At 40.8% G+C, this 72,089-nt stretch overlaps 1 protein-coding gene across 2 annotated transcripts; it reads right to left on the bottom strand.

Annotated features, from left to right (window-relative positions):
- Positions 1-17,021: 17,021 nt before the first annotated feature.
- On the bottom strand, positions 17,022-41,459 carry RP9 (RP9 pre-mRNA splicing factor). 2 transcript variants are annotated; one of them, XM_075212591.1, is made up of 7 exons: positions 41,283-41,459; positions 39,366-39,603; positions 38,248-38,278; positions 35,482-35,611; positions 33,391-33,482; positions 31,702-31,763; positions 17,022-17,739 (listed from the first exon to the last, which is right to left on the bottom strand). In XM_075212591.1, the coding sequence occupies exons 2-7, from the start codon at positions 39,566-39,568 to the stop codon at positions 17,580-17,582; spliced, it is 678 nt and encodes a 225-aa protein (XP_075068692.1). In that variant the 5' UTR covers positions 39,569-39,603; positions 41,283-41,459; the 3' UTR covers positions 17,022-17,579. The 2 variants fall into 2 exon arrangements, with proteins under 2 accessions (XP_075068692.1, XP_075068693.1); XM_075212592.1 differs by having other exon boundaries at positions 41,310-41,459.
- Between the last annotated feature and the right edge of the window lie 30,630 nt (positions 41,460-72,089).

Here is a 72,089-nt window from a genome sequence, read left to right as displayed (position 1 = left end):
TGCTTTTCCAAAAGTCTAATTAAGGGAATGACTTGGCTCAAACTAGCAGTGTCTGATCTCACTTCACAGGTGACTACTTCAAATGGTTTCAGCACCTTGCACAACACGGAAAGTATTCTCCACTCCGCTTGAGTAAAATGCATTCCACCCTACTTTCCTAATGTCATGGATTGTGGAGTAAGCGTTCATGACTTTTCGCTGTTCCTCTATCCTCAAAAGCATATACAGGGTGGAATTCCACCTTGTTACCAACTCTTGCTTCAGTTGGAGGCAGGACAAATTAAATTGTTCTTGTAGCTGCTGCACTCTCCTACATTCTGTTGCCGAATGCTGGAAATGTCCAGATATTTTACAGCATCTCCTGCATGTCCCTGTCATTTTTTTTTAAAAAGTTCTGCACCACCAAGTTTATTGTGTGAGCAAAACAGGGAATTTGATGGAATTCACCCAACTGTAATGCTCTCACAATATTGGTGGCATTATCAGAAATTACATATCCTAAGGAGAGTCCAAGCGGGATAAGCCATGTTGCAATGACATCCCTTACTTTTTGTAACAGATTGTCAGCTGTATGCCTCTTAGTGAAGCTGGTGATACACAGAGTAGCCTGCCTCTGAAAAATGGGACATACTTGGGTACATGCTGCTGCTGTTCCTGCTGGTGAAGGCAAATCACCAACCCAGTGGGCTGTCACAGTCATATAATCTTTAGTTTGCTCAGTTCCGGTTGTCCCCATATCTGTGGTTAAGTGTACAGTGTGTAGAATGGCATTTTGTAGCCCAATAATTATATTTTTATGAACCTTCTGATAGAGGTGAGGAATAGCTTTTCTAGTAAAATGGTATTGTGATGGAATTTGGTAACGGGGACACAAGACCTCAATTAACTGTCTAAAACCAGCTGCATTAATAGTGGATATTGGACACAGATCTAATACTAGCATAGTCGCCATGGGGTCTGTGATCCACTTTGCGAATGGGTGATAGGTTTCATACTTGCTTCTTCTTGCAAAGGATTGTTTAACAGCCAATTGTTCTACACTAATCATAGTCGTCATCTTGGTCTGCTTCTGGGATGAAGATCCACTCCCAGCAGCAGCAGCAGGAGTGGGGACTAAAGCTCAAGAATTCTTCACAGGAATTCTGGATAGTGAAGGAGTCATCTAGCCTAGCAGCTTGGATGCAGAACTAACTCTGATCGCTACTAAGGATATTAATGAGGAAGGCATTGTGAGTGTAGATTGCAGGTGCCGGGATCTAGCTGAGAGAAGATACCTAGCTGATGAACTCTTTTCAACATGGATGGGGTTCCTAGATGGTTAAGGTCCCTACCTCTACTGACTGTGGCTTTACAAATGCTACAAATGGCTATACAACTGTTGGCAGGATTTGGGTAAAAATAATTCCACACACAAGAGGTGGATTTTTTTGACTTATGCCCAGGCATGACAGTGGCCTTCTTCTTATCACGTGCAAGAACTGTTTTCACTGGTGCAGTACTTACACAAACAACATCATCCTCATCAACAACCTCATTAGCGCCATCGTCGGCTACAAAAATATACCCCTCATTCTGTTGCAATTCCAAAGTGGCATCCTCAATTTGGGTATCACCGGCTACACTTGGGCTGCTCATCCACACATCTGCAGAAATGCTGAAAGGAAACTTCTTTATGAGTACACTATCAGAAGGTCAGGCTTACACATAGCACTCGTGGATAGACTCTCCTCAGGGATTTGAGTCATTTCTGAATCTGAACATACATTTTCTTCTAATACCTTACTGTTTTCTTTCAGCTCGGCTTTTACACGTAAAAGTATTTGGGCACCACTTTTTGAGTCAGAATGGGGCAAGGTCTTGCTTGGTCATGACTGACCTTACAAGAAGATGCCTTAGTGACAATTGCAGAATCAGCACTCATAAAGAAAGGTGAAGGCCTGATTATTTCCTTGCCACTACATTTGTAGAATGGCATGTTGGCAATTTTATTTCTTCTGCAGTTAACCTTGCCTGGATTACAGGTCTTTTTTTTCTTTACCAAGGTAAAAGGTGTTCTTTTTACGTTTTTGGTACCCTGACTTAAAAACACTATGCACTTTAACATAAGCTTTAGCAGATGACGTAGAGGGATTACTATCATCATGACTGGTGGAAGCAGCTGCTTGGTGCTCCTGGTCTTCTGTGTACTGCTGTGAATCCATTTTGATAACACAGTACAATGTGACTGCAGATTTTGAAGAACACTGACAGCCCTATTGTTTCTATTTCAGCAATGACAATTAGCAATAGAGCAATGGCACATAGACTGTAGACTGGCAACAACACTGGGACCTTGTTTGCGGATGATGTGACTGTGGTGGTGTCTGAGCCTCGTGAGGGTCGGAGGCTATCTGCAGCCATCAGAAGCTATTCAGAGGCCTCAGAGTCTCTGGTCAACCTTGACAAGAGTAAAGCTTTTTGGACATTGCAAGGTGATCCTGATTTTGATCTGCCTGAATTTGCAAAGGCCTCCTCCCATATTAAGATCTTAGGGGTGAAATTTGGTAGGGAAGATAATGCCAGGTTAAATTGGGAGAAGTTGGGAATCTGAAAAAAGGTTCAAAGGTGGAAAAACTGGAGGCTGACCTACAGAGAAAAAATTACAATGTTAAAGACTTTCCTGGTTCCTGTTTTCTTGTATGTTGCGGTAATTTTTCCTTTGCCAGAATCTTTTTCAGCCAGGCTCTCTAGTCTGTTCTTCCAGCTCTTATGGGGCAACAGACTGAATCCTATAAAAAGAGGGATCACTTACCTACAGAGAAAAGAGGGTGGTTTGGATATGTTGAATCCAAGGGTTTTCTTTGACTCCTTGTTTTTAAAAATAAATTTTGGAAACTTGAACTCAAATGTTGATTCTCTGTAGGCAAACAGTATCAGGAATTAGATATTGCCTTTTGCATAATCTTGGATGCGAGGTGGTAGTCTCAAGAGGGGTAGATGGATGCAGAACTACCTCCCACCATATCTGGAATCTGGTCTCAAGTCTCTGAGGAAGAGGGGAATAGAGAAATCTTACATTGAGAATATGTCCAGGAAAGAACAATATTTTAAAGTATGCAGAACGTTCTTTTGTTCGCAGCATGCACTCAGAGACTGTGTGGATAGAACTTTGCAAGAAAGTTTAAAGTTTTTAAATAGCACGTAGACTGTAGACTGGCAACAACACTGGGACCTCTCCTGTTTTTGTGTGAGCTATAACTCAGTAGAATGTCACTGGAGACTTTTAAGAAAACTGCCACCCCTCCTCTTTCTGTTTTAGATATGACGCTGCCCAACTGCACTAGAGACTGCCAAGAACTGTGCTACCCCTTCTGTGTCTCTCTGTGAAATGGCGCCGGACATCCATGGAGGGCGGTACTTATAGAATCCAGAACTCACGAGATCCAATGATGCAACGATAATGTTTTGACTCGTTTTCACTTCTGAGGGTACTCAGATCAGCGAAGTTTGGGTGGGCTCGGTTCTCGGAGAACCGAGCCCGAGCATCTCTACCACCCTACTGTACAGAGAACTCAATCACAGCAGTCCCTGCACACACATTCCCTAACACACACAGAGACAGAGAGACTAGGGTCAATTTTATTAGCAGCCAATTAACCTACTAGTATGTTTTGGAGTGTGGTAGGAAACCGGAGCACCCGGAGGAAACCCACGCATTCATAGGGAGAACATACAAACTCCACACAGATAAGGCCATGGTCAGGACAGAGGAATGAACAAGCTCTACTGAGGGTGAAGGCGTAAAGAGGGAGAGTGAGGGGCCATAACACCTGCACCTGTCTCCATCCTTGTTTTTCCTATTGGCTTATCCTCAAGCTCATTCTCTTCAGTCTTTACCATAGGAACAAATATTCTCTTATATTTTAAAATTAATTTCAGTTTATACCTCTCCCTGTCACAATTTTGCACCCCCAAAAGCCTTTCACTCTATGCTACAGCTTAGTCAGCCTATTGGATAATCAGGCCATTCTTGAGTATGCTACTTCTGGTATTTCAAATGTAAGGAGATATGTGAGTTGGAGCCCTCTTGATCATCATTTATTTGTAAGGTGTTACTAAACTCTGTCGGGACAGATGGTCAAATTAAACAAAAGAAACTTGTACATAAACACTGAAAAAGTGCATACAAGGTTGATGAAAGTGAGGATGTGAAATGGAGTGTTTAGAGCTTACAATCTAGAGAGAGAGGGCAATGTTGAGATGAGAAGCTAGTAGACTCTAAGTGGAGATTATGACTATAGCTGTTAATACACCCAGATGGTCTACTATAAGGTGGGAGTAGAGTAAGCTATTGTGAAGAGGTGGGTTTTAAGGCTGCTTGAAGATTGAGTTTGGTCAGAGTTCCAAGAGCCAGAAACAGCACAGGAGAAGTATTGGATGCAGGAAGGAAAGGTTGTTATCAGAAAGGTGTGAGGTGCAGGTAAAAGTCTGACCTAAGATAGCATTTTAGAGTACTTTGAGATGTATAAAGGGATAGTGGCAAAGATGAGTAATATGTATTGGATTCTGGAGGACAGACCAGTGTAGGGATTTGAAGATGTGAAGTGGCAGTATCATTGCAGCTTTTAGCAGGGACAAATGGATTAGCCGGAGAACAGATAGGAGAAGGTTGTAGTAGTTATGGTGGTAGATAAAGAGAGAATGCATAAATGTTTTGGTATTAGCTGCTGTGAGAGTGTGACACATTCTGGCAATGTTTTAAAGGAGGAGACAAGAGTAGAGGAAAAGGCAAGTGTGGGGTGATGGATCAGATGACATATCTTGATAGATGGTGGTAATTTTGCCTTTGAAGTAGATAGTGAAGTCATGAACAGCATGGGAAGAAATGTGTATACTTGCATTACTATACTTGTGGGGACATTGACCTGTTTACATATCAACACTGTGGGGACCTTGGTCATAGTGGGGACAAAAAATTAACTCCCCACAAAGCTTACCAAGGCTAATCGATGCGGAAGACCTTGCTGATATGCTTGGCATAAAAATCTGGTATTTGTTGGACCAAAAGTGTGCATGTGTTCTATGTGGAGGGAAGAGAGTGTGTGCATGCCACCGCTAGAGGTCAGCTGACCATACCACCATGAGCAGAAGAGGAGGAGATTGCAGCCTTCCTGGCCATTTTTACACCTAACAGGGATAACACACGGTCGCAGTGGAGCATGACAGAGCCCATCGGTGGCTCCGACTATAGCCCAGAAAGCAGTGGAGATGAGTATGCCCCTGACACTTCAGGGGAAAGAACTTCAGACACCTGCAGTGAGACCCCATTGCCCGGCAGTGAAGCAAAGTGAAGGTACTCAGAGATATGTTCTATGCTCGACCATTTTCGATCCTGCTGGCAGCAGTGTTTCAAACACAGAAGGTCGGAAAGACACGCAGTGTCTTTCCAAACACTATCCAGAAACATTGATGGCTACAGGGCATATGACAAAAAGCAGTACTGCCTATACTGTGGGAAGCTCCACTCAAAAATAGCCCAACATATGTTCTACACATTGCGTCTGAAGTAGCCTGGGCCATGAAATACCCCAAGCACTCCAAAGAAAGGTGCATTAGTTGGCACTTCTTCGCAATAGAGGCAACATTGCGCACAACACTAAGGTGATGAGGACAGGACGCAGCATTCTGGTCCCATGCAAACTTCCAGACAAAGAGATGGATGCCGAAGGCTTCATGCATTTTGCAGCCTGCCGAGCCTTGCTTGCAAGAAAATACCTGTGGCGACACATGAAGAAATGTAAGCTAAACAGAAGAGCCAATAAGTCTCTGTGCGCCTTTGCTCAGCCTGTTCCACCAGACATCAGAGGTGGCTCTTGGAAGCTCTTGAGCAACGTGACCGATGCGTCATGCAGGTGGAGCAGCATCTCTTCAAACAGGTTGGTTTAGGTGTTGGCAGGCATGAGTAAATCCATCAGAAGCTTTGAGAAATGGGCAGGCTACTGCTATAGGTCAGAAGAACAGGTCCCCTTTAGAGGGGATGGAAGACTTTACCATTCCATTGAAATTTCTGCATGTAATAGATGCTGTTAAGCTGGTAGCTGACTATGATGAGAAGACAGGTACATTTAAGACACCCTCGCTGGCACTGAAGATTGGGCACAGCTTGCAAAAGATAGCAAGCATTATGGAGTCCCAAGCCATGATGTAGGGCTGCACTGCTGCTGTTAAATAACGCACGCAACTTCAGATATATGAGGCAAGATGGAACGAGTTGATCTCATCAGCCTTGAACACTCTTAAGTAGTCTAAGTGGAACACGCCTCAGCTTTTTCCTTTCACAGAAGATGTGAAAAAGATGCACATTGATCTGGACGGTAAGTTGGAAATCTAGTGATGTATGCCTTTGATTTTTACCTTAGTCATTTACATATGTTTCTTTTAAAATTTCCAGGTTGGAAAAGTGACAGTGGGTCAAGCGTTCAGTCGGAAGAGAAGTGGTTCCATGTCACAAGAGAGGCGGTGTAGAAACCCGTCAACACAGAACCAGTGCCCACCCAGAGTCGTAATGGATCGCTCTACTTCCTTTTAGGTTGTAAAGAAGTGTGGAGAAAAACCTGGGACAGAGAGGAGATCCATGCTGTGGATCTCCACATGATCAGGTTTATCCAAAAATGCCGGGTTCCCAGAAAGTGTGACTGCGTCGCATGCTTCATGGCTGAATCATCAGCACTGAATGAACGGAACTGGTCGGGGGTGAAATTCTATATAAAGAACCGCATAATAGTTTCAAAATGAGATCAAAGTTGTTGAAATGATACGCAGTGGTTGACCGGGGCTGTAACCTCCATGGCTAGGTATCGGTGTATGCGGGCATGTGGATGTCCTTAGATGGCAAAAATACATGAAACTTTCCCCACCATGCAGTCCATGTCAGTACTTTGAGAAAAGTCGACCTAAATCTCAAGTGGTAACTCTGGTGACAAACCGTTCCTATATATACCCATATGACTGTTCTTTTGACAGGGCATTAGGAAAGGGGTGGCCCTATGCCATGTTCCAGACATGAGCCCTCGCGATGCAATGAAAACAAGTGTGTGTGTGTGATGGGCAGAGAAACTAGTTGATGGTTGCGAACAGCCAACAGGAGTTGGTCAACCGGTTGCATATTAGAGACAAGGGGCCTGATTCATTAAGGATCTTAACTTGAAAAACTTCTTATTTCAGTCTCCTGGACAAAACCATGTTACAATGCAAGGGGTGCAAATTATTATTCTGTTTTGCACATAAGTTAAATACTGTCTGTTTTTCATGTAGCACACAAATATCAACTTTAAATTTCAGTGTACAAATAAGCTATCAAGTATTTGTGTGCTACATGAAAAAACAAGCTGCAAAACAGAATACTAATTTGCACCCCTTGCATTGTAACATAGTTTTGTCCAGGAGACTGAAATAAGAAGTTTCTCAAGTTAAGATCCTTAATGAATCAGGCCCTAGGTTTGGTTCTTGGGAAAAAGGGTAGTATAGCAAGAAGACAGGATAAATTCGAGTGGAGGAAGTCTGCCTTGGAGTGAAATTTCCTCTACTGGTGCTCAGCAATAAATGAACACTATGTTTTAAGTGTCAGTTTGGATCACCAAAGATATGTGGTAGCGGGGGCCGTGCGCTGAGACATATGTAAATTAGTTTGTTGTTGCAGAGCAGGAAGACAAAGTTGGAAAAGCTGGAGATGTTTGCACTCTAGAGCCAATATTTCTTCCATCTCTACTCCCTTTTTCCTCTCAGTATATAGTTAAGCAACCTTGCTGCTATCTATTCCCTGCAAAAATCTTTCCTCTCCTCCATTTCACCCTAGTCTGCTCTCCAATAGTCTCACCTGCCACTGCCAGGTACAGAGGCAGACATAAATACAACTGTACACATATATACATAAACATACACCTTTGTATAAACTACAATGCTGAAAAGAAACAAACCAGCCACACATTCACAGCAAGGCATACTGTACATGCATATAAAAAAAACATACAAGAACAGGCATTTCTTTATTGTACTTAACTATTTTCAGAACTTCATATCAGATGATAACAGGTTCACTGTTGATTACAACTTTATAATGTCTTCTGCTCTATTGCATTCTGACCTGGACCACACAAAGTTTTAATCTTTAAATGGCACTATGTATTTGCTTGGGTTTTAAATCGATACAGATCTAAATTAAATCATAGCCACTTTATTGTATGTTGTGTGATTGTGAGTTTTATCTGCTCCCATTTGTGTATTTGACATTTTGGAAAAACCCCTCCTTTTCACCGCTCTCACCATCTGAGCTTTTCTCTCTACTTTAAAGGGGAACTTCATGCTATTCATAGAGATGGAGGTTCGGAAGATCATTTTGAGCATACTGAGAACTGAAACCTTAATTATAAGTTTAATTTCAAGAAATGAGCTGCCACCTTTCAATATCTATGGTTCTTCATAATCTAAGACATACAACACTTAAGGGTCTTGCTACGACAGCCTTATGACCCCATGTTATTTTATCTTTGTCCTTAATGATATCTGGTGGTCAATTGGCAAACTTCACCTAATGTTATGTACACTGTGGGCCTCATGCAGAGTTGGACATAAGTACATTCAGCCCACTCTGCACAGTCTACGACTGGCACTACTGTAGGGGAACTTCATGCTGTGGGGAGCCCTGCTATTGTGACACCATGGCTGTCATAACTGAGTGCTGGTATTTATATATTCAGGGGGCATCTCACGTTTTTCATCCACCTGATTTTGCCATTACCAGCTAGCGACAGTGCTGGTGTTACCCCCCCCCCCCTCCCAATCCCTATCCCCTTCACTCCCTCACCTAGGTAAAACCAGCACTGTCGCTAGCTGGTATCGGAAGATTTTTTTTTAACTACAATTGATTTAGTTAAAATAAATCCCTGAACCAGAAGCATATAATACACTTTTAGCGTACCTAGCTCCAATGTGCGCAATATACTTATTGTACAGCCTCGCAGGTATCTTAAGATACCTGCAAATCTGCATACTATGCACATTGTGTAATTTCCACAGACTCAATTTACGCCTGCGTTTTTACATGAGGCCCTGTTTGGATATTAAATCAGCCAACACAATTTTATTTTCGCTGCTTGTAATTTGTTGCAGTACAGTTTATGGCTGATTATTTGGTCTTACACTTTGAAATTAGTTTATTTTAAGAAAATTTAATCATTTCCCTTTGCTATTTCCACCTTTACTAGACTTATTATTATTATTATTATTATTAAAACATGGGCACATCTGTTTAAAGGTTTGGCTTGTGCCTTCCATATTTCCAGTGATTTTATGCAATTGCTGATTTCTATAGTGTGTGAAGTATTTTTAAACATAGGTCTTGGAGGGGTAGGAGGGTGGGTGGGGGTTGCAGTCAACCAGTCTAGACCCAGCTGCCAACAGGCTCATATGTACATTGGCTATGTCAAATAAAACAAATGTTTACTGTGTAATGGACTTTGTGTCCTGAAAATAAAAAAATGAGTTTCAGATGCTTCAGAACTGTAGATTATCAGTAAAGTTTATCTGAAATGTACATCTTTGGTGTTCTGATGTGCACACTTGATCACAAGACTTGCAGCAATTCCCTACCAGTGAATAACCTAATATTTCATGGTACACAGATCGCTATGGAGATTCACCTAAACATCCTTCCCTACTACTGAACTCCTAATGCATCTATATTTCACCTGCTGGAATATTGTCCATCTCACAGAGTGCTGCCAAGGCACACATCCACTCTTGTCCCAAGTCCATGTAGTAAGATTCATCAATTATTAGACTATACTTTGCACGATTTCTTATATGTGAGGTGTTGGAAAAAACAAGTAAAACAAGAGGCCAAGTGGACATTGTTCCCATGCTTCCCTCAATAGCAGATTTTTTCCTTTTCTTCCCCTCTCCATTTTGGTTTTACATAAAGTAAATCTAAACACTAATCCCTGAAAGAATACAGATTTAATATTGTTAGGAATATTCCTTTACAACTTTTGTATTAAAGTGTATCTGCATAAATGTCAATACAGTAAAAACTATGGAATTGGAACTGGTGCTATATATAATTCTCACATACCAATGAATGAATCAACTCGATGAATGATCGAACTTTAATACATAAGCAGTAGTGCTTTAATCTATTACCCCACCGTTTGCCACAATGTGATAGGATGTAGTCTCATCCTGATGGAAGTGGAGTGAAAATGTTGATAAAATGGGGAGACAGCTTTTATTGAAGTCTGGTGTGCAGGAATTCTCTATATATCTTCTGACTGTTTATGATACAGCCACCAACCAAAATTTTGTGTTGGGTTGTAGTGGTAGTTGGTAACTACTGCAACACCTAGAATTATCCCCCAAAAAAGTGGAGAACCTTTTATAACACATCTGAACTTTGAAGCAATCAGACAATAGGAACATGTCAATCGGTTACTAGAGTTTGTGAGAGAATGCAAGTGACAGTATCTGTATATGACAAGTGTCTGCAGCTGGCCGAGAGCTACAAGGTAACAGGAACACAGTTTTTCTATTAAGAACAGTCTTTCAGAGTGAACCATTATACAGACAATGTTTGTATTTGTCGATTACCTAGTAGGAGTTCAGCACTAATCCACGCCAGAATTAGCCATCTGCATCAAACTATCATTAGAAGTCCAGAGACACGTAGCCATATAGGACTTCCAGAAGTCTATTTATCTATATAATTGATACGCAGCCACTAACTTATTTGTGTGTTGAGAACATTATTATTTAATTTAATTTAACATATGGGTAACCTCTATCTCACTTGTTTAGGCAGATGCAACATCTGAGAAACAATATATTAACATAAAAGGCAATATCTCTCTTGAAAAGGGATTGACCTTACTTCTCTTCCTTCAGTGAAGTCCTGTTGGAGTACCAGTACTTCACTAATTAATACATTTAATTAACTAAGTAGGACTAATTGACATCACAAATGACTGGTATAACTGGTGCACCTCAGCCCTTGTTTACTTTTTCACCATGTGTGTGTGGCAGTTTTTTTACTTTTTGGGCTCTAACACATTATGGAGAGGGCAAAAAGGGCCTACTTTCGAGAGCTTAAAATCAAGAGGAAAAGCTGGAACAATAGAAGCTAGAGGGACAGAATGGTAGCTGATAATGCCCACAGGGAGTAGGATAGGTTTTAGTGAAGAGGTGGACTTTGAGAAACCTCTTGAAAGATTGAGGTTTTTGGATAGTGTAGTCAGGTAGAGTAGTAAGTTCCTTAAGAGGGGAGCACCATGGGAGACATATTGGAGGCAGGGGGAGTCGAGGTGCAGGTAAGAGGCAGCTCTAAGAGGGCTTGAGGCACTATCTTGTGACGAGGCAGAGATGTATGAAGGGAAGTTTTTGCTCAGGGTTTTAATGGTCACTAACTTAAATTCTGGGGGAACCAATGTAGATATTTGCATAGTGGTGAAGTGGATGTGCAATGCCAAGACAGCACTCACTCACATCAGTCCCTGTCCCATTGGGGCTTACAGTCTAAATTTCCTAACATACACACACACAGACGCACAGCCTAGGGTCAATTTGTTAGCAGCCAATTAACCTACCAGTATGATTTTGGAGTGTGGGAGGAAACCGGAGGACCTGGAGGAAACCCACACAAACACAGGGAGAACATACAAACTCCTCACAGATAAGGCCATGGTCGGGAATTGAACTCATGACCCCAGTGCTGTAAGGCAGAAGTGCTAACCACTACGCCACCTTGCTGCCCCCAGCATGATCATTCATTCTGTGGATGGTTTGGACAAGGGATTAATGTGTAAGGAGAAGGCCAGATAGGAGGTTGCTTTAGTCAAGGCGGAAGATAATGAGACAATTAATAAAGGTTTTGGTAATGTCCTGAGTGATATAATGGAAACAATTAACTGTGCACATACCAAATAATCTAAACTAAAAAGATGCTGCTAGTATTTATATGATGGTGTGTTGCAGAGTGGATAATTTTGCCAATGGCAGTTTATCTTACCTCCTCTAGTCTCCCTCACCATTGTCAACGTCTTACTCCCCTCAGTCTCCCATGCTCGCTGCCTTGGTTTTTTCCTTGACGTCACCCTCAGCTTCACTCCAGTTATTCAGTCTCCTCTTCCTCCTTCGAAACAGAATACACCCTTTTTTCACTCAGGACATTGTGGAATGGGTGATACCATGCACAAAAGTTCAAATTTAACTTGACTGGTAGAGCTGCAAATAATCAACAAAAGGCGAGGATGTGCATAGCCTGTAGATAAGTTTAAGTAGTATATGTAATTGCATTGGTAACTAATCTCATTAGTAACTACATCCATAATATTAAATATAATTCTATATATATATTATGTATTATATAATATAATTAGTCCCAGCCAACAGCGTATTAAAAATCGAGACAATATAAGGGGGGTATTCAATTGTTGCTTTTAACGCGCTAAAACAAAAATAAACGAGCGCTCTAAAAATATTAGCGTTAATACGGTAGTTTACTTGCTGAATTTCATCTCGCAGCTCAGGGAGCTGCGAGATGAAATTTAGCGAGTAATTACCGTATTAACGCTAATATTTTTAGAGCGCTAGTTTTTTTTTGTTTTAGCGCATTAACGGCAACAATTGAATACCCCCCTAAGAATTATTTTTTTAATTGGAGAGGTGGTGATAATATTAAACATATAAATAAGGAAGAAACAAAGTTTATATACACTTTGGAACCAAAAGGCCTAAATGTGGATTTTGAGTTAGAATCATTACTACAATCCACCATAGATTATATTCTAATCCTCAGATGATTTGATTTGTACAAACCAGCCATCTGCTCGGACTACTGTTAATCATTGTTATTACTTATATGTTCAATGACCCACTAGATATTAGTTACTCATAGTTATTACTGTTACCAAGATTTCTTGTCATTTTTAGCACTCTAACTGCAATTAGCAGAATTATCCACTCAGCAACACACCATCATACAAATACTAGTCTCATCTTTTTAGTTAAGATTATCTGGTATGAGCGCAGTTAATTGTTACCATTATATTGCTTTTTATCAAGGAGCGATACCTTGTTGATTATTTGCACCTCTACCAGTGAAGTTACATTTGAACTTTTAAGCACAGTATCACCCATTCCACAACGTCCTGAGTGAGAAAAGGGTGTATTCTGTTTCAAAAGAGGAAGAGGTGACTAATTACCTGTAGTGAAGCTGAGGGTGAGGTCAAGGATAAAACCAAGGCAGCAAGCATGGTAGACTGAGGGGAGTGAGACGTTAAGAGTGGTGAGGGAGACTAGAGGAGGCAAGATAGAGAGTGCAGTTTTGGACATGTTGAGTTTTATGCAGATTTGGGACATCCAAGTGGAGGTGGCAGAAGGTTGGTAGTGGAAGTCAAACAAGTATATTAGTTCAAAGAGAGAAGAAGTATAAAGAGAGAAAAACAGAAGGCCAAAAACAGAGCTGTCAAAGACACAGACAAATAGAGGAAGTGAAGAGGAGGATGTGATGGAAGAGAAACTGAAGGAGAACGGTTAGACGTGTACCAGTAGAGCATAGTGCCACAAAGGCAAAAGTTGAGGTTTTGGAGAAAGGGTTGACTGCATGAAAAGCAGCAGAGAGGTCAAGAAGAATTAGTATGCACAAGTGACTCTTCGAATTAGCTGTATGCAGATCATTGATTACTTTAGTGAGGGGAGTTTGGGTGGAGTGTAGAGGGCAGAAGTGAGAGGAGAAATAGTGGGTTAAGCAGTTGTTCACAATCCTCTAAAGCAGGTTTGTCCAACCTGCGGCCCAGCACTCCTGTAAATGTGGCCCAGCAGGAGTTTTGGTTGTGGCAAGGGGGCATCGCTGTTAATGGAAAAAAAAAAATACTGCAAAAAAAAAAAAAGAAAAGAAAATACTTACCTTGCGGTCACGTCAGCTGGTACTCTGGCTCCCTCCCATGTCTCCTCCTCCGTGCGGCGCTCACAGTGAATGTCGGGCCATCACGCCCAACATCCATTGCGGAGCGCAGCACAGAGGAGTCACCCACGCGAGAAGAACAATCAGCAGCAGAGAATTGGAGAAAAGAAGAGAAGAGGACAGGAGAACAAGCCGATTAAAATGTAAGTTAAGGGTGATTTTTTTTATTATTTCAAGGGTTGCTGACCAGTGAATAAAAGTCACCTGGTCCTGGAGCATCATGGACCTTATCTCCCTGCTACATACTTCTACTTGTAATACTAATGGGGCATTATATATTATTCTCTTTGGCCCATTATAAGTTGTTATCCCTTAACTAACATAGTGGTGTAATTAGCAAAACAGGTCACAATTTGGGGTCACAGTGGTGTATATGTCACTTTTTTTTTCATATATATATGTTAACTATGTTTTCTATGGTTTTTTGGATGATCAGCTATCGTTAGTGTTAATGTATTTTATGTGCAGCCCAAACCAACTCGTCGTCTTCCAATGTGGCCCAGGGAAGCTAAAAGGTTGGACACCCCTGCTCTAAAGTATTTTAAAAGCAAGGGAAAAAGAAAGACAGGGTGGTAGTTGGAGAAAGAAGACTGAGAAACAGTTTTGTGGGGATAGATTAGTACATGTTTGAAGATGGAATAGACAGTGCTAGTTGAGAGAGACAGGTTCAAGTGATGAAATAGATGTGGCCAAGCATTAGGGAATGGGGTCAAGGGGACAGGTTGAGTATGAGATGATTGTGAACACGATATCCTTAGTATCAGGAGAGAAAGGACACAGGTTGGGTGGGGAATGGAGGAGAAAGTGGATGTAGGGTGTTGGATCTGTCAAGAGATTTCTAAATGCATAGTGTCGATATGCCGTTGAAGTAAGTGGTGAAATTTCAAAGCAGTGAGGGAAGAAGGGGTGTTGGTGGACAGAAACGCAAGTTGAGGATGGAAGAGACAAGAGCTGGTAGGCTGGGTGGGTATTAAAGTAGGTTTCCTTGGCAAGAGAGAGAGTACTGCAGTAAGAAGACAGGATAAATTTAGAGTAGAGGAAGTCCGTGGTGGAATGAAATTTGGAACTTGGCGGTATGGGAGCGCTTCTTAAGACCTGCCACAGGTCTGTTGAAGTGTCAAGGTTGGAATTTGGATCGCTGGAGGTGATGTTAGGTGGCTGGGACTGCCTTGTCTAGGATGTGGTGAGAGTACACAAAGTCCAGGGAGTGTTCATCACAATGGATTGTAGATGAGGTCCACTGCAAGAGATCAGTGAATGAAGTAATCAAAAGGCAGCATCATTACAGTTTTCAATGGTAATGTTGAAATTCCAATAACAAGAGTGGGTAGGCAGTGTATTGGAAGTGAAAGAGCCAGGCTGCAAAATTAAATAATTGGGAGAGTGGGCCTAGTGGGCAGTAGATGACTACAGGTTGGAGCAGAAACAAGAGACATATGGTATGACCTTCAAAGGAGATTTCTGGGACAATGTGCGGCTAGGAAGTCTACTCCACCAGCTTGACAGCTACCGGTTCATGGAGTGTAAGTGAGGGAGAGAGCTCTGTGTGAAGCAGTCAAGTTTCAGTAATTGCAAAGAATAGGCTAAGGATGGATACTTGTTTGTTGCAGACAGATATAGCCTTCCAGAGTGAGCAGGAAAAGAGTGGAGAGTTAAGTGGTGAAATGTGAATGATGTTGGAAGGGCTAGTTATTTGGTGGGTGGAAAATTTTGGGGTGGGAGGTGGTGTATGCGTGAAAAGTTAGGTTTGCATGAGGCCCAGGGTGAGGGAAGATGTCAACAGCAGGCAGGAAGAGGCGGGTGTGAAAGAGGACCAGTGACAATGGAAAATTACCACTATTTGAATTCCCTTTGTTAGCAGTATGATGGGCTACAAGCTGTGTTCCACCTGCTGTTTTTTTATTTGGTTTGTTTTTTTAAAACATCATCTCCAAGGTGCATCTCCCATTGTATTCAGAGCTTGTTAAATTTGGCGGTTTTTTGAAATCCCATTATATGTGTAAAACTACCAAACATGCAAAGAATTTTACAGCTATTAAACCCTACACAGGCTCCTAATGCAGAGTAATGAGGAAGAACACTCATCTTGTGGTGGACCACCAGATTCGATACTTCTACCTTACCCATCTGTTTTTTGGAACTGATTCCAGTTCACTATCCACATGATCCTTATTTATTATTATGAAACCCAAACTTTACAAATATTGATGCTAGTTTCTCTAATCAGTTTAGCAGCACCATTAGATAATGGACAAGATTGAGCAAGAATGTTCGTTATAAAATCTGAAAGTTTATAGCATAAAAATGTATTATTTTTCAGTAACAAGCCCTTTGTTGTTGTTTTTTTTTAAGGTTATAAAAAGTCTACATTCAATGGCCTTTCACATTAATTTCCCCACTGAAGTTTTATGTTCTTTTTCTAAGGTGTATATGACTAGGGACAAAACACCTTATTGTGTTAATTTTTATCTCAATTTTCAGCTTGTGCTTGCTTGGATGTCCCCAGATTGGAACTTGTTCATAGAGCAATCTGTAGTCAGTCAGATAACCAGAATGTTCACAGCAACACAGGGTATACATGCTGAGTGCAAGAAAGACCACGCAGAATCTACATTCAAGAGAAAGATCCTACAAGGGATCAATGAGGGACAAACAGAGTGCAGCAGAAAAGAGGCAATGGAGGGCAAAATACAGGGAGCACACAGAAAATAATAAGAGGGCAAGATAAGGGCAGCAAACAAGGTGGACAGACATTACTAGACAACATGATGGAGAACCATACTCAAAAGTGTCTCCCAGGGACAACAGACAGTGAGGAAAAACAATTAAGAATGAGGTATATTCATTAAGAGCGTTGTGTGTGTGTGGTAGGTGTTATGATATTTATATGGGTCAAATAGATCTAGCAAAGCTACAAAAACTTGAGTGGTCCCATTTTGGCTCATAATTACTGAAATAGGATTTCTTTAAAATGACCGTTGAACTGTTCACACAACCTTTATATAGAATGAATGAAGTAAATACATTAATCTTGAAACATCAGAGGGAAAGGTCTTATTTTTGGAACCATTACAAATTTTCATAGGTTTAACCAACATTCATACACAGGATTTTCCTAGTTTTACAAAGTTCACATTGTAGGCATAGTTACAAATACATTTAGACCATGCTTGCAACACTTTGGGTTAGAACAAAGGCAATAGAAACACTACAAACAAATTCTGGAGCAAAGACTAAGCCCTGATCTCTTATATAAAGAATTGGATGCGGAAAGATAGCCTGGAGTTCAATTAGTTGACATCAGGTTGTTGCGAATACTTTGTAGGTAAACTATCTAAAATTCTAATGGACACAGATATGGTTTAAGCAAAATATTACTGAAATAGTGAATTCGTTAAACATTTCATGGCATATGCGCCAGCAAATATTAGTCCTGTTTACTTGCATAACATTTTAGCTTAATGCACAATGCAAGTTTAAAACCTACTGCCGAAACCGATGACACTTAATGCCATCTTCTCAGTGTATTAACATGGTATGATGCTTTGGCTACAAGATTATTTACGCTGTAAGCTTCCTTTAGATGTGTTTAATCTGAAGAAGAGTTTCTGTGGGAAGATTTGTGCTTTTTCTTCTTCTTTTTGTCTTTCTTCTTTTTCTTCTTCTTGTGCTTTCCTCTGGAGTGATGTGAACTGTCGCTGCTGTCTTCAGTTGTTGAATCATCAAGGAGTTTTTTCAGCTGCTCAATCCTGAAAAGTGAAGGAGAATCATAATAGAGTACATATGTACAAATAAACCGGATATCTGAAAGAACAAAAATATATTTCTAATTAATTGGATATTTAGAAGGCCAAAGTTTAGGCTGTAGACAGATCTTTAGTTCCTGTTAAACCAGCACATTTAAGACCATGCGTGTCACATGTTGCCTAACTGCTTTGTATGATCCATACAAAGTTGTTCACAAACATCACAAATACGCTTCATTACTTAATTCTTTCTGTCAGCAAAAGCAGCTTAACTGTTGGAGATGGCAAAACTCTTTTGACATGTTACATATTTGGTGGTTTTGTTCTAAACTTTAAATGTATTTAGAACTTTGTAGATACAGATACCAAACAAATTTGTCAACAAGTCCTTTGACCCTTAAGTTTACTTACTCCACTATAATGAGATGTCTAGTATTAAACATACTGTTAATGCAGCTTTACATCTTATTCCTCTGCTCTAATAGGACAAGATAGAACACAGAAAATTTGATACAGAACAGTTATGGAGGAAACTGCAAATTAAAGATTGTTATGTATAATACAGATTGGCATAGCTCCCTTGGTTCAAATTAAAAAACAAAAACCTCTAAAGTATATAGATATATATAATGTGGAGTGAATAGCAGTTCTTTTTCTAATCTTACTGATATACTGATGTAGGCCTTTGCCCCCACCCTCTATCTCTTTTCTTTTCCGTATCATACAAACTTCCCAACATTTACCATACAAGATCGGGACCAAGTAAGTCTTGCCCCTGACCAGTAAAAGACATGTTCCCATTTTACACAAAACACTTTAAGTGGCTGCCTAAGCTATATACTTTATATTTTTAGATGCTGCCCTATAATTACGGATAAGATAGTCAACTTATAGCAGAAGTAAAAATACAATGGCTACTAAGCTTATGGGCAGTACAAAAATGTGGATATGGTAACTAACAAATGCGTAATATAACAGGGTCAATTGGATTGCCAGGAGTACATCAAAATATTTTTTTAACTACGGTAATATATGAGCCCTAAAAAATAGAGGTGAAATTTCACCACCTAAGTCTATGAACATAGGTGGCAGGATACATCCTTAAATTGAAAGTCACAATACCACTGTAGTAAATTCACTCTTAATGAAGTCTGTAGTTATTTAGTAATGCAACAGTATTTTTTATATGAGTATTACAACATATTGAGTACATACTCACAAACAAGAAATGTGCACATTGGAAAATATTACTACAACTGTCCATAACAAAAGAGAAATTCAGTAGAATACTATGATAATTGTTCATTATCTTGGTGTCTTAAGCACATAAATGTTGTCATGTAGTAAATGGAGATGTGGAACATATAGCTGTTAGCAGCAAGCTATTTTGGGGGAGGAAGTTGGGAGGGTAGTGGGCAATATTTGGGGTCAATCCAGAAAAGGGAGTATGGGGAGTGCATGTGAAGTAGGTGACCCACAATAGCCATCCACTCTAGTGCGTGAGTTCGAATGAGCAAGCACCACCTGTGCGAGGTGTGCAGCTAGGTAGTACTTCTGCAGGTAAGGAAGGCTTAGTTCGGTCTCTTTCGAGTGCCTACAGAGGACCTTAAGGCGTACTCCGGGTCTTCTGGCTGCCCAAAGCGTGTGATGTATATCAGTGTTCATTTTAAAATGTGATAGTGGGACATATTCATCAATGACATCTTATACAATCGGGATTGCATGTTGTGGGTTCACTAACCCACAAATTTCTTCTATACTAAGCTAGCTAGAGCAAAAAAAGTGCCGTAGATAGTGGCTTTTTGCGCTTAACATACTATCAGGGGGAGGTTTGGTGAGGAGTTATGGTCTCTGAACTCCTGGACTGCCGAGCCATCTGGTCTCTGATCTCCTTCTTGAGGAGCAAGTGGCCTGGTAACCTCCAATGAAAATGTGAGGTGGTTGGAGTTTGGAGATCCAACTCCAGTGATACTGCTGGGTGATCTGACCTAGAGATAAGGACGGTAACCGCAGAGTGGAACAGTTGCATGGTTACACGATAAATCAAGTCCATATCAATTCTAGAGTGGATCCTGTTCGGGGCAGAGTAATAGGTGAAGGTCCTGGCCGAGGGGTAAAGGACCCGCCACCAATCATAAAGGTTGTACAATTTCAGAGAGGAGTTTAGTCCCTGTGAGTACGTTTGTGGTGGGGCGTGGTGGAGGGGGAGCGATCAAGGGACAGACCTGGGACTGCATTGAAATCTCCACCCTCTAAGATTTTGCCTTTGGAAACTTGCGAAAGTTTCAGTAAGAAGTTGGTGAAGAAGTCCCTCTGTCCTGAATTGGGGGCATACATTGAGGCTAATGTGAGCTGTTCTTGGTGGATCATGCCAGATATTATGATATATCTACCTTGGTCGTCAGAGGTAGTGGGATCTAGTGTGAACGGGACTGTTAGTTTTATGGTCCGATGCCGAGTGGTAGGTCTGTGGAAAGGTTTGCCTTTGAGACTGGGGTGCGAATGAGCAAAATGGGTTTCTTGTAGAAATACTAATGGGCTTTCAGGCATTTAAAGGTTTGAACCGCCAAGGTGCGTTTCTGGGGCTGGATCAGACTATTAACAATCAATGAAATCATCATCAACATTTATTTATATAGTGCCAGCAAATTCCATGGCGCTTTACAATTGGGAACAAACAGTAATAGAACAATACTGAGTAATACATACATACGTAGAGGTAAGAAGGCCCTGCTCGCAAGCTTACAATCTATGGGACAATGGTTTGATACACAAGGGTAAGTGCTACATCATATTGAATAGTTGTCCAGCTAGAATGCAAAGGTTACAAGGTTACAAAGTATTCAGTGGGCTGTATGCTCAGTCACACAACTATGTTGGTCAGAGGGTTGTTGTCTTGTGTTAATTGTGTAGAGAGTGGCAATAGGGTAACCTAGGAAGATTAAGAGGGTGGTAGAGGAATACTATAAGCTTGTCTGAAAAGGTGGGTTTTCAGAGAACGCTTGAAGATTTGAAGACTATGTAGTGCAAGGGTGTGAATTCCATAAAGTGGGTGCAGCCCGAAAAAAGTCCTGTAATCAATAATGGGAGGAAGCGACGAGAGTGAAAGAGAGACGCAGATCTTGTGCAGAACGGAGCTTTTGAGATGGGAGATATTTTGAGACAAGTGAGGAGATGTATGTTGGTGCAATTTTGCTGATGGCCTTGTATGTAAGTAGAAGAATTTTATATTGATTCGTTGAAAAACAGGCAACCAATGTAGAGACTGAGAGTGACTCAGCAGATATAAAACGATTTGCAAGGAAAATCAATCTAACCGCTGCGTGCAAAATACATTGTAGGGGCTCGAGTCTGATTTTGGCAAGACCAGCAAGGAGTGAATTACAATAGTCGATGCGGGAGATGATGAGTGCATGAATTCAAGTTTTTGCAGTGTCTTGTATGAGATATGTACGTATTCTGGAAATGTTTTTTAGATGAATGCAGTCTTATGTAAATATAAAGTTGATGTGGGGAACAAAGGATAGTTCGAGTCAAGGATTACACCTAGGCAGCGAGCTTGCGGGTGGCATTTATGGTCATGTTGTTAACAAAAATAGAAATGTCAGGCAGTAAGCTTCTATTGTTGGGTGGGAATATTATTAATTCTATTTTTGAAAGATTGAGTTTGAGTTGGCGAGAGGAAATCCAAGATCAAATGGCAGAAAGACAGTCAGTAACGCGAGTCAACACAGATAGTGCGAGATCAGGAGAGGATAGATAAATTTGTGTATCATCCGCATAGAGATGATACTGAAATCCAAGGGGCTTATTAGTTTTCCTAGAGAAGTGGTGTAGATAGAGAATAGCAGAGGACCTTGGACTGAGCCTTGTGGTACTCCAACTGATAAAGGACGCGGAGGGGAGGTTGTTCCAAAGCCCAAAGAACTGAGGAAGTCACTTTGGAGATCAACAATGATTTCACCTTAAAAATTCCTATGTGGTATTATTCAGGTTCTGATAACATTATCGGAACTGATGTAATGACACAGAATGGCTGGATCTTAGATCTAACAAACTGTTTGGTATGGAACGGCCCAAGACACTCAAAGGTCTGTGTGATAAAGAAACATCACTTAGGACCACCCATACATGAAATTGGTGGAAAAGTCAACATGGTTTTGCACAACTGGCCAGAGGTCTCGCATAACACAGACCTTGAACCTATTGTATACAAATTCCCAGAGCTATGGGCTCAAGGGAAGAATATTTGTGGAAAGATGATTGATGTGCAGGTGGACATACAAGGACCAGATCCACCACCTCAACGTCAATATCGTTTCCCCCCTGAAGCTATGGAACCAGTGATAGAAGCTGTGACTGATTTAGAAACAAGAGGGTGGTCATAAAGGGAAATTCCAAGTGCAATAATCCCTTATGGCCTGTCAAGAAGAAGGAGACTAACACCTGGAGACTCGCAATTTATCTCAGGGTTTTGAATAAATATACCTCCATGTCAGCACAGGTGGTAGCAGAGATACCAGACACATTGGCAAGAATAAACGGCAAAAGTAAGGTATTCTCAACCATTAATGTAGCCAATGGTTTCTTTTCGATACCATTTACAGAAAACTGCTGTTACAAATTTGCGTTCATCGTGCAAGATAGGCAATACATGTTTTGCATATTACCCCAAAGATTTCACAGTAGCCCCACATATTTCCATCAGGCATTAGCAGAAGTACTGAGTGTATTTTCACACCCAGAATGCCTGCTGCAATATGTGGATGATCTATTACTCCACACAGAGACTATGGAGGAACATTTGACACTCCTACAGGAATTGTTAGGCCTCCTTGTATGTGCAGGGCTCAAATTGAACCCTCACAAAGCAAACCTGGCTACGTCAGAGGTAATTTCTGGGAGTCAAGATCGCTCATTGGACAAAAAGTATATACAATCGAGTTGAGGCAATGGTCAAATTACCTAGACCAAATACCTTACAGGATTTGCGAAAATTCCTTGGGATTACAAACTTCATGAGGGAGTTCATAGAGGATTTTGCTACAAAAGTGAAACCTCTGTATGAATTGCTCAGAGGTGAGGAATCTCCATTGAAAGGATGGGCAGAATCACAGGAAGAGGCATTTTCTACTCTGAAAAGAGATCTCTCTTCTGCCCCAGTTTTGGCCACTCCACACCCAGAGGGTGAGCTGGCAATACAGGCTCACGCCGATCCAGAGTCCCTATCAACAGTCTTACTACAAGAAGTAGGATCTGTGACTAGACCTAGGGTATTTCTCAAGACTTCTTTCTCCTGTGGAAAGAGGTTTTGATAAATGTGCAAAACAAAATAACTGGCTGCAGTACATTATGCTGTCAAAGTGACAGAACATATTGTGGGTTTTAGACCCGTTACAATACAGACCCAACACTCTCCATTAACCCTTCTACTCCGGGACATGCTGCCTGGTGTCTCTCAAACAGAGGTTTGGGAGATGGATAATGGATTTGAGTGGGCGCAATCTCAAAGTAAGTCACAAGGCCAAATATGCATTGTCTCAACTGCTAAACACAGCAGGGACAGAACACGACCGTGGACAATTGCCATACGATGAAACAATGACTTTGTTTAGACAAACAACACACCCGGATGACAGAGTCATCTTTGTTGATGGGTCTCGGTCTCACACGGATAGGAAATATGTGACAGGTTATGCAGTCTTGGATAAGACTACAGGACTTCAGAGTCTTGTTAAATTACCTGGTCACCTGTCGGCACAAAGGGCAGAATTGGAGGCAGTAAAGGATTCCTTACTACTCCAACCTTCAGGACCACGTACTATATATAGCGACAGCTCCTATGTAGTTCGGTCTCTGACATTACACTTGGAAACCTGGCACAGATGCGGATTTGTGGACAGCCAGAATAAAACCCTGGCGCATGTTTCAGTGCTCAAAGAGTTATGGTAATGGGGAATGATGCATCCTGAAGAGGCTGCGAACATTAAAGTTCCTGCTCACAAGAAAGGGAATGATCCCCTTGTCATGGGTAATAACTCTGCATACGAAGCGGCCAAACTGGCTGCTTTATCTGTTTTTTGACAGAGACCCAGATTACAAAGATGTATCATCTTATAAAGTGACGATACAAAACAAGACTCTGGAAGAAGACCCAGTGTCATTTGAAGAGGAACAAGCAAAGGATCCTCTTCTTATACCCCACATCACTACACCACAAGGTCCTTGGTAAATTAAAGAGGGCATTCTGTGTCACACGAACGATGAGGGTTCAGAACCACTTGCCAGTTGTTCCTGCACATCTTCAGGTAGTGCTGATAAGACTCAACAATCAACTCCTCGGACACCCTGGCCGAGATAAACTCATGTCCGTCTTAAAGGGCAAATTATACTGGTAAGGGATGTCAAAGACAGTGGAAACTGTCACACAACAGTGTCTTGTGTGTGTACAAGTGAACCCCAAATCTCCAGCTCTCAAGCCGGTTCTACAACGTGTGCCCCCTGCAGAAGGACCATGGGCTACCCTACAGATAGATTTTATAGGACCACTACCAGCTGGCAGTCGCAATTGTCGGTATGCCTTGGTAGTGGTGGATGTATTTTCAAAATGGGTTGAGGCCATTCCAACTGTAAATGACTCTGCTACTACCACAGCAAGGGTCTTATGGGAACAGATTCTGTCACATTGGGGAGTTCACAGGATCATTGATTCTGATCGGGGAACACACTTTACTGGCAAGATCATGAAAGCGCTTTGTGAACTACTGGACATAAAACAGTGATTTCATGTACCTTATCCCCAGTCAGCAGGAATAGTAGAACGAATGAATCGAACAATTAAATCTTGCTTGACCAAGACACTGTTAGAGAAGGGCTCCTCTTGGATGACAGCTCTGCCTGCAATACTGATGGGTATTCGGGCAACTGAGGCAACTACAACCAGGATCACTCCATTTGAGCTCATGACTGGTCGCAAAATGCCACTTTGCTTCCCCAATGAACCACAGTTGTCAAACCCCATCAAAAAGGCGATTGCCAGACATGTGTTCTTACAACAAGTGCAAAATAACCTGAAAGAACTGCTGCCTTCCGGCTGAACAAACCCTATCTACGGGGGAGACAAGACATTCGGAAAGGCAGGTCCCTGGGATGCAAACTGGGAGGAACCATATCAGGAAATCCTGGGTGATACAATACTAAAAGTAAAAAGGCCAATGACTACAAAGATAGACTCTCATAGAAGACGTAAAGTTCTCAGGGTCCAGGTTGATCAAATGAAAACCACGCAAGCCTCCATAACTCAATAGAGTGCTTCTGTGCTCATTGAGACGGGGAGATTAAGAAATCATACCCCTTCCAAATAATATTATAAAAAAAAAGGGAGGTTTTAACTGATCATTGAGAACCATAATGTAAGGAAAGGAAAATCCTAGAGCCCTACCCTTATTACATCTTGCACTGTATATGGCACTAACACCGCTCAAAGAGGGAAACACCTCCGAGGAGCATATTGTACTCTTTCTCCCACTCTAGGTGTTGATGTAGCAGAGGAGACGGGAACACCACCAGTGACCCCAGAGCAGCGACTAGGTACCCATCCAGATACTCCTGTGAGGCTTCAGAAAATTCCATTTGGTTTTGGTTCAGAACTCAAGAATTGGCTGCTCGACTTCGGAAAGGAAGAAGACATACTGCAGAAACTTTCTGGGAATCAAGACACAATCAAGCTGGAACATGATGCCTAAGTATCCTCTTCTCATTCATCCCGTTATAGTTCTCATTATAATGGTATTAGTCACGCACTTTGTTTTAATAAAAAAATGGCTAAACTGGCATACTGCAGAACAACATATGAAGACTAAAAGACAACAAATTATGAACTATTAAGGGAAGGGGGGGGGAGTGCGGGCATTATGGACTTTGCAGGCACGGAAATTGCTTTACGTGAATGTCTGTTTTTCTTTATTCCTTGTGCCTTTTCTCTTTTTCTTCTACCTTCTTTTTTTTCTTCTCTCCTGCTCTTCACACCCTCAGGGAAAGGGTGTTTTTTCACTTTGGTTCCCCCTCTAGGAGTTTTTTGCTGTTGTGCACCAATAACACAAAAGGTTTTTATTCTCTATCTCCTCCATAGTTGGTAGGGAGAGGTAGAGAGAGTTGAAAATTATCGGGGTCTCTGTCTTTCCATCTCCCTCTCTTTATTTTTTTTTAGTTCACCACCAAATCTAGGGACAGGTAATTTGTACTTGCAGTCCCGGGCTTCCGACAACAGGGGGACTGTGAAGGGGACCCTGCGGTGTATGCGCGTGCACGCATGACAGTGCACGTGCCGATATCGGATGGATGACCCTACTGCGCATGCGCCATCACAGCAAGGAACCCCACTGTGTGTGCTGACTCAAGTCGGCACGCACACAGTGGGGAAAGACACCAGGAGTGATGACATCATCACCCCTGGCACACACACCAGGCCCAGGTGTGGGTGGTGAATCTCCGCTGGGGAGGCTGGGAGTTTCCGGGTCTGGATTATAAAAGCCAGACCCGGGACTCCCCCTCTCTCTCTCTGCCTGCCCCTGGACAACGAGCACTACACTACACTAAAGGTTAATAGGCACACACTACACTACAGAAAAAAAGATATATATTACACTATAGGAAAAGGCAATATACTATTCTATAGGGATACACTACACTATAGAAAATATATATATTACACTAAACTACAGAAAATATATATTATACTACACTACAGCAAAGGATAGGAATACACTATTCTACAGAAAACCTACACTACGCTACAGAAAAGGATTCTATACTACAGGAACGTTCCCTACATTGCAGATGACGAATTGGATCCAGGATACAAGGATTTCATAAGTATAATTGATAATATACTATTTATATTCATATGTTGTTTGATATTTGTGATAGTTAAATCAATATTATAAATACTAATTCTTATCAAGGATACATATGTAAAGCTAGGATAGTGTAAGGAATAAAGGTGGTGAACCTAGGGTTAATTTTATATTGATATACTATGTTATATTGAACAACATTATGATATATGTGTGAACTGTGAATACAAGCTTTTCTGTGTTAACAGTAAAATACTTTGATTTAAAAACATACATATGTTGTGAGTATTTGTTATTTATAATGAACATATACTGTGAAGTACTGCTGAGATAAAGTGGTTATTGGATAAATAATTCTGTAAAGCTTAAGTGTTATTTAGTGTGGTCAAAAGACTGAGTAAAGCAACATTGTGTAAGGAAAAGTGCATAAAAGTGCGAGTTTTATAACGAGTATCTGAGAACAGAATAAGAGGATAGCGTGCACATGTAAGGCGCAACCACAGGTCCTTTTACAGGTTCCTTCGCTTTTGGAGCGTGGATGGTGCAACGTCCTAGTAAATTTGCAGGTTGTGACCCACGTAGGGGATTACTGGAGCATTGCGGGCGGATGTCAGAAATTGTTCCTTTGTCTTAAAGTATAAAAAGCATACTACTACATTTCTTGGTGGTTGGTACCCTCGGCGCACAGTGTGCCCTGTCCAGCTGAAAGCTGTCTATCCCGGAGTTCGGCAGACATTGGTCGGAAGAGACCCTCCAAATATGACAGGAGTCAGACTCAACTGATTCAGGGATGTTTCTGAAGTGGACGATGTTAGGCCTCATGCAGTTTTTATATATCTTCAAGGTGCTACTTCATCAGTTCAATGTCACGTTGGACCGTCTCATGATATTGACAAATGTCATCCACTATGTGCTCCAGCTCGGTGCGTGTGCCTATTGAAGTTATCTCTGTTTTGAGATCTTGCATCACAGCCCGCATTTCTGATTGGATTGTGGTTTGGATCCGCTTCATGAGCTCGGGGGTTGAATATATTGCTCCGCAGGTAGCGGGATCATCCATGTCTGAGATTGGAGCAGAGTGCGCAGGGGAAGATGTGGTTTTTCGCGTCCACTGAACATGGCCAGAAAGTGCAGGGGAGCAGATTTTTTGGCTTTGTGTGACATGACTGTACACTTGCGAGACCTGACACGTATCAAGTGAATGAAGTGAACGTAGTAGAGTTCAAATAGGCCCTAGTTTTGTTGCGTAAACTGAGGAAAGTGATCTGGGTCTAGGCCCACGTATATAATACTGGGGGTCAGTCATGAGGTGGGCATCCAGGGCGGTTGTGAGAAGCAGAGTGGAATAATGTTCAGAATGGAGAGAAGTGGGTGGCCTAATGGGTCTCAGCACCTCATTATTTGCAGGTAACAACAGTACCAATTGAGACTGTGAAGTGGGGCGCGATACCAGATTTGGCCACTTGGAGGCAACAGAGCAGTAAGCTATATTTACATCCTATTCTTCCTGTTAAAAATATCCCTTTTCATGTGTAGAATGTCATAATTATTAATGCATTTTTATTGATTGTTCAGCATAATAGTATCAATTAATAGCATGGTATTTTACAGGAATACATATCAAATACAACAAAATCAAATAAAAAAAATAAAAGATCAATTCTGCAAATGGAAAACATTCAACTTTTACAATAGCTAACTATCATTACATGATATATTATTTCAATATGCCCATGTACCGCAAATCTTGTTAAATAATTTTTGAGTGAGAACTTTCTCCCACTCTTCACTCAACGGGCCTAGATTGTCACTCACCGGACGGTTAGTGCCTCTGGTCTGGTACGTGGCTCTCTCTCATTCCTGCCGGCGCATGTCCTAAGCCGCGGCCGTCCGCCATCTTGACTGAATTGCGCATGTGCAGGACTCTTGAACTTAAAACCTTGCTTTTAATCCTATTGGTGAATCAATCACCACTCACTATTTAAGGCACCTGTGTCCTTAGTATCGTTGCCTGTTCTTGGTTCTCATTCCCTTGAGACTCCTAGGTGTTTCCTGTGTTCTGCTCGTGTGATCGGTTTTGCTGTGGACAAGTCCTCTCTGCTCATCCGTGGTAAACTTGCCCGCTACAGACTACCTCTACTCCGCTGCATGCCTACACCTGGACAAGCCTTATCTGCACTTCTGTGGTAAACGTACCCGCTATAGACTGCTTGCCATTCCGCTGCATACCTGCACCTGGACAAGCCTGCTCTGCTCATCAGTGGTAACGTACCCGCCACAGACTATTTGCTATTCAGCTGCTTGCCTGCATTTGGACAAGTCTCCCTTGCTCATCAGTGGTATACTTGCCGCTACAGACTACCCGCTATTCCGCCACCTACCTGCACCTGGACAAGTCTTCCCATTACCGCAGTGGTACAACTTGCTATCCGCAGACCACCGACGCTCCCGCTACCTACCTGCACCTGGACAAGTCTTCCCATCATAGCAGTGGTACAACTTGCTATCCGCAGACCACTGACGCTCCCACTACCTACCTGCACCTGGACAAGTCTTCCCATCACCGCAGTGGTACAACTTGCTATCCGCAGACCACTGACGCTCCCGCTCCTACCTGCACCTGGACAACTCTTCCCATCATAGCAGTGGTACAACTTGCTATCCGTAGACCACTGACTCTCCCCACTACCCACCTGCACTGGCACGAGTCTTCACTGCACATCAGTTGTTATACCTACCTCCGCATTATAGTTGCAAGTCGCTGACTCTCCTGCTGCATAGCTGCAAGTCCTGCTGCATAGCTGCAAGTCGCTGACTCTCCATTGACATTCCTTATCCTAAATTGTTGTACTGTTCCAACCATTCACCATACTGCCCAGAGGATCGCTGTGATAAACTCCGCCCCTCTGGTAAGCATAATCACACCTGGTGAATCCTGGGTAGAAACTCCTAGTGCCGATGACATAGATCTTCGTTCCATTGATCTGTAATTTCGGAGTAGTTGATCTGTATGCCAATTATGAACCAGCTGTACACAGTTGGGAGTATTTAGTTTAGGCATATGATATGTATCATACAATCTAGAATATATTTTGAGAATTTTATTTTTTATTGTGTCTTTTTAGCAAGGTAATAATGGGCATAATGCAGGAAAGCATTTAGATGAATCCCATTTTTGTCTCCTAAGTTTTAATGTGTATCCAATGTCTCTTCTAGGTACAACTGTCCCAGAGTTGTAATACCATACTTCTTTCATTAAAGTTTATTGAGGAGCGTTGGCAATTCCAAATAATCCTCTCTTCCATAGTGGAGATTTGTTTTTCTCAGTTCTGTTGCATTTGTTGGTGGCATGGTTACTCAGCAGGGTCTCTCTATGTTTCCATTTGTGTTCTCTCAGCTTAGAACTGCAGAGCTGATTTTGTGAGTGGATGCTATTATATTATCACATCCTGTGCCCCCTAGTGTTCTTACAAACAGGGAAACTAGAACAGGACTAATAAAACATTCTTGCACTGTGTAAGCAAAGTATTGTCTTGTGGTGTTTCACACAAGCAACTACAGAGGAAAGGTATTCAGCTGCATGAATATAGGAGAAATGGCAGTGTTCAGTATATATTCCTAAAAAAACATGTAATTGATCCTTCAGTTATGCCTAAATTTACAAACGTGTGTACAGATGTTGCTATGTTTTGTATTTCTTTACAATGATATTTTTAAAAAAATATATATTATTGAACACAATACCATCAGTAGAGATAGCTAGTAAAAAAAAAACAAATAAGCTTGTCGAAGTCGTATAATTGGATGAACGAAAGCATATTGGTTAATATTGTTTTGCCGTGCGATTGCGATCCGTACGCCACGTAACACAGATCCGTATGCCACGTAACACGTGGCATGGTGCGATCGCACGGTAAAATACGCACGCACACACTCGCATTACAACATTTAGTTATTTATATAATTCATATTCATATTGGTTCCGTTACACTGTAATTTATGAGCAGATAATATTTGGTTTATTATTAGTCTATATATATTATGATTATATGTACACTTCAGTGATATTCAAGGTTCAGGTTATAGGAAAGGTATCATGCCTAGTATCATATTAAAACCCTATTTATCAGCAGCTGTCCGGTTCCATCGGCGAAGAGATCGCACATTGCATACTTTAGTTATTGATATTAGGGAATAAACCTTGGTATGATGTTGGCTATGAAATGCTAATTGTAACTGGAGCATTGGCGGGAAGAAAGGAGCTCATCCCCTGGAGAGACGACCCCCACCTTTGGATTCCTTAGATTGAATCAGCCTATGACCTGTTTAGCCTGGACCCATCTGATGTCTGGACCTATAGAAGCAAGCCACGTCATTTGCATTGTTCTCTGTAACACTGACTGTGTATATATGATCATAGCTGTGCACCCAGTTCTCAGACTTCACTGATCACAGTATTCAAAGGTGAATCACTGTCCAGGGGTGCCCGTGGGTGCGCAGCGAGCGCATGCGATAGCAGCGGTATGTATTTATCTTTTGGTATTGGCTGTACTGTACTGTATCATAATATAATAATGTATTGAATTGTTGACTATTTACATCTGCTAAAAGAAATCACTTTGTGCGTTAGAAACACAATACAATCGCCTATGCAATGCTTATTTGAAAACGATAAAATTACTTTAATAAGCTGAATAATGTTTTGTGAATGTGCATAAATCGCACACCCAACAAATGCGAAAAGTGCCAGTCTACAGCAAAAGACAGCGAGAGTGCACAAACCTTTGCCCCATCTCACATGTTCGCCAAAATGACACTTTCCATCCTGATGGATATGTATGATCAAACCAAACGTTGTCATTGTTACATTAGTCTGGTAATTACTCATGGACAGGACTTTTGATAAACACTGCTGCGAAAGGGCTGATTTTTTATTAACGCAAGTCACTAGATCGGTAGGTAGGATGGACTTTGTGACAGTATGTAATGGACTTATGATTGATTTTCTAAACAGAGCTATTCTAATATTCTAGAAAATGTATAGATCACTTTTCACTACAATAAAGTATTTTATGATTGTGCAGTTGCACTTTAAATGCATATGAATTACCTCAATTGTTTTTCTTGAATCTCTTTCTCTTTTATTAAGCCATACATTGGGTCTTCATGAGCCTACAAAGAGAAAATTATATACACTTGAAACAGTCCATTAAAAACTCAGCAATATGTCCCATCTTAAAGCACAGGGTGTAAGTAGCACATGACTGGAGAGAAAATAGTAAATTCTGGTTCTATAAATACAGTATTTATGTATAGGAAACAGAGTGAAATTGGCCTATTTCTATTTATACTAATACCTTGGTTCATTGTAGTGCAGCCAAATAAATGATTGAAGGGCCTGATTCATCAAGGCACGCATACTGAGCGCAACCTGCGTTTGGTTTAAAACACACGTACTTTGGCTTTGCGCACACCCGAACTCATCAAGGCACAGATCTCAAGATATGTGCACTGTGGAATTCGGGTGTAGGTCTGCTGTGCGCTACTACACAAGACACTGCAGGATACTACTACACAAGACACTGCAGGATACGTCCAAAGTCTACGTTTATTATACATTCGCAAAAACATTTAGAAAAAAAATAATAATAATTAATGCCACCAGTTAATAATAATGACATTAATGATCAAACATTAAAAAAAAAAGTTTTATTTTCTCATGAAATACATTAGAATGCAGTTAATCTTTATTGAATATAAAATAAATTTTTACAGTTGCTCCTTATTGAAAACACATGTTATAGCATACAAGACTGTCATCACTAGCGATCAGGACTTAAACTAGCCCTGTAGCTGGAGCAAAAGATAAGGCAGAAAAATGTAACTTTGTGATGCCCGGAGTTTGATTCAGACGTGGCTGTGTGTGCAAGCCCTTACTATAAATTGACTATGGCCAACTGTCTCTTCCTAGTCCCTTTCACTCCCTGAAACCGTAGGCTGTAGTAAGTTTCCTTTGCGCTTGAAGATGGAGTGGACATGGCTGCGCTTACTGGCGTATAGTCCAGTTCTGGCCATGCGCCACGAGTAGACATGAGTGATTTTGTGTACGATACGCTTAAAATCATGTATCAAGCCCAAATATATTTATAAATGACAAATATGAGGGAATGGGAAATAGTCCAAATGAAAAACCACAGTGTACAGTCTCTGCCAAGTGGCACTAACCTTTAGTTAACTGAAATGTTCTGTTTTTCTACCTTTCCTTGTAACAATGTTTCAATCAAGCACCAATGTGCATCAAACAACTAAATCAGGGTTTCCCAAATCCAGTCCTCAGGAACCCCTAACAGTGCATGTTTCCATATCTCCTTGCTGGAGCACAGGTGTATTCATTACTGACTGACACTTTTTATAAGATCCACAGGTGGCACTACTTACGTCACTTGTGACCTGGAAAACCTGCACTGTTAGGGCACCCTGAGGAATGGATTTAGGAAAGCCTGATCTAAACTATAAAGTGCTGGCAGGTGCCAACTTTTCTGTTATATTAATGACTGAAAGGTGAGAATGAGAAAAGCATTTAATCACAGAAGAAATGCAGAATAAGTGGCTTCTTTAATTCCTGCTGCCAATGTGCTACCACAGACACTAGATGAAGTCAAGGTGCCAGATACTCACAATGTTTGGGCAAAAGGTACATCACTTTGTAAACTATCTAACTGAAGGCATGTGCAAGAAAATAAAACATCAGGCTTAAGTGCAGACTATCACTATTACTGTGTATATTTACATTACTTACCACTCTGAATTGTTCAATTTTATGATTGCCTTTTATGAAGTAGGGACACTCACGGTCACCAGTTCTGTGACCATACTGCTTACATCTCCAACCTGAAAACAAACAAAATCAAATGTCAGGTGACTGTTTTGACATACTAACATGCATGTATACACTTAAATAGACCATTTGGGTCTGTAGTGTCTCACTACATTTATACAGCTGCTGTTGCTTATGCTATCGAAGACCAACCTCACCCTAACTTCCCTTTCAAACTTACCTTTTCTTGTGTGATGAACATTTTTGCTCATTATTTTAAAATGGTTGCAGGGACAGGGGTGTGAGCAGGCAGACCAATGTCATGGACATTGCATCTTCTCATTGTTCATGCCACTCCAAAATACCACACAGCCCTGATTTTCAGCTACAGCCAGGAGGTTAGCCATGGAGCATGGTTTATTTGTCTTTACTCTACTGTGTAAGTATGTTTATATATTAAAAATATAACTAATAGCATGTATACACTATATTAAGTAATATAATGCACCAGATGGTGTGTTTTGGTATACATATATGTCCCATCATTTCCGAGGTGTGTGATACATAAGTTTGACAGTTACATGATCAACATTTATATGGTCAACACCATAATATAGACAGGGCTGGAAAGTCGACAATAATAACATTGACAGCATTATTAGGTTGACAATTCAAATGTAGACAGTATTATGAAGTCTGCAAGAATATCCCTAACCCTATCTCTTAGCCTAACCGGAACTCTAACCATATAATATTCTCTACATTTGAATTGTCTACCAAATAATCCTGTCGACATTTGACTTGTCGATTTTCTGAATGTCGACCAAATAACGTCTAGCCGTCGACAGCATACCTTTCTGAGAGATGATTTGTTCACAATGTATTCCTTGGCAATGCCAAATAAATGTTCCACCGTTTTATTTGACAATGTGACCACCAGAGTACTAGATCAATAGAGATTATAGATAATACTTAATTTGACTTCCAGTTGAGCCAGCAATATGGTACCGCTAACTACATTAATATGAAAATGCAGAATGATTTGTACTACTAAATCTTGCTGATCAACAAAAGTGACAGCAAATACTACTTATAAATAGGCAATATCTACAAAAGGAGTCACTTTCTGGGCTTAACCAGTATTCATGGGAAAGCAGTCAGTCAATTCACAAGTGTCTCTGTGATGTCACTAGTGAATCGATAGGCTGTATTTGAGGTAAACTGATTTAATCCAAAAAATGTAGACAGTATTATTAGCTCGACAATTCAAATGTAGATTAAATGTAAATTATGGGAACCTCCACTCTTTATAAGAGACAGGTCTAAAAATGTCTTCCCATAATACTTGACATAGATATTATGTAGTGAGTCACCTCAGTGCTTAGCAATGCTGCTTGACAGTACTGGGGTCATGGGTTCGATGCCAACCAGGACCCTATCAGTGTGGAGATTGTATGTTCTCCCTGTGATTGCTCCGGTTTCTTCCCACACTTCAAATACATACTGGTAGGTTGGGTTGGGTACGAAATAATGATCCTCATTATCATAGGTGCTGTGAAGCGGGTAATGTAAGTTATACCCCTTTCACAGCACCGATGACTGCGTTGCGGTTATCAGTGACGTCATCAGCTGGCGCCGGCTTCTTCAGGGATCGCCATGACTTCCAGTCGGTTTACACAGAAGTCGTCATGCACGCTGGTCGGGGAAAGAGCCCTTCGGTCTCTCCACAATGTGGTAAGTAGTGTGGGGGTAGTCAGCATCGATATGCTGACTACCACCAGGTAGGTTCATTGGCTCCTGACAAAATTAACCCTAGTGTGTGTTTTATAAGGAATATAGATTGTAAGTTTCATTGGTGAAGAAACTGATGTGAATGAATAGATATTCTCTGCAAAGCACTGTGTAATATGTATGTGGTATATTAATAACTTAATAACATGGTAAAAATAATAATGTGCACAGCAATAAACAGTAAAATTATATATTAATTGTACTATATTAAATATTACTGAATGAAATGTAAACAGAAATCTTTAACAGAAAATAGTACAAGTAGTTAAACATTTAACTTACACTGCATAACCTTCACTTCTTTTCCTAAGGGCATCCACAGTCCCCTAGTGGGAGCATGGGCAAGGAAATCCCTGGCATGTTCATTACCAGGCAAATCTGGTATACAGTCTTCTGGTTTTGGCTCATCTTCCTAAGGATTAAAAAACAAATATGTCACACTTTATATGTATGTTTAACACATGGCAGTAATGCTTTTAGTATATGTACTTATGATTGGCCAATGACTTAGGAAGTCATATGACTAGAATCTGAATCTCAGAATCTTATTGACTTTTTTTGACTGGTTGACTAAAGTAATAGATCAAGGAGGGGCTGTAGATATAGCTTATCTAGATATTAGTAAGGCTTTTGACACTGTCCCACATCGCAGACTGTTAAATAAACTTGAAAGCTTGGGATTGGATAAGATATTGGTTGCAGGATAGAAAACAGAGAGTTATAGTAAATGGAGTGTATTCACAGGAGGGAACGGTTACCAGTGGAGTACCCCAAGGATCTGTACTTGGAGCAGTGCTTTTTAATATCTTTATTGGAGACATTGCAAATGGTATTGAAGGGAAAGTATGCCTTTTTGCAGATGACACAAAGATATGCAACAGGGTAGACACACCAGCAGGGGTAAAACAAATGATTGATGATCTAGGTAGACTAGAGAAATGGTCAAGAGAGTGGCAACTACAGTTTAATGGAAAAAATGCAAAATCATGCACTTGGGTCTCAAAAACCCAAAAGGTTAAATATAGTATTAATGGCACTATAATGGAAACTACTGCGGAGGAAAGGGATCTAGGAGTCACTATTTCAGGTGACTTAAGCAGGTAAGCAATGGAAGAAAGCATTGAGGAAGGCAAGTCAGATGCTTGGTTGCATAGGGAGAGGAATCAGTAGCAGAAAGAAAGAAGTAATAATGCCATTGCATAGGTCAGTGGTATGGCCTCAATTCTGGAAGCCATATCTCCAAAAGGATATAAATACATTAGAAACTGTATAAAGAAGGGAAACTAAAATGGTGCATGGCCTACAGCACAAAACTTACCCGGAAAGAATAAAAGAACTTATTATGTATAGTTTGGAGCAGAGAATGGAAAGGGGGACATGATAGAAACTTTCAAATATATAAAGGGTTTAAACAAGGTACATGAGGAAAACATTCTTCAAAGGAAGAAAAGTACTAGAACATGAGGCCATGCACTGAAACTGGAGGGAAGTAGGTTCAGAGGAAATTTGAGAAAAAAACTAGTTCACAGAAAGGGTAGTGGATAAGTGGAATAGCCTCCCATCAGATGTGGTAGAGGCTAATACAGTAGAGCAGTTTAAACATGCTTGGGATAGACATAAGAATATTCTTATAAAGAATAAGGGATCAAATAAGGTTTAAGTTTACCATAGGTTAATAAAACAATGAGCAGACTAGATGGGCCAAGCGGTTCTTATCTGCCGTCAAATTCTATGTTTCAGTGTTTCTAATCTGCCCAAAATGACTGTGCGGATGTCGAGTGGGTGGAGTATGAATGGGGTGTGTGTGAAATATGAATATAGTAATCTAGTATGTGTGAAGCATGGATGTGGTGTAATGTAGCTGTAGTATGAAAAAAACAAAGACAAGTATGAAACATGGATATTGTACTGGTAGAATATGAAAATTGTATGTTTTCATTGAAAACTGAACCCACAGAGGTAACCACATACTGTGGTGAAATGCGTAGAGACCTACTGACTTCGTATTACATTCATTTATTCTTGTATTCTCCATTCCATATTTTTTATCACTAAATTAACTTATTTTGTATTGTTTAGCTTTTATTTTCTTGTATCTATACTTTATCGTTTATTATTGTTTTCCAATAGTATTTGTTATTGCTATCCTTTTATTCTCTATTCCATATGTTATATTTTTAATCACTCACTCTATTGTACCGATACACATACCTATCCATTGACTTACTGTTAAATCTAATGTTTCACTAAGCTATTGGTCTGCCTCCATCATATTTTCAGAATCTCATACTAATTCTCTAGCTACTGTCTTTACCCACATTCTCAGTGACTATCTGACACACTTACTTACATTCATTACTTACTTTCCTATCTTAAACTTAACTAATACCCTAATCCATTTGTGAAATTAGATTCACCTCCATCACCACTAAGAAAACCCAGCAACCACAGACTCATCCAACTCCATGAACCATGCTCGCAATCACAGACCCATACTCTATGGACCACAGATCCTGTATAACACCAGGTCAACCCACTACAAACAGTGCTCTGCGGCTACAGATGGAGAAGTATAACTTTTTTTAAGTTTACTAGGCGGAGGAACGGGTGTATGTAGCGCACACACAACATCCCGCACATTAGCTGAGCGCAATAGTGTACTCGTCAATGGATAATGACTTGATCCACTAAGCACTTTTTATCTTTGCTCTTTGGTTGGACTGATATGCAATATGTAGCACTTAACCGCAAGTATCAAACTCCCATTGTTCCATAGATTGTAAGCTTGCGAGCAGAGCCTTCTTACCTGTCTGTTTATACTACCCAGTATTGTTATATTACTGTGTTATAATTCTGTGTTTGTTCCCAATTGTAAAGCACTACGGAATTTGCTGCTGCTATATAAATAAATGTTGATGATGTGTGAAATCTACAGGTGGTGTAATGCAGGTGGATAAGGAATAGCGTGTGCATAAAGCCTGTATGCACTGAAATATGGATGCACTATGTGTAAAAATACATTACCATAAATACATATTATTTTGATACCTTAATTAATCCTGGGGGAGGTTTCTCATAGCTGAAAGAAAATAAATTACATATTATAAAACCACACATTAGAATGGTTGCACACATGCAGGTAAAGAATATAACATATAAACCAGAAACATAATTGTTCTGTTTGTAATCGCAATCATATCTGTATACAGCATATTAAAATACAATGCAATAAATTGCAGCAGTTTTATGTCGAAAGTGTAGCTGGAACAAAAGTGTTTCTTATTATTTCACATTAGATTTGTTCAAACTATCTACATGTGAAAATTATTTTCTTATAAACATGCTCTATTTAAAAGAACATTATCCAGCTATTGATATTTAAATATTATATGGATCTCTCAATAATGATCAAAATGGCTAGTAAATAGTATGTTCTTTTAGTTGTCACCGCTGCAATTGCAATTTTAGGAGCACAAATTTCACCCATTTCCAAAGGTATGTTCCCTTTTTTTCTAACTTATTTTATAGTTACGATACCCTGGGCTGAATTCAATGATTGATGTCAAAATGTATTTTATTTTAATGATCGTATTATTTAAATGCAAGTTATCACAGTAGGAAATACATAAAACAAAATAAAAAGTAGACAATTGTATACTGGGTGAAACGGGCCATGGAGGACATAGGGCACTGGGAAGCTTGGTCTGATGCCAGGAGGCCGGTAGCTTGGAAGCCTGGGCATAGTGCCCCTGGAGTAGTGACCCAGGGGCGCCTGAACTCACTTGGGGAGTGGCGACTCTCACTTTATAGTATGGCACCATGCAGAACATTTGGTCCTATGGGGGAAGTTTTGGCGGTACCCTAGGCAGAGGGGACTCAAGATGCCTTTTGGCTCCAGAGGGGGGAGGGGGCGGAGATAGAGGGACCTTTTTCTCTTTTGAGGAGGGTCTGAAACCGTACCCTTGAGCACGTATTATTTTACACTTTTTTTTCAAGTACTTAGGAAAGAAAGCACGTTCCAGGCATTCAATAAAACTGTTTGTGAGAAGGTACAACAAAGCATATAGAAGAGTATAGGTTTCCTAACTCAATCAATATATGCAAAACTATGCATGTATGGTGATAAGAATTCCATGTACTAACCAACGGTGCCCTCCTATACTTACAAAATCTCAACATGTTTGATTTTCTGAATTTCCTGTGTAGTAGGATTACTGCCACTGCTGCTCCTTCTTCTCTTCTTGTCTGTGTGTTCTTTACCCTGATGATGGCTACTGCTGCCCCCTCTTGGACTCATATCATCATCCTCATGTCTCCTGTGATGCCTGTGCCTTTCCTGAGATTTATCTTCTCTTCCTCTATGAGACATCTCTGTATCTTCGAGATACCACCCAGCTCACATCACTGGGACAGTAGAAACAATATCATTATGGGAACAAATAACTGCTCTGCAGACCAATCCCTTTCCATCCTCTTGGATATAATGACCATTAAAACTCCATGTTCCACTTCCCACTAACAGTCGTAATGCTAAAAATGTATGTTAACAATCAAATTTCGCACATGACCGTTTTTTTTTCATGGTTATATTATACATGCTGCATACACTTGGACAGTATATTTCCATGTATTTAATTTTATTTATTACACTGAGAAGTGCAAGTGCAATTGAGGAAGTGATATTACAATATTGGGGATGTTTCATTGTAATTCTGCTAGTATGTTATTAATGACAGGTGTACCTCTGTTTGATTAGATATTCAATTTATGTTAAATGTTCAATTTATTATTGAGATTAAGGGTGATGTGCAGCCCTTGTGACGGTTAGAGGGGTGCACTATCGGGCCCCTGAAGTGTATCAGGTTGCCATTGTAGATGGTTAAATAAAGTTAATTTGGAGATATCCCACTGGTTGGACAAGTTCTTTGTTTCTGTTATAGAATATTTTGGTATATTAAATGGCAATTTGGGGGAGAGTGGATCCTTTGTGAAATACATGGCTGACAATTGCAATGGCGAATCTAATATGTGGGGCAGCACGTTGGCTTAGTGGTTAGCACCTCTGCCTTACGGCACTGGGGTCATAAGTGGAGATTGTATGTTCTCCCTGTGTTTGTGTGGCTTTCTTCCAGGTGCTCCTGTTTCCTCCCACACTCCAAAAACATACTGGAAGATTAATTGGCTGCTGACAAAATCAAAACTATTCTGTGCATAGGTGTGTGCGGTAGGGAATTTAGACTGTAAGCTCCAATGAGGCAGGGACTGATGTGAACGAAAAATATTCCCTGTACATCGATGCAGATTTGGTGGCACTATATAAATGGTGGTGATGATTCTCAGCAGTATATGGGCCAGCAATATGGATTATGGCAATGGAGAGTAGCTTTATGCAATATATGGCAAGCAATGAGGGGCTGTATGTGAGCAATGTACAGTTGGTAATGAGAAGATCTCTCTGCAAAGTATGGCTGGCAATGCAAAAGCATCAGCACAATACATGGCTGTCAAAGTGGCAGGGTTTTCTTGTAGTGTATGACTATGCCAGTCCTACATTGCAAAACAAAATCTCATATTCCTAGCATAGAAACATAGCCATATAAGTTCATTTTTACCATAAAGCAATGTTCACTTTTATGCTTGGTGTTAATCTCTTTTCGCCAATCACAAGTTGAGTACAACAAACCCTGCACACTGATTTAACACAACTTTATTTTAACTTTATAATTATTAGTCAATATAATGGCAGGTAAGAAATCATTTTAATTGTGGACATTAATTACAGTGGATTAGGCAGGATAATAATGTGTAGGAAAGCTGACATTTTTAATTGAGGTGCCAGAATCAAAATAGTGGCCCACAGCCTCCATCCATTAATGTCTGCAAATGTAAACAATAACAAACATCCATTTGAATTTTTTGTTTGTTTGAAATTCACCCCTTTGCTGTGACTTCCAACAAACATGAATAGCAAATATGAGAAGTCCAAGATATAGTTCAATTTCTAATCATATAACTGACTGAAAAGAGGTGTGATTGTCTTATAGTATAGCTATCAGTGTAATACAATCATAAACATGTCTTACAGACTGTTTGCAATGTCCCCAAATCACCTCACTAGTACACATTCTTCGTGCGGATGTTGTGATCCTCATGAAACACGTCCCCAGAAAGCGTTTCAGGCACAAGAAACCAAAATAAAAAACCCCGTCATATCTGACGTGTCTCACATCCTATATAATAATGTGTATAGTGGCGGCCATTTTTTCGAAGACAGTAAACCAATATGAACTCAGGTATTTGGCTACACTAAAATGGCTATGGTTAAGCAGACAAATCGGAAGTGAACTTAACTCGTTTTAAGACATAGTTCGCGACCCAAAGTGTGTGTGAGAGAGAAGGACGAAAGTAATATATCCGGGCTCTGAATACAACAGCTCCCTCGTCTGGTTGGAAAGGTGTAGTCTTTTCAGGACCATTTCTGGCTCAAATGTTCATTCACCGTATTACTTTCCAACTGTCTGTTCTTAGATATTGTATCCAATCCATAGCTATTAACCTGGGCTGAAACTGATCATTTGTTAAAGTTGGCGCTAGTGCCAAATATTTAATTCAGTACAGTTTATTGCATTCGAAAAATTAATGTAAAAAGCAGGAGAAGAATATCACAGAGGTTGGCAGGTATGCTAATATTTATTCTAATTTCCTTTTCATTTTGTTTGCTTCAAACCTGACAAGAACTGAATACTAAATTGTAGCATGGTTGCTCAACATCAGTATATCTATTAACAGTCAGTAAGACCTCAGTGACATTTTGGTATATTATAAGTTAAAATTTGTAGCAAAAATTATTATTATTATTATTATTGCAGTTAGCCAGAAAAATCTATGTGATGTTAAATACTTTTGTGTCAAAAAAAGACAAAAGTATTATAGGAGTGATACCTTTATTGGCTAACCCCAAAAAATTGATTATATTTGCTTTTTTTTGATTTTTTTATATTTTATTTTTTCTTGCTTTAATATTGTTCATTACTATTATTATTATTATTATTATTATTATCATTATTATTCATGCCAGTTCTATTTTTTTTTTACTCTATATATATATATATATATATATATATATATATATATATATAAATTTTCTAATTTATTTTTATTTAATTTTTATTTTTGTTCACATATTGTCATTTTTATTTATTTTCTCATTTTCTCTATTTTTATACTCATTTGTATATATTATATTTCATGTGCACGTGTATGCTTATTTTCTATCCTTTTTTTTTAATTATTTTCTATATTATTCAGTACTTTTTTATATATAGTGCACTATGTTTTATTTAGTATGGCACTATTGAGACATGAGATGTATACATTCTAGTTATGTTATGGATTGGTTTTATGTTAAACATCATTTCTGATTTGCTATGCTGCCGAGTTTGTTTTTCAGCAGGAGTCACCTCCAATAAATATATATACACACACTAAGAGAGATTTTTTCCTCCTTTTGTTGTGTGAACGAGGTCACGAATCACCAGTTGTGTTAATTTAAATTAGTCAATTAGAGATTTACTTGGTAATTGATGATTCAGGTGTATATAAAGCTCTCATGAGCCTTGTGCAAAAACACCTCTTCCCTCTGATGAAGTTACTTGTGTAATGAAACGTGTAAGGGATTTTATAGCAATCGAATAGAAGTTGCCTTATATTTCTGTCAGATTCATCTTCACTAGCCCTACTCGCGGGACTCACATCATGTACGTCTAATATTTGGAGTTTTTCCTTTCATCAACAGCCACACGAGTGGCTTTATTGCGATGTCTGGAATTGGATTTAGAGGTTGCTCCTTTTTTACAACAAAGAACTCGTTAGGTCTGTATTAACCATTATTCTAGCGGCAGCACAGCCGCGGAAGCCGGCTAAGTGATATACCCTTTACATCGGGATACGGCTATCGGAATCTCCATACATTTGCTTTGTACATCACAGTGTAATAGTGCCTTATCATTAAGAGACCGAGATGTCTCGAGACCGGAATAATTGAAGACATCTATACAGCTAACTGACAGAAGTAACATCCTTTGGGAGATATATGATGTGAGCATATTACACCTCTTATATTGCTATAACAAGGAGAGAAGACTGATTTTCAGTTCAAGATTTATTGCCACTGACGTGAATACGGTTGATTGTAATTATATACTGAGGAGTTTGCAGCTTCACTACGTGAGCATAGTCATATACCTCTAATATTGTTATATACAAACAGATTGATTTTAAATTCATGATTTATAGCCTTTAACGTGGAAACAGCTGATCTTGAAAATATATTCAGGATATTGCGGTTATGATCGGATCTTTATTTCACACATTTTTTTCAGTGACTCAGCTACATTTAAACTAGACTTTTGAACTTTATTTTGATTGGCCAATCTCATGATTTTTTTCTAATACAAATGGTCACATTTCTTTTGAGCTCCATTAGCGCTAAGAGCTCGGGGTGTGTGTGTGTATACACAGTTGTTTTATATAACATCCTATCGGAGTGTATTGCATTCATCTTTTATATTGTTTGGAACTTGTTTGGAACGTGACGTCATGCGTCACGTTACCCTTACACAGGGTAAGGGTAACGTGACGCATGACGTCACAGACCCGGAAATAGGGAGCCGGTTAGCGGGACTTCCCCGCGATTGTGTTCTATAATCAAGGTTCATATATTTTAATTATTATAACAGGCAGCTTCAATCACTAAGCGGGAATCTATCTAAAGGTTTCTTATAGATTAGGGCAATATGTGCATTCTCGGGCAATTCCGACATTTTTAGTGGGCAGCTCAGATTGTCCTATCTGTGTGTATATCTCACGGCTAGGCTATTCCGTAGAGGGACTTCATTTGTGGACACTTCGATACAAACTATATCTATAGGCACTTTTCTTGTTGTGCCCATGTGAAATAACAATTATCAATAAAAGCCTCTACCACTACCAATTTTTAACAAGCCTAATACATTCTCTTCCCCCGGATAAAGGATGTAGAAATAAGCACATGAGAATGTTATATAGATATACATGATCACATCCTTACCCATTTGAGGTCAATAATAACGACTGTATCATTGTGTGTGGAGAAATCACCTATACTTATTGTTTGGGTTTTTTGGGGATATAGTGTCCTTATAAAATAGTAACAGATATAAACCTCTGCCACTTCCCGCAGAATATAGGACATCTCTAGAACATATGAGAGTGTTCCATATTATATATATATATATATATATATATATATATATATATATATATATATATAATAGCATCCTAATCTATATGGGGCTAATACTAACCCTGCAATAGTTACAATGGTAGCTGTATCTGCTATGAACCAATACCATGATTAGACGCAATATATCAATCTTCAGTGGTCCTGAAAAATAAAGAATCCAATTAGAGATTAGATTAATCCTCACGTATTAAATTATAATACGAATCTGATATTCAATAAGCGTAACCGGCTTTCCCTATAGGTCATTTTTTATTTCTCTAACACTTTATTTCAATCTTTTCACTTCTATATTTTTAATTCGCCGACTTATATGACATTTGGTTATTTATCTAATTCTTTTTAATAATAATTACCAATAAAGTTGATTTTACATACTACTTTGTTTAGCTGATAGTCATTATCAACTGTATTTCTTTGATGTCTAGATTTGTCTAGTTATGAGAGTCCCCCCCCCTCATATTATATGTTATATTTAACTACATCTAATTGAGGTTTGTCCTTACCTTCGAGCGGATTGGTCTACCTCCCCCTTCCGAGTTTTGAATTCTATAAGTACCTCCCTCCAGACACATACACAGACGGGATAGCAGCAATCTTGGCAGACTGCGGTCCTCACGCTAGCCTCAGCAGTCCTCAATACCCCCATACCCTCTGACCCTAAACATATTTTGCTGCCCTTACCTTTCCCAGGCTTCCCTACACACACTCGTAAGCCTCTCCGGCATAGAATTAGTGCAGCTTCCTACTCCCCCAACACTTCAAATGGTCGGTGGTCGGGGTTGGCATACTTACCAGATGGAGCACATTACCAGTAGAGGGGCTCCTCCGTGTCTTTTTATAAAGTTTGGTCACCATGGACTTCATATCACAACCAACCTCTGCTTCAACTTTGATAGAGACTGGATCCTTGTAGGAACTATCAGATTAGACTACTCCCTCTTATTTAATGCGTGAACTCCCCCCCTTCCCTCACTTCGTCCCAACTCTCCCTTACCTTCCCCCATTAACCCTGTACTATACCTTTCACCCCCTTCTCCCTTGTTTACACTGTTAAAAAATAACATCTTTATTGTCTCTAGCTTAACATACAGTTATATTTATATTGTATAAGCACTGAGAGAGGCTGTTATACATTCTTATGTTTACATCTGCATATACCATTTCGCTAATGTACTTTTCAAGAATTCTGTAACATTGTTCAAGATAAGATGTTATTAATAAAACGTATTAAAAAAAAAAGAAACAGCAGGGGTAGCAGTGTCTTTGTCACTCTCCAGTCACATTGCTCTGTGCCATTGCTCATACAGAAACAGGAGGGGTGGCAGTGTTTTTATAAGTCTCCAGTGACATTGCTCTGTGCCATTGCTCATACAGAAACAGGAGGTGTGGCAGTGTCCATGTCACTCTCCAGTCATATGGCTCTGTGCCATTGCTCATACAGAAACAGGAGGGGTGTCAGTGTCTTTGTCACACTCCAGTCACATTGCTCTGTGCCATTGCTCATACAGAAACAGGAGGTGTGGCAGTGTCCATGTCACTCTCCAGTCATATGGCTCTGTGCCATTGCTCATACAGAAACAGGAGGGGTGTCAGTGTCTTTGTCACACTCCAGTCACATTGCTCTGTGCCATTGCTCATACAGAAACAGGAGGGGTGGCAGTGTTTTTATAAGTCTCCAGTGAAATTGCTCTATGCCATTGCTCATACAGAAACAGGAGGTGTGGCAGTGTCCATGTCACTCTCCAGTCATATGGCTCTGTGCCATTGCTCACACTGAAACAGGAGGGGTGGCAGTGATCTTGTCACTCTCCAGTCACATTGTTCTTGTCACTCTCCAGTCTCATTGGTCTGTGCCATCAATATGGATTCACATCAGTCCACAGAAGACCAAGAGCACCAAGCAGCTGCTCGCACCAGTCATGATGATACTAATCCATGTATGTTATCAGCTAAAGCCTATGTTCACGTGCATAGTGGTTTTAAATCAAGGAAACAAAAATGTAAAAAAAACAAAAAACTTTTACCGTTTTAAAGAAAAAAATACCTCTCTAATTAAGGTGAAAGTTTACTGTAGAAAAACGTAAAATTGCCAACATGCCATTCTACCCAAAATATTAACAAGCATACCAGCATCAGCTAGCTCCCTTCTCTCAGCACCTGCAATCTACACTGTCATCATCCTCAGACAAAACGAATTCATCCTGGTGAAACTAATAAAGTACTTGATATACAATTCCGACATACTTAGCGTAATTGCTTTGTTTCATCTCCTCCTTCAATTTCTCAAGCTGCTTTTCCAAAAGTCTAATTAAGGGAATCACTTTGCTCAAGCTAGCAGTGTCTGAACTTACTTCACAGTCGTAAAATTAACTTCAAATCCCACCATTACTGGCAATTTCATCAAAGTACATATACATCTGTAATGGTGAATTCCAGCGGGGATGAACCAATATTGTGTGAGGATGATGTACACACTGATGAGTGTGAGGATGAGGTTCAAGACGATGACAACAGCATCTTGCCACTGTAGAATTCATTGACAGCACTGTTAGCTTAGCTACCCTTTTTAAGATCCAACACTTCTTGCTCTAACCAACCTCTTGTTGCAGTTTTACTGGGAGTGGCATTTGACAAGTGGGTGTGGCTATTGTTACCTGTCTATTTTCTCGATATTCACGCAAGTTTTCAGATTAATATGTCACGTCCACTAGCATATTGCTATAGGAGTGATCTAGGCAAAGCCTGTAAAGTACATGTGAAAAATACTCCCATTATCTGCTCTTAATTTTTATTTATCCATGTGCACACTGATATCATTCCAAAAGCTTTTTAATCCCATAGAAGCTTAGTACATAAAGCAATTTTATAGTATTAAATTTTCATTACAAAGCAACAAATTTAATGTATAAATACCCCCTACCTGTTCTTTTCAAACCTTTATTTTTAATGTCCAATTTATATCTTTTATACTTGCTTCTGTGCTTAAAAATTGGAGAGAGAGATTTACACTTACAAGACTTTGAAGCTTCAACCCTTAAGTCCCGCAGTGGAACGCATGTGCGTTCCACTGACAGGAAGTTCGGCATTTGCGTTCCACTGCGGGACTTAAGGGTTGAAGCTTCAAAGTCTTCTAAGGGAATGTGAATGTCTCTCTCTCATGGAGGCAGGTAGCGGGCCCACACCACCCTCGTTACGGCACTGCAATCAAGTACGATGCATTTAATACATACTTGCCTACTTTTTAATATTTGAAACTCTGAAAAAATGTTTAGGGTAAACAATTGTAACCACCTCAAATGGCAATAACAGAACAAGCATTGTGCCACAATGCTTGTTAAATAGATTTTAAATAGAGCATTTTATATATACTGTTGCTGATCCTTGCTTGTAATGCTTTCCCATGAAACCATTTACAAACAGAGTGGAGAAGAGTCATTAGATATACTAGACATACAGTGTTTTCAACAACAGAGAATGTCAGGTAATTTGTTGCTATAAAGGAGTGTTCAAGTCTAAGGAGCCTATTTATTACACTCTCCCAAGATTATAGCAATTTTTGTGATGGAGTTATTTATTAACCATGGATTGCCACAGATATTGGAGATATCTGCAGCATTTCTTTTCTGTTCGCGGCAGCCATAGCTGTCTAATTCTTTGGGGTTTGGAACAGCTGCTGCTGTTTAACAAATGACTAGTTTCACCACTTTGAGCCAACAGTCCGGTACCTGCTGCTGCATCTGATTAAATTAAGACCTCCAAGGAGCATATTATAAGACGTCATGAATGAAAGTCATTGATAAATAGTCCCCTAAGACGTTTAAATAAGGGGCTTTCTGTACTTACCATTAAATCCCTTTCTCCTAGCCTGTGTGTGTGTGTTGGGATGGGGCACAGAAAGTGGGTTATGACTCACCCTTATATGGCAGGGAACTGTTACAAAAAAACAATAACTGATTCCTCCTCCATATAAACCCCCCTGTTCCTCCTCATCTGAACTAGTTCTAAATGCAACCTCATCTTCTGTTGCTATGCTTCTGAGTATCTTCACATTAGGTATTAATTAAAACACTCAGTCATTTCCCAATATAATAGAAAACAAATGCAAAAATTATACCGGACATCATTTACAAAGCACAAAATGGCCGCTCTGTAAAGCAGCTTTGGATTCGGTGTGCATGACCTGATTATCCAATATGATGACTAGGCTGCAGCCTAGGGTGCAAGGCTGTTGGGAGGAAGCAAACATTTTTGGGGAGCAAAACTGTGACAGGGAGAGGAGGCTATAAACTGAAATTAATTTTTTTAAAAAATTGAATTGAAGTCAATCATGACAATACAGTAGACACAATATAAAATATTCCAATTGAATTACAAAAGCGTAAGAAAAACAATATTCAACAAACATTTCGAGTTACCACATAAATCATAGTACACATAGTCATAAAAATTTTACATATTATTGTGAAAGAAAAGAAGTGTGCCAGGGATCGCACAAGACCCCCACCAACCAATTAACTCCCACCTCTGAAATTAATTTTAAAATATAAGAGAATAGATGTTCCCCAAAGTAAAAAGTAAGGGGGGGTGGGGGGTGAAGGAAGCTGGATTTAAAATTAAGGTTGTGTTAATTTTTACCTACCACGTATTAGCCTGACATGGAAGGACATGGAAGGAGAGGTGATGCTACGAGTGTATTTGCTTAGGGCGGTGTGAATCCTTGATCAGATCCTGTTCATGTGCGCCTCATTTGCACAAGTGCACCTAGATTTCACTAGATGCGGATAGGTATGTGGAGCAAAATGGCTGCATTTGCAGAGAATAGTAAGTTTGCACAGGCAGAAAGGAGGAGTCATGTAGAGTGAAGGTGAACTAAGAAGTAGATGCATTATTTTGCAGAAAATGTTTTCTGGAGCAAGATTATTCTAATAAAGTAATGGAGAACATTTTCAGGGAGTGAGCACAGTGCACCATGTAAAAAAATAAAGATTTTTAAAAATAGGCAATATGAATTACCGTATATACTCGAGTATAAGTCGACCCGAATATAAGCCGAGGCACCCAATTTTACCTCAAAAAACTAGGAAAACTTATTGACTCGAGTATAAGCCTAGGGTGGGAAACACAGCAGCTACTGGTAAATTTCAAAAATAAAAATAGAATTAACAGTTCCATTTTGATGACTTTTTATAGATGTTTTTATACTGTGCAACTTTATATATTATTATGCCAATTTGCTAATCAATGAGCTGTAGCCTATGTTCCAGGTTTGGGCTACCTTCAGCTCTCCAGTTCTTCTGGACCATAAGCAGCTGTCACGGGCTGAAACTTGTACAACAACAGGTGCTACAAGTTCTCTAAACCTGATAAATGCCTCCATGACAGCTTACAGAATTCTGCCCTTAATAGTGTCTGGACATCATACATAAAGAGGGGACGTTATTATGAGAACACAGGAAGACACTTTATAAAGGAATTACAGAACAATTCCTAAGTTTAGAGATGGTTCTCTCTCAGTAAAACTAGAGTAAAGGGACTGCAATGTATAGATTTACATTACCATTATCTGTTTTATTTGGATTCATAGTTTGCAATTGAAAAGTGTGAATGAATAAAGATTGTTTAAACCAAACCCCCCTTATAAGTAAGCGCTCAGTGCTTGGGGACTAGAGGATGATGCGTCCCAGGCACTTCACTCACCTTTTGGGTCTATCTGGAAGCCGCAAGAGTTGCCGAGGTTGCAGTGAAAGATGGACATTTCCCAGCAGCTAAACGGAGCCCAAGACGCAGACAATCAGGAACAGCAGTCTGCAACGGGACCCGGGAGAACCGCTGCATATGTGCAGTCTAATGCTGGGCAGCATCTGAGCGAGTGTTCCCGACGTGGCTCTGCGCAGTGTGACGTGATGTCAGAGGTCACTCTGCACAGGCCGCACCTCCACCACCCACCTTGCCCGCTTCTCTCCCCACTAGGGATGCCGCTCACCTAGCTCACTCGAGTATAAGCCGAGGGGGGACTTTTTCAGCACAAAAAATGTGCTGAAAAACTCGACTTATACTCGAGTATATACGGTATGTATCTTAATTTGTCTTACTCTTTTTAGGAAGAGTGCATTATACTGGGACCATTATCACTCCAGGGGTCTCTAGCCTCCACAGCCCATAAGTTTGAGGAAGAGCCCCAGTACCTTTCAGTATGGTGCTGGTAGTCTTTGGGAGGTGGGGCATAATGATTTTTACCCTCCCCTTAGTGTTTCCCAAACCCAGTCCTCAGGTACCCCTAACAGTGCTTGTTTTCCATATTTCTTTGCTGGAGCACAGATGTATTCATTACTGACTGGCACATTTTGAAAGCTCAACAGGGTGTACTAACTATTTCACTTGTGACCTGGTAAACTGGCACTGTTAAGGGTACCCGAGGACTGGATTTGGGAAACACTGTCTTAGAAGCAACATAGAAGAGCAGCAGTGAACAGACAATAGCTGCCAAATTTTCCACCTGTGGGACAAAGCTGTGCCGATCGGGATGGCTGGTCGGAGCGCTCTAAATCGGGGGGGTTGGGAGGTATGGCGTAAGCTGAGTCAAGTGTGTGTGTGGTATTCTCCCTGCAGAGGAGAGATGGTCTGGTGCCCCAACTTAGTGAGAACGTTTAGACAGCAACATATCCTTACTTCACCTGTGTCCACCTTCTAGAGCTATCCTCCTTACGTCTGCATGTGCGGTGTGACAAAGACACTGGAATAGTGATTTTGGGCAGGTATGTTTGCCCCAGATTTCTGACCTACATATTTTAAAAACCCCAGGAAAATGTTTGTTTGTGTTTAAACGGCTTGCTAAAGGCAGCTGGCCTTTGGTAAAAACTGGTAAAGAGTTCTTTGTGTTATGGTTGGAGAGTGAGGGCAGACTCCATCCATTGGGCCCCATTTCGGGTCTTTTGGGCTTCCAGCCTGAGGACAAGCTAGTTGGCACTTATACCTGTGTAAGGGTTTTAAAACGGATCAAACTAGACAACCTCCCTGATTGGCGTGGGGGAAGGTACTTCAGAGTCTCTATAAGAGAAAGCCTGATATTTGCTGTGCGTTAACTATATGTGCTGGTGCTTCTAATGTTTTTAGTTTTATAGTTTGAAAGTCAGGAATGACTTGTGCTTTGTTAGTGCTGGACAGGCAAGGTGTTTATTTTGAATTTTTTCTTTATTTTTTCTGCTTCATAAAACTGGAGGAGGCCATCTGTACCAAAACCTTGGACTCGAGTGATTTTACAGCTGCTGTACGCTACCATCTACCCCAGAAGATGGCACCTGTTCATAACCAGGCTACAATTTTGTGGAGAATGTGAGCATGAGATCTGCACATATTGAGAGCAGCAGCAGAAGCCTTGAAAACCCTGCAGGAAGCAGGTCTGTGCGTGCTTGCACAACTAAGTCACAGGAGTGATACTCTGCACAGACGTTTTACAGTGTGACATGTGGTGGGAGTTGCAGTGCCACACATCCAAAGGCATGTCCAAGTAACGTTTGGACTGTACGATTGTGGAAACTGTTACAATTTAAAGGGCCAGACCCTCCTTTATTTTGGAAAACAGTGCTAATACATGCCCTGGTTAAAAACTACTACAAAGTTGTTGGTAAAACTGGAAAACATGGAAGATGTAGTTAAGGCCTTGCTACAGGCTACATAGGTTCAGCAGGAAGCCATCAGAGCTCAGCAGGAAGCTACCAGGTGGCAGAAATTGACCATCAATGAAAAGCAGAGGCAACAGCGTCAAGACCACAAAGCTTTGACTGAGGTGATACATCAGGTGGCAGCGGTGGCTAAAATGTGCCCTCCAGCTCAGCAATTAGCTTTAATTTCATACGAGCTAGTCACTTTCTTCAAAAAATTACTATGGCTGACGGCGTGAAGTCGTGTCTGACCACTTTTGAGAGAACCGCTGAGCATGAGAGTTGGCCTAAAAAATAGAGGGTTGGCCTGTTGGCACCTTTTCTTGCAGAAGAACCTCAAAAAGCCTACTTTGATTCAAGAACTACAGATGCTCAGGACTACAAGAAGCTAAAAACGGAAATCCTGACTCTCCTGCGAGTTACGCTGTTTTGAGCGCAACAAGTGCACTGCTGGGTTTACTCCATGGACAATACTCCTTCCTTACAAATGCACAACCTTATACACCTGACCAAGAAATAGTTACAGCCTGGGACATTAACCAGTCCGCAGATCGTTAAAAGAGTTGTCATGGACCATTATTGAGGTCTGTGCCCATGGTTTTGTGCATTTGGGTGAGCCACCAGTACCCTCAGACAACGGCCAAGATGGTGGAGAAGTATCTGGTGGCAGAAGAACTACTGGCAGCACCGCAACGCCACTTAGATTCACTTCAGTAAGATGTGGTAAGACTGTCATGGGAAAAAGGTGCTGGGCGGTTAAGAAGATGTAAAAATGAAGAGCCTGTTGGCACTAGGCCTTGAGTCTGGCCAGGAAGGTCCCCGCCATAGAAAAGACAATAATGTGTTTAAATGTTGTAGGTGTGGTATGCCTTGACATGTTATTGATTATTGTCCAGTTATTCAAGAACCCATGCAATGTGATGCTGCCTTTGAGGTCCCATTTGACAAGGTAGCCATGGATCTTGTTGGGCCCTTGTTAATGTTTGCTTGGGGGCATCAGTATATCCTAGTAATAATGGATTATTGTACCCAGTATCTTGAGGCCATCGTTTTGCACAATATCGCAACCAAAACGATAGCTAGAGAGCTGGTGTCTTTAGCAAAGTGGGAATACCTAAAGAAATTCTGACTGACCAAGGTACCCCCTTTATGTCTAGAATAATGAATGCTATGTGCAAGTTGTTTAAGGTCACTCACCTCAGGACATCCGTTTACCATCCCCAGACTGATGGGTTGGTCGAAAAGTTCAACAGAACCTTAAAAAACATACAACAGGTTGTAGATGGGATAAACTAGGATTATTTATTGCCACATATGTTACAGATCCCTAGAGAAGTTCCTCAGTTCTCTACATGGTTCTCTCCATTTGATTTGTTGTATGGAGACACCCCAGAGGGCTGCTTGATGTAGCAAAAGAGACATGGAAAGGGCAACCCACACCTTATACGAGTGTTATTGAACACATGTCTCAGATGCAGGATAGGATTGTTGCTGTGGTGCCTATTGTCAAGAAGCACATGGAACAGGCCCAACAAGCTCAACAGAGGGTGTATAATCGGAACGCCCAGGTACATACTTTTTCCCCTGTCAGCTGAACCTGGCCCACCAGTAACCCAACTTTAGTTCCATACTTTAGTCAGAGACACAAGGCTAAGTGTTCCTTATAAGAAATAGGGATATATTATCAGAGCTACCTGGCTGAACGGCCATAATAAATCATGACATTGTCACAGAACCAGGGGTCAAGGTCAACCGAAAACCATATAGAATACCTGAAGACCAGCAACAGGCTATTTCCAAGGAGGTTAAAAAAAGTTAGAACTCAGTGTTATAGAAGAGTCTAACCGTGAGTGGTCTAGCCCCATAGTTCTAATCCCGAAACCAGATGGGAGCCTACCCTTTTGTAATAATTTCGGTAAGCTGAACTCAGTATCCACGTTTGATGCATACCCCATGCCCTGTGTACATAAGATAATAGAAAGTCTAGCAACAGCCAGATATCTCACTACACTGGATCTGATAAAAGGTTATTGGCAATTTCCACTGACTGACAGCGCAAAATAAAAAACAGCCTTCACTGTTCCAGAAGGGCTCCATCAGTATAAGGTGTTGCCGTTTGGGTTACACGGGGCTCTAGCTACCTTCCAGCGTGCAATGGATAAGATTCTGAAGCCCCACAGACCGTATGCAGCTGCCTATCTGATGTTGTGATTCACAGTACAATCTGGGAGTCTCAGTTACAGTTTAAGTGGTGTTTGACTCAATCAGAAAGTCAGGGCTAACAGCCAACCCAAATAAATGTTGCATAGCAATGGAAGAAATTAAGTACCTGTGGTTCACCATAGGTAGAGGTTTTGTTAAGCCCCAATGAAATAAAATTGAGATTATCCAAAACTGGCTCTGTCCTATGAATAAAAAACAGGTGAGAATATTTTTGGGGATTACAGGGTATTACTGGCGGTATAACATCTCCAAAAGGGCCACACCTTACCCTTAAACTCTGTGATAATTTAAAACAATGAATTTAATGAAATAAAGAGACACCTAACTGAAATAACAAACCAGTATTTTAAACAATTGTAACAAGCTATAAAAAAAAATAAATCTTATAGTAAAGCAGGAAAGAGCTGGGGATTATATGTGAAGGTTCAGAGGGCCACACAAGGCCCTAGGACTGCCTAGTAGATCAGAGAAGACACAAGTCTGTCATTGGAAGCAGTCATCCCAGATTTATATCATTAGACATCTAGGGGTATATTTACTAAACTGCAGGTTTGAAAAAGTGGAGATGTTGCCTATAGCAACCAATCTCATTCTAGCTGTCATTTTGTAGAATATACCTAGTGGTTAGAGGAGCCACATCTGCATATAGTGATAGACTGTGACAAGGTATCTCAGAGATCAGTGAGTGGACAGTGTTTTATCAAATATTTACCTCAGGAAGAGGCAGAGTTTGATGAGGTGAGGATTATAACAGTGCATTGTGACAAGCTGTTAGAGTAGACATTCCAGTGTCAGATGAGCCCTGAAGGACTGGTAGACATTTGATCAGCTAAGTATTATTTGTACACTCCTTTCCAGTTGTTAGGACACAGAGATGGAGATTTAGGCTGGGTACACACTACACAAAATTTCTCCCAATGCAATATCCTTATTGATTTTACCTTATTCATGTATACACACTAAACATATTTTACAAAATTTACTTTTAGATCTGTGCTCTTCATCTGTCGTAACCATTAGCTGAAAAAACTGTGACTCTGCACACTCCATAGAGATCTATGGACATTGCCGGTCGTGAGTGCATAGACACTGCATAATTGGAACAACATTGTTCCATTGTTGAACAAGATTTTTAGTTCAGTTTAAAAATCAAATAAAATGATACGATGTGCTTTGAGACAATAATCATTTGTCGTTGCAGCATACACACTAATGTGATACTTGGTCAAACTGTCCTTTATTGCTTGATTGGTTCGATAATTGGCTGAAAACCCTGTAGTGTGTACCCAGCCTAACCTTTATAGTGTCTAAAAGGAGTATTTTTGTTTATCTACTCACCTCTGAATAAAGATTAAAGTTATTACTAGTTATGTCCTGTTTGTCACATAGGTACCACTGACATTTTATCTCGGCTTGCTAAAGATTCCGGCATTGAGACCTGTATACTTACAGACAGGCAGGGATCGCTAATAGTAGCTGAGAGTACTCCAGATATAGTGCCAGACCAAGTGATTGATGATACACACGCATAGGAGGGGTGAGTTGTGGCTGAGAGTGCACCAAAGATAGAGTTAGAGCCATATTGCTACCGCAGAGGAGAGGTGAGCTGCAGCTGAGAGCTACACATAGAATGTGTCAAAGCTGAGTGTGTGCGTTGGAGATAAGCTACACTGACTGTAAAGTGTGGAACCCGGTATGTTAAAGGACAGCTATCATCAATGCAATTGAATTTCTTAAGCTGGGTACACACTACAGAAAATTTCTCCCGATGAGACATCACGATTTTATCAACGTTTGAAAGTCCTGATGAGCATGCCAATTAATGTATACACACCTATGCAATTTACCTTCAGATCTGCATTCCTCATCTGTCATAACCATCTGCGTTCACTGCTAGTCATGCATACACACTTCAGAATTTTGGTTAGTTTATAAAATCAAATCAAACTAAACGATAAAACATGATCGTTGGAGCATACACACTAATACAATATCGAACCCAAGAGTCATTTATCGTGTGATCGGTACATTAGTTTGCTGAGAAACCTGTAGTGTGTACCCAGCTTTACAGGACTTATTAAGATTCATATAGAAGAAAAAACAGCAGGGTGAGGCTGTTGTGAGTGAATATGGTAGTACTGTACCCAGGAGGACCTAGTATGTACTATGACATTGATGCTTGTGTAAAAACATTCTTACTTTATGTGGCTGAATCACTTATAAATATCTTATTGTACTGATTTCTGAGGTATAGCGAGGGCCACAGGAAAGAGTTTAGGGCAGCTTGATCAAAGCCATGAGGCGGCAAAATGGCAGCAGCCTTCCAGGGATGGAGGTGGGGAGTGTGAACTGGCGTGAAGAGTTGCTGTACCGTGTAGTTAGGAAGGTAGATGGGGATAGACTGGTCCATGAGCAAGTTCAACTGATGGTACCACAGAGCTTTCGTGCGCAACTGATGTCAGTTGCCCATGAAATTCCTATGGCTGGACACCAGTGGAGGGGCCAAACATTGAAGCGCTTGACACAGAACTTTTTTTGAACTGGAATGTCAGATGATGTCCAGGCCTACTGTAAGTCCTGTGATGTGTGTAAGCAGCTTTGGTGCCCCAGTGCTCGTGTTGTCCTCAGGTCCTTGCCAATAGTTGGGTAATCTTTTCAGTGGTGGACAACGCTACCTGGTATCCAGAGTCTCTATACTATCACTGCAGAAAAGGTAGCGGACGCGCTGCTAGAAGTATTTAGTAGAGTAGCGTTCCCTAGTGAGAGTCTAACCGATAAGACCACTTGAGTGAACTGGTCCAGTGTCTCTGGCAAAGTGCGGAGTGCAGCAATTCCGTACTACCCCCTACCATCCCCAGACTGTGCGAGCGGTTCAATGGGACTCTGAAGCATATGCTACGGGCATTTGTAACTTCAGAGGAGGGAGACTGGGAATACTACCTGCCACACCTGCTTTTTGTTTATCGGGAGATGCCATGGATGTCTTTGACATGATCTGGGAGTCTTGGGAAGGGGATCTATCAATCCAGGATGTCTCTGTGGTCTAGTATGTGTTAAAGCTCATAGATCAGTTAGAGAATCTCATAGGGCTCACACAAGCTAACCTGCCGGAAGTGCATGATAAGGGTGCATGCACCAGAGTGTTTGAGATAGGGCAGAAGCGCCTTGTTCTGATGCCCACTCGTCAGAACGAGCTCCAGGCTGCCTGGGCTGGACCGTACACGGTCTCAAACATCACCTATATGGTGTCATTTGATAGCGAAGGTAGGCGGCAGCGGACCTACCATGTGAATATTAAGGATGAGCAGGCTCGGATTCCGCTAATCCGAGCCCACCCGAACAGTGTGGATCCGACGGGATCCGAGCACTGTTCAGGTACTTCCGGCCGCCAAAGGAATCCGAAACGAGGCTATGACATCCAAGTCTTGCGTCGGAACTCGCGATACTCGGATGTCATATATACTCACCTTGTGGCCGCCATCTTCATTTCGCCTGACATCAGGGAAGAGGGAGGGTGTGTAGGGTAGTGGTGCTCCTGCGTGATCAGCGCTCTGTCCTTGCTGAGTCCAGTGGTGCTTTATGCCTGTGTCCAGTGCTCTGTCCTTGCTGAGTCCAGTGGTGCTTTTGTCCTGTGCTCTGTCCTGCTGAGTCCAGTGGTGCTTTTGTCCTGTGCTCTGTCCTGCTGAGTCCAGTGGTGCTTTAGTCCTGTGCTTTGTTGTGCTAAGTCCATACAAATTTTATAATTATTAAAATCTCTTAAAAATTACTAAAAAAAAATTATTTTAAAAATTATACAAAATTAATAAAAAAAATAATATTTAAGCAGTTCTAAAGAATAGGTACTGCAATCTATATTACATTTACTACGTTCATTGTTTAAGCAGTTCCAGAGAATAGGTACTGCAATCTATATTACATTTACTACGTTGATTTTTTAAGCAGTTCCAGAGAATAGGTACTGAAATCCATATTACATTTACTACGTTCATTCTTTAAGCAGTTCCAGAGAATAGGTACTGCAATCTATATTACAAGAGAAAGTGAGGGAGGAGCTGGTAAACCATTGCGATTCCACCAAGCATGTAGCTCTTGTGGATGAAGCCCTTCGTACGCTTTGCCAGGATCCGAGGGTGGTCACTCTTTTAAAGTCAGAGGAATACATTCTGGCCACCGTGCTCGATCCTCGGTTTAAAGCATATGTTGTGTCTCTGTTTCCGGCGGACACAAGTCTACAGAGGTGCAAAGACCTGCTGGTCAGGAAATTGTCCTCTGAAGAGGACCTTGACATGCCAACAGCTCCACCTTCATTTTCTTCCACACCTAAGCTGCGAGGAAAAAGCTCAGTTTTCCTAAAAGACCCACTAGCGAGGATGCAGACAACATCTGGTCCGGACTGAAAGACCTGCCAACTATTGCAGACATGTCTACTGTCGCTGCATTGGATGCTTTCACAATAGAAAAAATGGTGGAGGATTATTTTGCTTACACCATCCAAATAGACATGTCAGACAGTCCATATTGTTACTGGCAGGAAAAAAAGGCAGTTTGGAAGCCCCTGTACAAACTGGCTCTATTTTACTTGAGTTGTCCCTCCTCCAGTGTGTACTCGGAAAAAGTTTTTAGTGCAGCGGGGAACCTGGTCAGTGAGCGGCGAAGGAGGTTGCTTCCTCAGAACGTTGAAAAAATGATGTCCATAAAAATGAATTATCAATTCTTCAATCAAGTACAGCACTGCCCTCCACATAATACAGAAGGACCTGTGGTTGTGGAGTCCAGCGGGGACGAATTGATAATGTGTGAGGATGAGGAAGTACACACTGAAGGGGGCCAGGAATCTGAGGATGAGGACGACATCTTGCCTCAGTAGAGCCAGTTTAGTTTGTACAGGGAGAGATGAATAGCTTTTTTGTGTGGGGACCCAAACAAACCAATCATTTCAGCCACAGTAGTTTGGTAGGCCCTGTCACTGAAATGATTGGTTTGTTAAAGTGTGCATGTCCTATTTCAGCAACATCAGGGTGGGTGGGAGGGCCCAAGGACAATTCCATCTTGCAACTCTTTTTTTGGCATTATGTGCTCTTTGGGGCCTAGTTCTATCTCCATCAGAGATCTTCCTGCAGGCCATGTCACCGGCACAGCTATGGTGGTGTTAGACGTGCGCTGCATACTCTGTCTGATTTAGCATAAGCTAGGCATTGCCCTTGATAAGCAAATAGGCTTTCCGTGATATTACATTGTCAGGGATTAGGCTAAACAGAGTGTCATGGTATTTGAGATCCCTACCTTACCTACACACAGCGTATACAGCGCTGCAATTTGTTCTATCATATTAATGCTTAGATAGGGTCTCTCCATATTAACACACTCCGCTTGCTCACATCACCCAGTGAAGCAAGCGCTATATAAGTGCCAACTTTTAGATACGTTAGGCAGCGTCTTTAATGAGAATACAGTCTCTATATAATTGTGAGTGCTTTAAGATCTTACATGACCTTTAATCAGGCCACTTTAATCGCTGCTCTATTACAGATCTCTGTCCAGTGATCATCATGCATATTTTTGCAGAACCAAGTTAAATATATAAACAGGGTCTCCTAGAATACGTACTATTTTATTTAAAGGAGTTTTAAGGGGCATTACACTCTAATAGAGAGACTCAACATTTCTGAATAAACTAAATTATATAATTCTTGTTAAGTTCCAAAAAAGAGGAACTGCCATTTCTATTACTACGTTCTTTGTTTTTGTAGTTCCAAAAAGGAGTAACTGCCGATTCTATTAATACTTTCTTTCTTTCAGTAGTTCCAAAAAATAGTAACTTCCATTTATATTACTACGTTCTTTGTTTTTGTAGTTACAAAAAAGAGGAACTGCCATTTTTATTACTACGTTCTTTCTTTCTGTAGTTCCTAAAAAGAGTAACTGCCATTTTTATTATTACGTTCTTTCTTTCTGTAGTTCAAAAAAATAGTAACTTCCATTTATATTACTACGTTAATTGTTTGTGCAGTCCCAAAAAAGAGGAACTGCGGTCTTAACATCTATGTTGGTTTTAGATGTCCATCCGGTGTCCGCCATCTGTGCAGTGGAATTCAGACCTGTTGAGGGTGATATATTGTGGCCCCGGTACCAAATTGGGTACCGGGGCCACTTCACTACGCAGTCCAGATAGATACGTATCAGATATTTAACTACATTCAGTGTTGGGGGCAAATCCAAAAATAATTAAAATGCACTGTCACGATCGAAAACAAGAGGTATTGACACGCTAGAACTCCACCCTCTATATGCTGCAGAGGATGGAGGAGCAGCCATATGTGCAGTGGAATTGAGACCAGTTGGAGGAGGTAATGTGGGCCCGGTACCAAATTGGGTACCGGGGCCACTCCACTACGCAGTCCAGAAAGCTACAGCGGTGCAACGTTTTGGACTAAAAAGAATATTGTGAGGTGTTCAGAATAGACTGGAAATTAGTGGAAATGATTGTTATTGAATGTTATTGAGGTTAATAATAGCGTAGGAGTGTAAAAAAAACCAAAATAATGTATTTTAGCGCTTTTTATGCTTTTTTAAAAATAAATCAGAACCCAAAACCCTAAATCAGAACCAAAACCTTTCGTCAGGTGTTTTGGCAAAACAAATCAGAACCCAAAACCTCAAGCTAATCAGAACCCAAAACCCAAAACACTAAAAGTGCCCGGTGCACACCCCTAGTGAATATGTTGAAGGCATTCCACGAGTGCGTGGAGCCAGCAACTGTGGTTTGCTGTTTAACAATGGAAGAACCAGGAAGTGATCCACTTCCTGACCTCTTCGTGGATGCCAGAGGTGAAGGTGGTGTAGATGACGTGGGCTGGGTTAAACAGTTGAGTGCCTGCAAGAGAGAGCAGCTTGTGGCCATTTGCCACTTAATTTAGTAGGAAGCCTGACCGGACTTCCTCTGTGATGCACCATGTGGACACTGGTGAGCATAGCCCAATTAGGCAACCCGCTTATCGGGTCTCACCAGAGGCTAAGTAGTATATATACAAGGAGGTACAGGAGATGCTTGAGTTAGGTGTGATCCAGCCATCACACAGTCCCTGGGCATCCTTGGTTGCATTGGTTCCCAAGAAAGACAAGGCAATGCGGTTTTGCGTATGCTTCCGCTGGTTGAATAATGTGACCATGTCTGATGCCTATCCCTTGCCCTCTATTAACACTTTTGTAGATGAGTTGGTCAAAACTCATGGTTATCTAGACAACATTTTTATTTAAACTTGGAAAGATGATCTGGAGCTTGTAGGGCTCATGTTAGGGAAGACTCAGTGGGCATGTCTGACTGTTAGGGCAGACAAATGCTTGATGGGAATTTCAGAAGTGCAGTACCTAGGGCATGGTGTGGGGGAAGGATGGGTTAGATCAGAACCAGCTAAGGTAGAGAATCTGAGACTGGCCCCAGCTCACGACCTAGTTACTGGCATTCTTAATGACTGCAGGGTATTACAGACGTTCTGTCCCAGACTTTTGTATTGCACTAAAGTCCCTGACAGATATCACAAAGGAAAAACTCTCCAAAAGTAGTGCACTGGACACCCGCTTGTGAGCGGGCATTTCAGTTGGTAAAGGAAGCCCCGATTCATGCTCCAGTACTGTTGGCACCCAATTATGACAAGAACTCAGTATGGACTGGAAGCAGTACTTAGCCAGGTGGGATCAGATGAGCAGTAGCACCCTGTGGTCTATTCAAGCATAAAACTGCTTAACCGGGATGTGGGGTATGCTACAATTGAAAAGGAATGTTTGGCAATTGTGTGGGCAATGAAGAAACTTCAACCTTATTTGAATGGACAACATTTTACGGTGGTGACTGATAATAATGCTTTCAAGTCGCTACAACACTCCTCAGGCAGGGCCGGATTAAGGGAATGGAGGCCCCTGGGCTAAGGGGCCCTCCATTCCCAGCGAGGCCCCCAATGTGAGCCGTCCGCCGCCCCCCACCCCCCGCGAGGACCCCCCCAAGCACTTACCTGTCAGTGCAGTCCTCCGTCCCGGCGCGCTGTAAGCTCCTTACTGAGGAGATCTCGCGAGAGTTCATGAACTCTCGCGAGATATCCTCAGTAAGCAGACTACAGCGCGCCGGGACGGAGGACTGCACTGACAGTACTCAGCAGCATCGATCGGGCCGGGGGCGCCCCCGCCCCCGACCGATCAATAATGCTGCTGAGGAGTTTGAAGGGCCCCCTGGATGCCCGAGGCCCCTGGGCTATAGCCTAGTTAGACCTCGGGTTAATCCGGCCCTGTCCTCAGGGTAGAATGGCAGACTTGCGATGGAGCCTTGCACTTCTAGCTTATGACATTCACAAGCAAGGAAAAGCCCATACAATGCAGATGAACTATTTCTTCAGTAAGAGCTGGATCTGCCGGGTCACCTCCGGTAATCCCAAGAGACTGTGGGACCAGGGGCCAAATTTTGGGGACATGACCGACTGATTTCTGAGGTATTGATTTCTGAAACATTATATCATGTTTGGGCTTTTTAACTTTTCTATAGAAAATCCCAAGTAAGCATATGTGTGGAAGGGATGTATTTTTTTGAAGACACAGGTGGGATAATTAGACTTGCTAGTAGATTTCCTATGTGTGTAAGACTCAGGATGCAAGTGATCACAGATTATTATGAATTTTTAAAGTTAATTTATGTTAAAAAAAAATAGATTAGAGAAAATGTTATATTATGATGGTAAACATTCAATATAAAACCTCAAACTTTGTGGTGCCGCTAGCAGCAATGTAAAAAGGTGTTAACCCTCTTCAGGCTGATTTATGTGCAGGCTACATGAAGCACCTGGACTGGTTAGAGCAACAGGAGGCTGGATTACCTCCTACTAGAGTATCTGTGTAAATCTGTATAAAAAGCGGACTGTCTGACCATGTAATGTAGATGTAGTTGTAGTAGTAGTAGTAGTAGTAGTATTCCATCTGTACCTTTCTGGAGATCACTAGTACCACAAACTAGTGTAACTATCCTTTTTAGGTAATTAAACATCATTGCTTTAAGATCCTGCTTTGACACCTGCTTAACTGCGGCAATTCCTGTGACCTACAGATTATTATTATTATTATTTTTTATTTATAGGGCGCCACTAGCTATCCGTAGCGCCGTACAGGGACAGACAGAAACACGATACAGGGTGAGACAGCACGGTACAGTTAACAAAAAGCACAGTAACTCGGAAGCTCAATGTACAGCTAGATGAGAGGTGAGAGTCCCAAGCGGGGTAGAGAGACGGGTAGAAGGGCAGGAGGATCTCGTGGAAGAGACAAGGAGCTGAAGAGCAGAGTTAAGGTGGTGGAGAACAGAAGGAGAGGAGGCTCTGCTCGAAGGAGCGTACAATCTAAGGGGAGGGTAGGACGGACAGAGACGCAATGGTAGGAGGAGGGAATGGGGAGAACAGAGGCAGAGACGGAGAGGGGGGAAGAGGAGAATGAACAGGAGGGAGGACAGGAGTGGGAGGGAGGGCAGGAGTGGGAGGGGGGTAGGGGAGACTGGGAGGAGGTCAATTAGGTGGGGGACTGGAGGGCTTTAAGGAAGAGGTTGTTTTTTTAAGGCCAGTTTGAAGCTGGACAGGTTGGGGGAAGTTCTGATGGAGCGGGGGAGCTGGTTCCAGTGGAGGGGGGCAGCGAAGGAGAAGTCTTGGATGGGAGTATGGGAGGAGGTAACCAGGGTGGAAGAGAGGCGGAGGTCGTTAGCTGAGCGCAAAGGGCGGGATGGAGCGTGAATGGAGATTAGGTTGGAGATGTCGGGAGCAGTGGAGTTGGAGAGGGCCTTGAAAGTAAGAGTGAGGAGCTTGAACACGATTCTGTAGGGGATGGGAAGCCAGTGGAGGGATTGGTAGAGGGGGGAGACAGAAGAGGAGCGGCGAAAAAGTAAAATGAACCGAGCGGCAGCATTGAGTACAGAGCGAAGAGGAGCGAGATGAGAGCGGGGGAGGCCAGTAAGGAGGAGGTTACAGTAGTCCAAGTGGGAGATAATAAGAGCATGGATAATAGCTTTAGTGGCATTTTGAAGGGCCAAATGCGTGCGATGTTGCGCAGCTGGAAGCGGCAGAATTTAGCGAGAGAGCCAATCACAAACAGAGCCACAGTTGCAGACTAATTGCCAGATACTAAAAGGCCAATCAGGGCTTAGCCCTGAATCTCACACCTGCAGGCTAAAGACTGCTAATTTAGCCACAGGCTGAATCTAACTATTAGCCCCTAATGCGCAGGCGCGCCTGGCTGCAGCGACGCTGCCCGGCCGTTGCCTTGGCAACGGTCGGGAGCTGGAAGGAAGTGACGTCCCGGTCGTCATAGCGACGGCCGGGACGCTGGGACCGACGGGATGCGAGTCGCGGTGGCTGTGAGTACCGCCGCGGCTCATGACACATTGTAACTTGGTTTGTACAGGAGCAAATTGAGTGCTATTTTTTGGTTTGCTCCTACCTCAGACCTCACACAGTGATGGGGTAACAAGTAATTAATTCATTAGGACTATAATTTCAATGTGGAAGTGGCTGGTATGAATGATTAAATATTCTCTGTAAAGCACTGAATAAATTGGTGGCACCATCTAAATAAAAATAATATTACTATAATGCACTATTCTACAGAAAAGTTTAAACTAGATAAGAGCATTATTCATTTTCAAAATTTGTTTTAATCATGAAAAATTTGGACATTGAAATCCTGTACTTGGCCTTGGTCTAGCTTTACATTTGACTTATAAAGAAAAAGCAACATACATCATCTATAATGTGAACTATACATTCAATAAACAACTGAACCAAGTGAAACAGTGTTTTCACAATGTAAGATAAGATTTTATAGCCTCACGATAAGACTGGATGGCACAGAACACTGTTGGAGAGAATATTCCTATCATGTAGAATACATTTTATTCTAGTAAGTGGTCATCCTTCTTGATAAAATCAGAATTAGAAGAATCCAGGCAGATATTCCAAGTTCGAATGAACATAATCCTAAAATGCTGGCATCCACTCGGTATGTTAGTCCAGGCTGTAAGAGAACATGAAGAATTAAACATTAGAAATGGTCTTAATTGCCCATTTCATGCCACAAAGTACATCTCTAATTTTATATATAATCTCCTGATCTATGTTCCTGGATTTCAGGTTTATCAGAGGATCCACAGTTTAATTGTCAGCCAAGTAGACCCCCGCCATTTAGAAAACATGTTTAGTCTCTGGACCTTATTTATAAAATGCCCTAGATTTGATTTTGCACCCGTGCATCTACATGGTCCATACAGCACATTTCAAAACACATGCGTACTGTCCAGTATCTGAAAACTAGAGCTAAGGAGATGAAACATGTTGAAAGTGTAAACATCACATTAAAGTCTAAAATCCTACCATTTTAGAACCATCCCTTTCAACACCCAGCTGGTGTAAAAATCATCTCTCTTTGCAAAATGAAATCTTATATGTTAATTGCTCCACAAAACAAAGCACACATGTACAACCACTCGTACTTGGCAAGATACACTCCTCCCATTTGGCTGATTCCTCTGCTCCTCTACAAACCTTACTATATTGCTCTGCAAAGCCATGCACTTCAACAGAAATCTAGGCGTACCTCAGTAAATTGAGGTGCATGACGTCGAGAGAAGGCTTTGCATCTCTTACCTCTCTGTATTACCCAGTATTGTTTTATTAATGTTTGTTCCCAATTGTAAAGCACTACGGAATCTGCTGGCGCTATATAAATAAATTTGATGATGATGATCTCATTGCAGGGCTGCTAATACTTATAAATATTTTTGATTGTTATTTTACAGACAAAATAAAAAAATTACTGATATACACGTAACCCAGAGCTGTTTTAATGATTAACAGTACAATAGGAATTTGCCCTGGGCCAACTAGGAGAGGGGTCTCACCAGTAGGTTTGTCAGTAATTGAGCCTGGATATTGGAGGCCCTAAAAGAACATCCAACTCAGCCCTCTGGTGTTGAAGGAAGACAAGAGACTGCTTGTTTAAAAGATGGCAATCCATTTAAAAGTAAATTGCTTTACCAAAGTGAGCTGAATATATTGCCAAAAATGTAAGAGTTAAAGAACAAAAAAACAAATTTAAGAATATGAACCTCATAACGGCATTAGCCGTGCACTGAACAGTCTGTGGCTGGTTTTCACTATGGCAAAAAGGACCTCCTATTTCACATGTAGCACACATGCTGTAAAGACCATGAAATTAATAGGCCTCTAAAATGAATGCATAAAAGTTTTTTCTCTCTTGATTTGAAGTAAGTGTGAGTGTCTGGAATCAGTGAATTTTTTTACTGATTTTCACAACAATTTACTAAAATTGATCTTTCATAGATTCTCCCGTTCTATACTTATCACTGACTAATTAGGGATTGCAATAATTTAGCAATGCCTTGCAGATTTTTAGTGGTAGTTATTTATACGTCAGCTTGCCCTTAATAGATTTGGTGATTAACAATTTTTAGCATTATTTCCAGTATTAACTCAGTCTTTTCTGACTAAGAGGGACAGTAATTAAATTGCATGTTTGTCAACATTGTTAAATCATTTTAAATCACTATTAAAATCAGGAAAAAATGATGTATTTGTCCCAGATAGTATGCATGAAGTATATTGATAGGATGTACTGTAACTGGTAGCTGGTTTTGAGGGTGATCTTGATGCCGAGCCACGGATTGGTGCTCATTCTGATCGTGAGGAGGTGGCAGCTGTAAAGTTACTAACCTGTCCTCAAACATGATGCAAAATAAAGGTGGCTACATGGGTCGGTATTCTCACATATGGGCTACACACATGGGTGGTCAAAGATCTGGCTACATTTCAATGTAACCTGTTAGTGTGGTTGAAACATGACCACATAGCAGTTATCTTAGGACAAAATGTTAAGCCATACCCAATATTGATCCTATTCACTTTGGTTTTGATGCAAGCATTAATGCAAATTGAGGTAATTTAACATTTTGCATATGATTGCACAGTAACCGTAAGATGATTTAAATTTGGTTTAACGTCTTCTTGAGATGACTGAATAAACTCTGAGACTGTTTGTGTCACCATGACCCTCAGCTGCCTGAATTGCAACATTAGGAATATCTTCAGTGATACACACATAGAGAAGTCGATGGCTAAGACTATCTGTAAGACTGATTATAATAGGTCAAGTTCTTTCAGTATACTTACATCACTCTTAGTATGTGGAAAGAGCTGTGGATTTGAGAACTCTAGTGAGTAAATGACAATGGCTGCCACCGAGGCCAAGATACTTAGTATCACTGTGAGAAAACAAAAGATTTCCTGTGAAAGAAACAGATTTGTTTAACCTGTCAATACATATAAAGTTACCATATGTGCAGCTGCACCAAGTTATATAGGAAATTGTTCCAGACATGATGCAAAAATACATATATATTTATATATAAGTGTCTGGCTCTCTCTATAATTCAAGAGGATCATTCATATAAATTGATTTTAAAGAAAATAATAAAATAGTTGTTTCCCATTTTGGACAAACCATTCTTAAACAATCCTGCCCCACATGAAAAGCCCCCGAAACCCCCCAATTGTCTGAATCCGAAGCAGCTACTCTAGGCCTGACGCTACTGCTACACCTGCTGCTCAAGTAGTTACACCCATGACTACAGTGTTTTTTCCCCCCGCAGTGTAGCTATAAATTGGATTTGTTAAATTCCCTTTAGGAAATAGGCTTTTTCCAGTTGTGTCACATGACACACGCAGAATGCTTTACAATTAACTATCAATGAATGCAAAATAAACCTAGACATGAAGGTCATCTCATGCGAGACACAATAACCCCCAATTTCCTACACATGAAAAGGTATGACCCTTACCAACCCAGTCCCTGATGGCAAAAAACAGGTCCAGAGGAATTAATGAATAAAACTCAATGGATATAATGAAGTTAATTCAGAGTCCATAGCAGGTTTATACCAGTGATGTGCAACCTGATTCTCTTGCAGAGCAGCATGTGCAGCTCGCTAACCTTCAAAAGGTCCACACATTACCCCTAGTCTGAGAATAAGAGCTGGGGCAGCAGATTAAGCTCAGCAGGGCATAATGCAAAAATAAGAGCTGTGGCTGATGGGGCATAAAGCAGAGAAAAGTATTGACAGGACATAAAGCACGGATGAGCTGAAGGACAAAGGTGAATGTTCAGAGGGCCACATGTGGCCCTAGGACCACCTGTTGCCTGTCACTGTTGGTTTTCTCATGCTCCAGCCACTCAGACGCAAGTTGCTCTGGTTGGCTACTCATGGACGGGCCTACTCTAATTAACATTGTTGAAGCTCTGTGTGTGTGTGTGTGTGTATAGATTTAACCCTCTCTGCACCTTTAGGCTCACTTTTCTCTATTAGAAGGCGGCAAAGTGTCCTAATTGCCACATACCCCTCCCCTTAGCTTCGTCCAGCTACACAATGTGGACTCCGCGTGGAGCGCAAAACTTCCCTCTTTGTCATACACCCGTCCCTTTGGCTTCATCAACCCCAGTGAAGTGGTTACTGTGGGAGGTGCATTTTTCTGGAAGTAGGCATCCGCATTTTTAAGTTTAGGTCCTAGTCTATGCCCTCTCAGCAGGGTCTCCTCATGCCAGATTTTAAGTAAAGCAACATGTTTAACTTGTTGTTTTTGACATTCATCCAACTAGCGGACTCTATGGGCTAGATTTACTAAACTGAGGGTTTGAAACAGAGATGTTGCCTATAGCAACCAATCAGATTCTATCATCCTCTCTGCACCTTCCTTTAGGCTGTGGTTTCCCATGGAAACTACCACTCTTCCCTCTATTAGAAGTGTCAAAATGTCCCAATTGCCACAGTACATTCATGCACACACATGTGTGTGTGTGTGTGTATATATATATATATATATATATATATACACACACACGTTAACCCGTGCATGATACTCATGCATTCTAGTCAAATCAAGCTACTTAAGGTGTTAAAAACTCCCCACTGTCACCCCCGGCAACCACCAACCACTCCCAACTGTCACTTCTCCTTCAAGAAATATATAGGTCAGTGTATAACTCTGCCCAGCAGGTGGCGCTGCAGCTTGGGTTTTTTTTTCCCACATACGCCACTAGGCATTTATATAGTAGATATATATATATATCTATAATATAAATGTCTAGTGGTGTGTGTTAGTCTGTCTGTGTGTGTGTGTGGAAAAAATAAAACCAAGCTGCAGCGCCACCTGCTGGGCGGAGTTATACACTGACCTACTAAATTCTAAGTGTGTGTGGAAAAAAAAAATCAGAAAGGGCTGAAATTTGGTATACTAAGATGTTTTTAATTTGTTAATTTAATTTGTTAATTGTTAAAAGTGTTTATAAAGATTTAAAAAATATATATATTTCTTGAAGGAGAAGTGACAGTTGGGAGTGGTTGGTGGTTGCCGGGGGTGACAGTGGGGAGTGGTTGGTGGTTGAGGTCTGGGCTATGGCCCAAATGCATGACAAGAACCGTTTTAACACCTTAAGTAGCTTGATTTGTCTAGAATGCATGAGTATCATGCACGGGTTAACTTGTGTGTGTATATGTATATGTATATATATATATATATATATTATACATACACATGTGTATATATATACCCACACACACATATATCATAGTTGCCTACTCTCCCGGAATGTCCGGGAGACTCCCGAATTTTTGAGAGTTCTCCCACCTCCCGAGAGAGCAGGCAAAAATCCCGAAACCAGCATCTCCCCGTTGTTGTATATGGTGGGGGACGGGGCTAACCGCGGCATCGTGGCCCCGCACCCTGCTACGATTGGCCAGAATTTTCTAAGATTGACAGGGGGCGGAGCCTAATGGTGCACCACTCGTGGTCACGCCCCCTCGACGGACTTCCTCCCGGACAGCTGGTCTCAAAAGTAGGTAAGTATGACATATATACCATCACAAGAAGAACAGTATTTACATAGTTTACTGTGTTTTCTATTGTTCATGTGACTAAATACTGCACATTGTACATCACTAGCAGGGTGATTAAAATGGCCCTAGTTTGTGGCAATTGTGTCAAGAATTAACAATTCAGATACTGTATGAGTACTTAAGAATTAAGTTTTGTTTTTTTTCTTTTTGCCATATAATAATTCTGTGCAATTAGAATGTGCATCACAAATTCTAAAGTGTTAGGAAACTATCTGGGCAGAGTTCATAAACATGTTGGAAATGTTTAGTTTCCAAAGAAAAAGCAGGTCTTCTAGAGTCTCCTAGCTGCATCAACATTATGTAGAAATGTGGGTAGCTACCAAAAGGATCTTTACTTTTATGAGGTGACAAGTATGGCAGTTACACAGGGAGGGGATGTTTTACCCATTTTGTAGCACATAAAACATTATAGTGATACAAGCTGTTGATTTCCATATATATTTCCCTGTGTTTCACCTTGTTGGGGGAAGCAAATCTGTTTAGCATACCTGTTCTTGCTTTTGTGGTCATCAGTATTGTAGAGAGAGTACAATCTGGTTCTACAAACAGCTATTAATTAACATAATAAATAACAGTAAATAGTAAAAAAAATTGTAGATCACATTCTTTTCCAATTACTCACTAATTTGACTACCTGCCAGATGCATAATAAACAAAGGGAAGTGCCAGATACAAGGAACTGCAAAAGAAAAACAAAACATTATTTTAGGAATGATCAAGAATCCTTGTCTATAAAAGTACACACCTGGTAAATATTGCACAATTTCTTATTTTATGAGGGAATGTCTAATTATGTATTCTGTTTTGTGTGAGTGTCTTAATTAAAATACATGTTTACAGTACAAAATGATGCATGTGTACACATTGTTACCTTGACCATACTTGTAGACAAGGAATAAGGCAGCTCAAGGGGCATGCCATGGAAATGGCTTTATGTTTATTTATTTTAATTTTTCCTTTTAGCTTTTCTTTTTGTTAATACTTGGTGTATAACCTAGTAAACATAGAGTCAATGTGTTGGATGTAGGGTATGTTGGGTGAATAATAATTTTTTAAGACATATTCACTTATGGTGGCAAGGGGATGATCTGCCATAAAGAGGAATGCCCCCCTCAAAACATTTAGGGTTAAATTTATTAAGCTGTGGGTTTGAAAAAGTGTAGATGTTGCCTATAGAATCTGACTGGTTGCTGCAAGGCAACATCTCCACTATTTCAAAACCGTTGCTTGATAAATTTACCCTTTAGTCTTTGGTGAGTCTAAAATAAAAAGTGGAAACCTACTTGCCCTGCAGATGTTAATTACTGTATCCATCAGTGTCCCCGTTGGCTGTAACACAGCAATCTTTACTCCCCTCCCTGTGATCTTACTATTCACATATTTTGGGCCTGTTTGAGTTCAGGGATACATGAATATACATTAATCAGTTGCAGTGTAGGCTAAAATATTACAAGTGGTCTGCAACATAATATATATAGCCTACAACATAGGTTATATACTTTGCATTTTGTACATTTCTGGAATATATGGAAAATCTTGCATGCTTCAAACCATAATCAGGTTACATACTGTTCTACTGTCTACCTATACTGAATTGTAACATATTGATATCAAAAAGTCTTACCAATATTCCAGACCACCATGGTGTTCCCACATGAATTTCCCCAAAGCATCCAACAATGATGATGGCTATTGCTGCTAAAAGCTGAATAACCTATCAGAAAGCATGCCATAG

Source organism: Mixophyes fleayi, chromosome 5 (genome assembly GCF_038048845.1).
Source record: "Mixophyes fleayi isolate aMixFle1 chromosome 5, aMixFle1.hap1, whole genome shotgun sequence".
Taxonomy (NCBI): Eukaryota; Metazoa; Chordata; class Amphibia; order Anura; family Limnodynastidae; genus Mixophyes; species Mixophyes fleayi.
This window is presented reverse-complemented; position numbering and strand designations above follow the sequence as displayed.

Bases quoted from the DNA above. Each gene is read 5' to 3' on its own strand.
- RP9 (XM_075212591.1), bottom strand. From the start codon at position 39,568: ATGTCTCATAGAGGAAGAGAAGATAAATCTCAGGAAAGGCACAGGCAT. The intron at 38,279-39,365 runs GTAAGTATAGGA...ATTTTCTTTCAG, and splicing joins ATCAAACATGTTGAGATTTT to CTATGAGAAACCTCCCCCAG. The intron at 17,740-31,701 runs GTAATTCATATG...TTCACTTTTCAG, and splicing joins ATTCAAGAAAAACAATTGAG to GATTGAGCAGCTGAAAAAAC.